A 72,089-nucleotide genomic window follows, 5' to 3' on the forward strand; every position below is an offset into this window, starting at 1 on the left:
GTGGCCAAGGTCTTGATTGGGACAAAATTCATGTCACCTGCTTTGGGTGGATCCTCATTTAAACAAGTTCTGTAAGCAAATAAAATTTTTATTTAATTTTTAAAATGTCTTCTTTTTTCGTTAAGTTGGGAGATCTGTGCTAGATCTGCATACCCATTCTCAGTAAAAACACTCCCCAATTTTCCCAAAGTTTCCCTCCTCTGGAAAATGTTCCATCATCTTCACAACACAAAAAATCATCTGCTGCTCCTAGTACTATACTTGTTAGCGGCATCTTCCACTTGCCACTCATTATATATTATCTTGTATTATTACTTATCTTTCACAACTGATTATTTGTATCTTACATGTATCTAATCTGTACGCCAATAATAGATTGTCTAGTCCTAGAAACAGGAGTTGTTATGCATCTTTGTAGTCTCCCCAATGTGTAATGTGCTGTTGTATATGTATTGGTGCTCAACACAAAGCTGATTTACCTAGCACTGATTTTTTTTTTTATAATTACCAGGGCTATCTTCTTCAATAAATGTCAAAGATTTTTGCTAAAATATTCTGCTAATCAGAACAGATTATTTTTTTAGTTCTTATATAAATATCTTCATTGCAACTGATACGGATATAATGTCTGGTGCTGAGACAGTCATTAATAAAATTTACAAAAAATATAAATATAATATGTAAGAATTCTAGAAATAAAATACCAGAATAGGCCTTGAAAAACCTCTCATGATCATTCTGCCTCAGCATTAAATGATCTTTTAACCATTCATTTAAAAACATACTATAAATACTATAATATCTAAAATTACTTTTTATCATAGCTTTGATGTATTTATATGTAATTCATTAATAATTCTAGTATACTGCTTCAATTGAAATGTTTTGGTACATATTTACTACTCTTTAGTTGCCAGATAACACATCGCAGTATAAATCTTTTTAAAGCTTTGAATCTTCCAGGAATTGGTTCATTTGCTCCTTTGGCAGATGTAACAAACATTCTCTAATTTTATTATTTCATTTCCTTTTCAGTGATCCAATACCTTTTATATTTTTTCATTTTGATATTTTGATAGAGAAGTTCAACTGAAATTCAGCATGTACTTAATTCTAACCTTGAATAACCCATAAAGTAAATACATGATGACACTGACAAGAATCTCTGGACCTTCCACAAATTCTGACATACTTTGGAAGACAGGGGAGAATATATGTATCATAACAGTACAAGAAAATCATGACAAATGAACTGATAAAGATTGAAGTGACAATTTTCCAGTTTCTTAAATATATCAACCCTTAACAACCTAAGATTATAATGAACTTTGAATAAAAGCTCAGTGCCTTCCCCTACTCATGTCCATTTTAAACTTGAACTATATCCAGTTTTGGGGACTTGACCCTTACGTTAACTCAAAACTCAATCTCTGGAGGCCAGTCCTAAAACTAACATGGAAGACTCACAATAATGAACAGGAAATCTGGCTTTCAACCTGGTGCCTGAACCTCTGTCCAAACCTTTAATATTCATTAACCATGAGTCCAAGTACCATTGCTGAGAGAGATTTATGAACCTTATGCCCCACTGGAACATTTTGAGGTAAGCCAGACCTAAAAAGAACTTTATTGTTTGTGAGAGAACCTAACAGACAACTCTGAAGAAGGAAATCTGATTTCACAATTGAATTATCAGCCCCCCGAGGAATTGAGACAAGTGACATCTTTAACAGAGGAGAAATCCCAAGAGAAAGTCCCAGTGAGGGGAGGAGCATAGCATGGACACAGAAGCAGGAAGAAAGTGGAAAAGGGGACTAAGGAACTAGGGAATGGGACAAGGGAGGAGACCAAGACCAAACCTGAGGAGTTTGTAAGAGGCAGGTCATCCAGTCTCCCCACTTTCTGAAAGCCCCTTCCCTCCCCAACTCTCTCACACACACATACACACTCTACAAAGGTTAGGTTCCAAAAGAACGTTGGTTGCAATAATCCACACTGAGGTGCTTTACTAAGCAAGCGAGAGAGGTAAAAGCACAATCTCTGCCCTGCCCAGTTGGGAGGGGAGGGTTAGTGGAGATGAGGAGATCAGGACAAAGGAGCTGAACTCTGAAGGCGAGCTTAGAACACACCAGAATGCCCGTCAGCATCTTCTTATCTAGCATCTGCCTCCCTGACAGAATGGAACAGTCCCAGAACACAGTGTTTTTGCTTAGTGGTGGCTGGCCATGACCGTATGAGGGAAAGCTGTTCCATAGATGAAGACATCTTTTTTGGGGGGGATGGGCGGTGTTTCAGAGCAAGAGCAAGAAAGACAGATTAATAGGGATTTCTCTTTCTAAAATCTGACTCAGACTTTCCTTTTAGGCAAATCTGCCAAAGACATTATTATTGCTACTTTTTGTAACATAAAAGCTAGAATTGAGATATTCCCAATTTAACTTAAAAGATTAAATTTTTGTATTTCAGCACTCTCCTACCTGAGAAAAAGTGATAGCTGAACTATAGTGGTAATATCCCCCTCTGAAATGCAGATTTTAATGCAAACGAGGGGAAAACTTCCTTAGAGAACACAATCAAAAATAGAATGGGTTGCCTTCAGAGGGATGGACGTCTTCAGTACCTCTTCAGGCAGAATCTGGGCCCTAATAAGTGTTTAGAGAGCATTCATGAATCAGGGGGGTGTGTGTGTTTTCAGAGAAAGAGAGAAATAAGTATGGCAAAATGTTAGCAATTATTGAATCTAGGTGGAAAACATATGCGTGCTTCTTATTCTTTCACTCCTCTGTTTGAAATTTTCATAATAAAATGTTGGGAAAAATCCTATTCAACTTGTGTGCATAACCTGAGTATTCCCAAATCATTACATTATAAGTGTGGCTTTGTGTTCTTTTTTCACCAAATATATCATAGATATGTCTTCATATGAATTAATTTATGTTTACATTACAGTGTAAAGTAGTCCTTGTTTTGCTTTAACTTTTTTAAACTAGTCATCATGGGGCACCTGTGTGGCTCAGTCGTTAAGCGTCTGCTTTCGGCTCAGGTCGTGATCCCAGGATCCTGGGATCGAGCCCCGCATTGGGCTCCCTGCTCCGTGGGGAGCCTGCTTCTCCCTCTCCCACTCCTCCTGCTTGTGTTCCCTCTCTGTCAAATAAGTAAATAAAATCTTTAAAAAAAAATAAAAAATAAACAAACTAGTCATCATTACTCTATGAAATATTAGGTAGTTTCCATTTGTTGTTATGTTAAATAAAGTAGCAAGGAGCATCTTACATACATATTTTTGCTTCTTTGTGATTATATCCCTAAGTAATTTCTAAAAGTAGAAATACAAGGCCACAAGTACATGTATTTTACATTTTGAAACAATGGTTGCAAGATTGTTCTTCATACAATTTGTACCATTGCATATTCCCTCCTACAGTGTATTGAGAGGGCCTCTAGCCTCAGTTTTGCTAAACATTGGTTATTACCAATTCTTAAATATTTTCTATGATAAAACGGTAAGCATTCTTTTGTTTTTTTTAAGATTTTGTTTATTCATTTGACAGAAAGAAACACAGCGAGAGAGGGAACACAAGCAGGGGGAGAGGGAGAGGGAGATGTAGGCTTCCCGCCGAGCAGGGAGCTGGATGCGGGGCTCGATCCCAGGACTCTGGGATCATGACCCGAGCCAAAGGCAGACGCTTAACGACTGAGCCACCCAGGCACCCCAGTAAGCATTCTTTTAATTTGCATTTATTTCATCATTGATGAGTTTAAACTTTATTTCATATGTTTAATGGCCATGTGTATTGTTTCTTCTGTTTTTCTCCAGAAGTGTCCACTACTTCCTTATTGATTTTATACCTCTTTTATCATACCTCTTATATAAGAAAGCTTAGTACTTTTTATCTGTTGTTCAAATTTGTTTATAGTGCTTTCTTTTGCTTTTTTTAAGATTTATTTATTTATTTGAGAGAGATAACCGGGCTCAGGGGGAGGGGCAGATGGAGAGTGAGAAGCAGAGAATCTCAAGCAGACTCTGCGCCGAGCACAGAGTCCGATATGGGGATCAATCTCAGGACCCTGAGATCATGACTGAGCCAAAACCAAGAGTTGGACACTTAACCGACTGAGCCACCCAGGCACCCATTTATAGTGCTTTCTATCACAGAAATATTTTCATGCAACCAACCTGCAATTTTTTTCTTTAGATGTTGGCTTTAGATGTCATTTTTAGAAAGCCTTCCCTATTTCTAGATTATGAAATTCTTGTGTAAATCTTCAGCTATCATTATGAGTTTTTTTACATTTAAATTGTAATCGCTCTGAAATTTAATTTGACATAAGTAGCTGAATGTTTTGTTTTGTTCTGGTTTTCTCCAGACGCAGAGAATAAGTCTCTTTCCTTCAGGGTTCCATGTCGCGCCCAAATGTCATTCACCAATACTTCAGGATTATTAATCCTGTGTCCTAATTCTATCTGCTCCCTACTCCTAAACCGACCTTACTCTCTACTCCTGAACTACTTGCCAATATGGCCATTTGAACTCAAGAAGTACTCCTGACGCAAATATTCACGCGACAGTATTTCAGGACATTCATACAAATTTCTCAGGTTCTGAAGAATCATTTCAAAACCATCCAAGTCTCCCTAAAGTGTCAGCTCTCCTGCCACCCCACTGGCAGTAAATGGTCTAAGTGTCTCAGCTCATTTAAGAAGTGACTTAAGTAAAAGGTAACACTTCTAGCCGTCTCAGAGTTTATCAAAGTCTCCAGTTCACAGAAAAGGACTGAATTTTCTCCCATGCCACTGCCACTTCCCTTGATCTATACATGTGACAAGTCAGAGTGTAGCATTTTCCTTACAAAGACTTTTCGGGTGTCCTCTGATCACAGACCTGACATTAGAAAGACGGGGAAACTTAAAGCCAATGGTGAAGAAAAGGAATCTGTCCCACTGTATTATCAAAAATTGGTCTCCTTTTCTCATTCAGGTTTATCCCTAAAGGTTTCCTAATCACTCAGTGACAGCTCTGTGTCTGGAGTCTCTGTGTATGTTTGACAGAACTGAGGTGTGAGAAGGCATATTTCTGTTCCTACAGAATAAAATTGAAGGCCCTTTCCTTTTCTTTTTTTTTTTCTTCATAAAATGGTCAGGGAGGTACTATGAGAGATAGACTTTCATGAATCAAGCAGAATAAACTTACTGTGTTGGCTATTTCCAAATCACAATGGCTCCATTTTCTCTCTCATCTGAAAGTCAATAATCTCTGTTTTGCATCACTGAATTTGTTTTCTTTTGAACCAACTACTTTAGGCCTCAGGTTAAAAAAATTACTCTGGGTGCTAATCACAATTTTATTTGCCCCTCCAACAATACCATCCCCATCTCTTCCCCAGAAACTCCTTCAGGGAAAACTGACATCATTCTTGCATTTGTTAGTCTTTCGTTGTATTTTCTCCCTGGAAGAAGGATGAAGTCGTCCAGTTAAACAAGTTTATTTCTTCCGGGTCAAGAAGAAACAGGCCAGCCCTAGGATAGCCACTGTGAGCTGTGGTCATTTGCAAACCTGTTATTGAGTATGCCACCTATGAAACTGAAGCAGAAGGCACGAGAAATGTTGCCACAATCCCCTCACCTGTTCAGTGATGGAAGCAAGTAGAAGGACTGTGAAGCTTTAAGTGCTTAACTTCGACAACCCACTGGCATTCGTGTAGTTCACCATTTGCACGAGGGCCCTCTGAGGATAGGAAAGTTAGCATACAGCAGGATATCTCATGATATATTTTTTTGAAGTGTAAGCTGTAAGCCAGTCCATTACAGCCTGTCCACCTGAGATGTTTGCTGTTTTACTCTCTTTGATCTCTGCCTAAGCAGTATCAGTCCAGACCATACTGAAAGATTGGCAGTGATACGGAAGATAGTTAGGAGGTACCATACTTTCCGAAAAGCCATGATTTAGCCATGTGGAATCCACCCTGTCTCCGATAGGGAGCTTGCAAGCTTTGGCATGTCTCCCTGTGCTGTCCTGCCAGCCTCCACACATTATATTTTGAAAGCACGTCCTCCAACTGCCGCTGAATTGGCAGGATGGACCTCCTGTGGATCAGTTTTTCCATTCTCTCAGTCCTGCTTAGGCACGGTGTTCTGTTGTCTGTCAACTTTCTATTCTAGACCGGGCCCTGCTCTTGGCCTGCTAGAAACCTGGGAGCTGTTGGAAAGGAGAGAGCCCTGTTAACGGTGCATACCAGACAGTCAGACATCCGAGCCTTCCCCACCTCTCCCGCCACACATCGCTGGCTTCAGACCAGCAATAAGCAGGGGCCGAGCAGAGGGTATGTGATCATTTGGTTTGTTTAAACCAGATTCTTTTACTGAATGTTCACTGGTCTCCTTACAAATCCTGTGCACATGTGATGTGTAGCCAGAATCCTTTTTGGTCCTCATTAAACCCAGGGATCATCCCTCCAGACCCAGTCCAGAACTATCAGTGACATCTCATGAGCTGTCCTTTTGATACATTCCAGCAGAAGAACATTATTTGAATCAACTTCCAAATAAAAAGTGAAATCAACAGTTGTTTAGTGAGCACAGGCTCTTTGCCCAGCACCACCTAGAATAATCAAGATGGCACAAATGTGGTGTAAGGCATGATCCTTGCTCTCAAGGTACTTAAAATTCTATTACGAAGAAAAGACCACCACCAGAGCCACGAGAGAAAAACAAGTAGTAATGAATTAAATAGTATGGTATAATTCTTAGTATTATGGATGATAGGAGTGCCAAGAAAGAAAAGATATGAGTGAGATGGAAGTGTTGGGGACATGCTTCATGAAGGAGTTTGACCTCAAAAGATGAATTGATAGTACTTTGCTTTGTAGGCAAAGTCAGGAAGTAGGAAAACTGAATGCATCATAATGAAAAGCTTTGATTTTTTCAAAGGACGATTGAATAGGAAGTGTCTTTTGCCAAAGAATACATTTATAATAATAAAAGTAAGAGTTACCATTTAATGAGAGCTTACTATGCGGCAGGTACATCGTATAATGTCATATATGAGATAATGTATAATGGCATTTAATCTACACAGTAAACCCTGATACCATTATTAGCCTCATTTGAAGGTTAAGGAAACTAAAGTTTACAGTAGCTAAGTGGTTTGTTCAACATCACAGTAGGCAATAGTGCCAAGAACACAGGCCTTCTGGCCCCAGAACCAAGACCTTGACCAGCTTCACCCAGACCTCATGCTGTATTATTATCACTCACAAAGGACAATGCTTGAACTCTGGTCACAAAAGTCCAGTCAGAGCCCATGTTGTTCAAGGTTCCTAAAACTTCCATCCTCAAAGAACATTAGTTTAGAGAACCATGATAGCAAAATCTACCTGAGGAGAACACCAAACTCATTTGGTCATGTAATTTTCCTAGTAAATGGACTGTAGGGCCCTACTGGTGAAGAACATGGATGCTGGGGCCTGTAAGGTTTTGGTCTTCTCACTATAGTCCAGAGCAGTCCCAGAATTTACAACCTCGCCTTGTGTTATTGGCAATCAAGAAGATCCCATGAGTTGCATAGGAACAACACCTACTTAAGACCTTATAGATTCCTTAGTCTGCCTTAGAACAGGTGCAAATATTTCAGGCCCCCCTACTTATGATTAGGCCCAACCTGGACCTCTCAAGCTGTTCTACTGTGGGGAAGTGCTCCTGGATCACCCCATACCTAGTCTATCTTTGACATAAACATCGACAAAGCCCACCACGGATCCATGTGAGTCTTCTCTTAATGGCCAAGTCTTAGTAATTTATTTCTTTATTCAACTACTATTTATTGAGTACCTACTATGTGATAATCTCTGTTCTGCCAAGTGGTGTCAGAAAAGAGTTCTTTCTTCTTTTTTCCCCTTTTGTCCTTCCTCATACTCATCCCTAGTGAGGAGCGGGATATGTTGCCTAACCTAATAACATTAAAGTTATGTTGTGAAAAGTGCTCATATTACTGAGAAAAGATTGTTGGTTTACAGTAGTTGCAATCTATCAACTACAGGGCTATTTCTTAGTTTTCCTAGAAAAAAAAAAAAATGGTTCCCACTGGCCTTTTTGAAATTTACTCCCTCAGCTCCTCCCAGTTTTTTAAAATCTTATTCCTATAAGAAATCTCTGATTTGATAACATTCATGGTGGTTCTGCTTCTCTGGGTGAACCCCAATTAATAGAGTTCCATATGAAAAATGCATGGAAGCATCTGGATCAGTGATATAATAGGCAGATCCACTTCCTGCCTGTTCAGACAGTGTGAACACTGGGGCAAAGAAAAGGCTTTTTCAAGCAATTGTGTGTATGTCTATATTATATAAAAGTCCAAGCCAAGTAGTGGAGTATCTACTGTCTATCCTAGCTGTGAAGATAAGCCATAGGAGGAAAGTATTCAACATAGTTTGCAAATAAGGATGTATTAGAATTGTGTCCTCATGTGTTCTTGCCCTCCCCCAAAGCTAAGCACTTACATTAACATCACAGAATGGGGAAATAATGGAGAAGTTGAGGAGACTTGTGTGCATGATTCCTCTTTTTCCTTTTAATAATAAACTAATTCCAATATTTAAATTAAATTAAAACTAATATTTGTTAGAAATCTCTTTTGCCCACCTCTGGCTACACCTTGTCAAAGTTGAGCAAGGGGGAATGAACAAAATATGAATCTTGCTCTCTAAGAACTTACAAACTAGTAAACAAATGTCTCAAATGTACATTAGTTTAATGAAAGATAGAAGATTTTAAAAATTGCTATAAGAAAAGTTCAAATATAGGTAAATAGGAGCTTAGAACCAAAGAGATTGCTTCTGGTATGTTTCTGGGGTGAAGGAGTACTTTCGTATTTGAACAGAACCATGGAAATCTAATAATATGTTATTCACTCAACAAATACTTTATTTATTTAAATGTTTTATTTAAGGTCCTTTTACACCAACACATAATGATACCTTACATAAATGCATAAATACTATCATAGCACCACACTTGAAGCTATGACTTGGAAATCAGAACCTTTATTTAGAGAAAGAGGTGTTAGAAAATGAAATAAGTGAAGGCAAGGTGATGTTCATCCTAGTAAACCACCCTCTGGAGAAGGCCATCGAGGTGTTATAACCTCGAAGCTTCATGATGGACGCAGGTAGAGAGAGGTAGTTCTCTCTCTCTCTCTCTCTCTTTTTTTTTTTTGTAAAAAATGCCCGCATTCTGGGGCTTGAGGTCCTATGAAGCTAGGAAAATAAAGACTCATGAGGAGAGGCAGTATCTCCTGGCAACGGACTAATCTACAACAACATTGCACTCACCACCAGTGAGTCTTGAAGGTCATAAAACCACACCTTATTTCACACAACCACCTAATACCCAAGTGGAAGAAGACACTCCAGACCTTGAGGAAACAACTTGCCTAACAAAACAAGGACAACAGTGAGAGCCTGTTAGAAAGAGCTTCCTCTGTCAAACAGAGCAGCTTCTGTTTCAAGGCTAGGGTCCCTTCGTGAGAGGACATGATCACTGGGTTTGCTGGGGTTTGTTGGGCTTTGCTTTGTTTTGTTTTGTTTTGTTTTGTTTTCTTGCCTCTCCAATCTGGCTCCACTTCTTCAGGCTGAACCTGTTTGATCTCTGCCAGCAGCATCAGCAAGAGGTGGCTCTTTCCAGGCATCCCCCTGAGCATTCTGTATCATGACCCCCTCCTTCCAGTAATGAAGCAAGTATCTACTACCTGCTCAGACTTCATCTAGGACCAGACAGGCTTACATCCTAGTCCTTCTTCTGTAGAAGTAGAACTGCTCTTCTTCATGCGAAATGAAACTTTCAACATGTCAAAACATAGCCTGTCTTAGATTTCCTGAGAGAATAAGTAGAGCACTCAGGAAGGGGCAAGATCAGTGACAATCAAGTTGTTTTTCTAGCCCTGCCAGAGCTGACAGGAAAAGTGAAGACCCTTTCATACAACAATCTCAGCCTCAGGTCTTCTCCCCAAAACCATCACTTGACAGAACTGTCCTATCAACAATGGGCTGAGTGCATGTGGCATTTATTAAATGAAACTATTTGTGAAAGTAATAGTGTATCTTAGATGCAGTCCTGTCCAAGGAACTAGAACAAAATAAAGTCAAGGACAAATCACAAGTGTTCAAACACACTGCCATTTATGTGCTTCTGATGCTCTCTAGAATATTCTTCCAAGTCATTATGTGCTCTGAAGCAACTAACATCAAAACCAGAGTACCATCTTGACACCCTTGTTAATTGAATGCCTTAGAAATCCAGTGCTGTAAAAAGACATACTCTAAAAAGATAAATGAAAAATCAGTTTAAATTTTCCTTATGTATGTAAAGAATCAAATACTTTTATATGACTAGGAATTAAACAGAAAAAGAAGAGATATTCATAAACAAGAGCAATAGTTCTCAACTGGGGGCAATTTTGCCACACACACCCCCTCCCCAGGTATATTTGGCAAGATCTGAAGACATTTTTGCTCATCACTACTGGGAAGGAGGGAGTTGGTACCGACATCTAGTGAATAGAGGCCGAGGATGCTTCTGAACCTCCTATAATGCACAAGACAGCCCTCTTCCCTAACAAATAATTATCTGGCCCAAAATGCCAAGAGTTCTGAGATGGAGAAATCCTGGAGTAGAGCCATCAAAAATTATATTATTTTCAGCAACCATGAATTTTAAAGTATAGTTTAACAGTTCTAATCTAAGTTCATACTTTGAGCCTCTCCTCATTGTCCAAAAGCCCTTGTTCCAACCATTGTATTGATAGATAATATATGAAAGAGAACATCAAAACACAAACTATGCTTACAAATAAGATAAGCATCTTTGTGCAGCAGAACCAGACAGCAGTGTGAGTTGGATACAGGTGCAAGCAGGGACAGCCAGGAGTTTTGTCCCTGTGCACAATAAAGAAGGTGGGGAAAGCACCAAGTCTCACTGCAGAGAAGCACATTGTGAAAATAAGTTGAGAAAAGCTATTACATACAGCTCTGTGAGGCTATGGCTTGTAGGAAGCTGGATCCTCAGGAGGTAAAGGAAACATATACAGACTCTTAACTAGGACTCGAGCCTAGCCACGCAGTGTTTAAGAATCTATGATGTCCTTAATATCGCCATGGCACAGGAACCTGAGCCATCAACGTAAGACCTGGTTCTGTGTTTGGGGTTAAGGAGCTAAAGGCAGTGACTGCAAAAGCAGTAGAGAGCAGAGAGTGGGCAGTAAATCTGTACCTCAGTTCCAAACACATGCAGAAATTAACACTGAGAAAATTAGTTCAAAAAAAAAAAGCAGAGCATAAATGCACTCTGAATTAGTGATTCTCAATTGGGGATGATTTTGTCAACCAGAGGACATTGGGCAATGGCTGGAGACATTTTGGGCTGTCTCAACGGGTAGGGGTGGGGGTGCTACTGGCATCTTGTAAGTAGAAACCAGGGTGCTACCGTATATCTTTCAGTGCACAGGACAGCCCAGAACAGAGAATGGTCTGACCCAAAACGCCAACAGAAGCTCTGCTCTCGAAGAAACAAACAAGAATGAAAATGTGTAAAGTCCTCAAAGAGGTCCTTGAGGCAATAACATCCATTTTGAAAACTGGGAAGTTGTGAAACGAGGTCAAAGAAATGAAAAAATATCAATATGTTAAAACTCAAAAGTCCACACAACATAGAAAAGTAATAAATTAGTATAGAGTACTGAAAAATTCACCAAAATTCAAAACAGCATGATGAAAAGAATTTTTTTAAATATGCAGAAGTAGCTAAGTGCCTGGAGGACAAATTAAGAGCCTCCAATTTTTTTTTTAAAGATTTTATGTATTTATTTGACAGAGAGAGACACAGCGAGAGAGGGAACACAAGCAGGGGGAGGGGGAGAGGGAGAAGCAGGCTTCCCGCAGAGCAGGGAGCCCGATGCGGGGCTCGATCCCAGGACCCCGGGATCATGACCCGAGCCGAAGGCAGATGCTTAATGACTGAGCCACCCAGGCGCCCCAAGAGGCTCCAACTTCTAACAGTAGTTCCAGGAAGGGTGTTAGAGGCAATGGTATCAATCAATGCAATATTCCAAGATAGAGTGAATAAGATAGCTTAAAATACAAAGAAGGCTACGAGCACTTATTAAAAGAGCCCTCCAAGTACAAGTAGGATGAACAAAGATAAATCTACACCAAGACATATCAGAGTAAATCAGCAGAATATTAATATGCAAAGAGAAAACTTTTAAGAACTACCAAAGAAAAAGAGATTACCTAAAAAGTAATGACTATCAACATTTTTTTACGCATTTTCATTGTCATTAGATTTCACACTGGTAGCAATAGACACCAGAAAATAATGGAATGATAGCTTCTAAAACCTTAGGGAGAATAACATTCAACCTAAAATTCTACACTCAGCAAAACTATCTTTCAAGAGTATGAGAAAAATAAAAATACTTTCAGACATAATAAGAATAGCTATAGACTCAAAGTAGACAAGAATCTCTGTATGTATATAGAGAAGCAAAGGTGTGTGTATATATCCTACATGTAGAATTATATGTAATCATGTATGCCTATAACACACATATATGTGCATATACATGGATATGTACATATACATATATAATTTTAGCTTCTAAACCAGGATAGGAATTAAGAAAAGGAGAATGTATAAGACTATCATTTTAGAATGGATAAAGACAATGTAGCACATATATATGTGTGTGTGTGTGTGTATGCTACTGTATATCTATTATATATATACATGTATATGTATATATCTAATGTATATCTATTGTGTATATATATATATATACAATAGAATATTAATCACCCATAAAAAGGAATGAAATCTTGCCATTTGCAACAACATGGATGGATCTAGAGAGTATTACGCTAAGTGAAATAAGTCAGTCAGAGAAAGACAAATACCATATGATTTCACTCATATGTGGAATTTAAGAAACAAAACAAACAAAGGAAGAAAAAAGGAGACAAACTAAAAAACAGACTCTTAACTATAGAGAACAAACTGATGGTTACCAGAGGGGAGAAGGGTGGGGGGATGGGTGAAACAGGTGAAGGGGATTAAGAGTACACTTATGATGAGCAGAGCAATGTATAGAATTGTTGAAATCACTATATAGTATACCTGAAACTAATATAACACTGTATGTTAACTCTACTGGAATTTATTTTTTTTTAAGATTTTATTTATTTATTTGTCAGAGAGAACGGGGAAAGAGAAAACATGAGCAGGGGGAGGGGCAGAGGGAGAAGCAGGCTTCCCACTGAGCAGAGAGCCCAATGTGGGAATCAATCCCAGGACCGTGGGATCATGACCTGAGCCGAAGGCAGATGCTTAACTGACTGAGCCACCCAGACACCCCTATACGGAAATTTAAAAAATAAATTAATTTTTAAAAATGTTTAAACTATCATTTTGAAGGAAAGAGGAAGAGAGAGAAAGAGAAAGAAAGAAAAAGTAAATAGAAAGGATAATAACCAGAAAACACAAGTAAGATAGTAGAAACAAGTCCAAATATACCAATAATCATAGTAAATGTAAATAGATTAAACAGGAAACACATTACAATAAAGGTGCACAGGAAGTTTGGAAATAAGAGGCTAGAAAAGATGTATCATGAGACTATTAATCAAAAGAAAACTCATGTTGGGGCAGCTGGGTGGCTCAGTCGTTAAGCGTCTGCCTTCGGCTCAGGTCATGATCCCAGGGTCCTGGGATCGAGCCCCGCATCGGGCTTCCTGCTCCACGGGAAGTCTGCTTCTCCCTCTCCCACTCCCCCTGCTTGTATTCCCTTTCTTGCTGTGTCTCTCTCTGTCAAATAAAGAAGTAAAATCTTAAAAAAAAAAAAAGAAAGCTCATGTTTCAAATGAGTAAATGTAAATGTTTTGGAAAAAATAATAAGGAAAAAGTTGAGCACTAAATAATAAACAAAGAACATTCCACTGTTATAGCAATAGATATATATGCATCTAATAATTTGGCCTCAAGTTTATAAAGCTAAAACTAACAGAATAACAAAGAGAACTAGACAAAACAATGATAGTGAGAGATTTTAAAACACCTCTATCAGAAACAGATCAAGCAGGGAAAAAACTGAGATTTAGAAAATTCAAACAACATAATTTTACAACCCTAATCTAAGAGACATAAAGAGAACCCTGCACCTCGAAAATAGGTAACACTTTTATTCGTACATGAAACATTTGCTGAACAAATTCTACAGAATATTTTATTAATCTAAAGAAGTATGTGCTTAAACTTGTATATGCTAGTCATTATCTAGATAGAAGAGTTCTTGAGAAGAGGTATCTGGGGGAAGACAGAGGTGAAAGAAATATATTTTATTTAGTAGACGAATAACTGAGCATCTAGTATGTTCCATACTCCAAAATGGTTAAAAAAAAAAAAAAATCTTCCAAAGTGCTCGCCCCCAGCCCACTGCCACACACACACTTTCTATCCATTCTCCCAGATGCTTCTCAAGCAGAGATAACTTTTGAAGATTCCCTCCTGATAAACAGGTATGTAATTCTTTTAAGCATATTTTGGGTATTCTTATTTTAAACTACAGAAAGCTTGTAAGGGACAAAGGGGTAAGAATTTCATTAAAGGGTTAACTGGTTTGTGGAGCCTGTTCAGCTAATCACCATTAGTGGTTTTAGATTTTGCTTAATTGCAAGGACTCAGATTGGGGATAGACACACGGTTTTAAATCCTTTTTCCCGTCTCAAAACCTACAAAACCAAGAACCTACTCCAAAAATGACTACGGGGCTGACGAATAGGGGGAAAGGAGATAAGAGGCTTTCATCTTCTCTCAAGGCGGCAGCAGGGTTCAAGAAGCAACTTGACATGAATCCGACTCCAACTTTTGTTAGTACACAACCTCTAGCAAGTTCTTAACCTCTCTGAGCGTCAATTCCCTTCTTAGTGAAATAGAGATAATGATGCATCATAGAGCTAGTCTTCCGAGATTGTGGTAATGAGTAAATGACATAATGTTCAAATGTGTAGCACAGGCCTAATGGGTAATAAATACCCAATGCCTGTTAGATCTGAATCTCCCATTCTGAAACAGTGTGCCGAGAGCTCCCAAACCAGCTAAAGACTGCTCCTTTCCTTAAAGTTCCACTCCTGATCCTGTCAGCTGGCCCTACCCTTTCCTGAGTTGGTGACGTTAACTTCATGACCACTTCACTGTTTCCATGCTGGGAAATTGGCAGCTTCAATTCAGGAATAAAGAGTCTGTATTAGGTAGTAATGCCTATCAGGGTAAAGTATTCAGAGAATTTCATGGGTGCATTAGGAGGATATCGGCACTAAAATCAGAGCTCCATAGCCCTGGGATTTTGGAGGGAAGGATGCTTGTTTTCTTTTTGTTCCATTCTCCTTGGTGTTTAACATTACTGGGAGATGAATACGCTAGAAGAAACGACTTTATGACTGAAAGAAGACCTAAGGAAAGGTCTGATCATACTGTTATTTACAAAATGGGGTAAAATCCTAAAATCCTACTAGAAGGAAAAAAAAAACAGAATGTAAAATATTATTACAGATTTTAAAATTTTCAAATGACCGTGCCTTAAATTCACAATAGTAGCTTATAATTTGGTCTGAGTATTCCAATTTATAATCGTCAGTAAAATATTCCTATAATAAGAACATTCAGGTACATTTGGAAAGGCAAAAATTGACCACAAATAGGAGGTAGAATTTGTTTTGACTTTATATGATATGAAAACTACATCTACTTAGTATAGGAGGTGCCAGGCTTTCTAATAGTTTTTTCTATTTGTTTGTTGGCTTGTTTTTTCTTATCTTTTGAAAGGTTCCAAACCAGATATTTGCTTTCACTACTATGTTTAGCGAGAACACATTTCCCAGGTCTTTCTCCCAACCCAGTGTTTAAGCAGCTGCCTTTCTGATTCAACACTCCCCCAAATCCTGGAGCTAGTGAGCAATGAGACATTGGCTCTCACATCAAACTTATGTGTGAATTTTAGCAAGATGCCCTCCGACCCAGCTTTCTTTTGATGTAACAAAGGAAAAAGACTACTTCCCTCCTAAGAAGTGAAAAAAGGGTCAATAGAAATGAAAGGAAATTGTTTCAACGGAAGGAAAAGGAACACATCACACTTGCAATATCATCTCTTTTGCTAGACCATAAGCACCATGAAGACAGAAACCACAACTAAACTGGTAATAATAATACCTTCCTTGGCAGAGTTCTGTAACAGACAACAGAAAGCACTCTGGCTGGTAAAAGGACAAAGGGATTTATCAGGAGGTATCCAGAGCTTATGAAATTATTGGAATGCAGCAGATTTTAGGCTTTTAGGAGCACCTAAACCCTCAGAATCATTTTTCCTCTGCAGGAGGCTGCTGACCACAGGACCACGCTGCCCCTGTGTCTCAGCCAGAAAAGCAGAGCCGCTAGGAATAATATAGAATATGGGATCTATTGTCGGGACTTGACTTTATGCAACTGTGGGAGTAGTTCAGCGATTTATATATGACTATTGCTCTTGCACTTGGTATTGGAGACTGACGGCTCCAGGTCAGCAGGACGGGCGGCTGGGAAGGAAAGATGAAGGTGAGGTACAAGAGAACCAGGATAACTTAGAACCAGTAAGGACGAGCTGGGACCCACACGGAAAACTAAAACCCACATTGGCCTCTTACTGCTTCTAAGCCTTCCACTTCAATAATGGGGTGTCCTGTAAGAGAAGCCTTCACGCACAAACCTGGTCCAGGAATTAAAGCTGAAAGGGAGGATTTAGCAGGGGCTGGAAGAGCTGTGGGTTCAGCTCCTGCCCCATGCCAGCAAGGCGACCCGCAGACAGGGACAATATATACAGCTGCAACGGGGCCGGGGTGTCCTCCATGAACCTTCTGAGGGTAGAAAGAAGATGATGATTACTGCTTTATTTCCACTTTCCAGATCTCAGGCAAGATCACATAGCCCATGCTTACGTGAATTACGCAGGGAAGGGAATTCTGAGAAACATAGGTCAAGTTTAGCTAAATTAACAGAATACAAACCCACCACTATGAAATGGTTGCCTTGTGCCTTCCGTTCCAAGTCCTGCCTCAAGCCAATGCATCTGATAGGAAGACTCGAAGTCACATATGGCACCCTAGTTGCAAGGGAGTGTTGGGCAATGCGGTTCTTCTAGCTTTGTGGAGAGGCACTCTAGAAGGAGATTGGAAGAGAGGCTGGGTCAGCCAACACATAATATATGCTAGAGTAACCAACATTTATTGACTCTTTACTATGTGGTACATGGTATACTTAATATTTCTATGTATCATTATTATAACTTATACAAAATAGGCTCGTGTGATTACGGAGGCTGAGAGGTCCCCCGCAATCTGCCCTCTCCAAACTGGAAAAGCAGGAAAGCCACTGGGGTAGTTCAGCCTAAGAGCCTAAAAGCCAGAGAGCTGATGGTGTAGATTCCAGCCCGAGGCTGACTGCCTAAGAACCAAGAGCACGAGGGCAGGAGAAAACAACGTCCCAACTCAACCAATCAGGGAGAGAGCAAATTCAACCTTCCTCTGCCTTTTTGTTCGTCTCAGGACCTCAGTGGATTAAATGATGCCCACCCACAGTGGGGATGGCCATCTACATTACTCAGTTCACCAATTCAAATGCTAATCTGTTCTGGAGACACCCTCTCAGACACTTGCAGAAATAATATTTTATCAGTCTGGGCATCCCGTGGCCCAGTCAATCTGACACATAAAATTAACCATCACAGAGGTTTAACTGGGCAAGCTCCAATTAGCCAACCCAGATGGGCTTCACAGGAACCAACCCTCCCTTCCCTCTTTTTGTAATTTTCCACTTCCCCAGCTGTCCGGAGCCCCTCTCCCTCCACTCCCTACTCCCTCATTTTCCCTTTAAAATGTCAGGTCACCACTTTACAAATCGAAGTTGAGTTCAGCTCCTGCTGGACTCTTTTCCCTATTGCGATAGTATATTAAGGATCAAAAGCTGTCTTTACCACTTTAACTAGTACCCAGCTTTGTTTATCTTTGGCAATACTTAAACATTAAAATAAAATGGCTTTCAGAACTGCCAACTTAAAAAGTGGAATTCTTCCACCTTTTAGGGACTGTACAAGAACAACTATGAAGAAGAAAGAAAAAGAAGAAGGAGAAGAAAAAGAAAAGCCACACTGGTTATTTCAATACTAAATTGATTGACTAACACCATTAAATTTATAATGGAAATTTTGGTGCTAATAAATGTGAATCTTTTTGAGTTCCTCTGGGATGGAGTTCATTCCTGAGGAATTCACATTGCCTCGGAAGTAAATACAGAGGACTGCTGCAAGGCTTCCTGCCTTCATTTGTCCATTCAACAGATTTTATTGAGTACCTAGTATGTTGAGAACCAAGTAAGAAGACAGAATAACCCGGCAGCCAAAAACAAGATAGGCATCAGAAATCAAGCCTGATGAAAGAAAAGGAAAAACAGGGGCACCTGGGTGGCTCAGTCAGTTAAGCGTCTGCCTTCAGCTCAGGTCATGATCCCAGCCTCCTGGGATCAAGCCCCATGTGGGGAAGCCTGCTTCCCCCTCTCCCTCTGCCACTCCCCCTGCTTGTATGCACTCTCTCTCTCTCTCAAATAAATAAATAAAATCTTTTAAAAAAAAAAGAGGGTCATGCATAATTTATTATTTATTATCATTATATGTTACATTTATTGAGGACGTGCTAAGTATTGGCACTGTGCTAAATGCATACATATATTATGGAAGACACACCCATCCCCAGATCATTTTAGCAAATGAAATTATTTCAGCCTTTGACCATTCACCTCTTGTATTTCCTCACATAGTTCCATATTCTATTGTTTCTCTCTTAACAAGAAAAAGAACCTGGTATCATTCTGATAACACCTTGGATTAATTCAAATTCACCTACGCTGGGAAAGCCCACTAACATTGCCATCAGATTTGGAAGGCCTGGACCCCGTCTGGATCATAATTTGCTCAGGCACAACTGAATTGTGTGTCCCTCCCAAGTCCCCACCCCAACACTCCCCGCCCCCAGTCAGCATTCTCAGTCCTATGTGTGCAACATTTTACGTAAACTATAGAACATGGTTTGGACTGAGGACCGTACACCCTCCAGGCTGCCAGAAGGATGTTGTAGAAGAACTCCTGAACCAACTTGAGGCTCTTCGTTACTGAAAACAGTCTAGACACCATGTTGTTTTTGTTTTCTTTTTTAAAGATTTTATTTATTTATTTGAGAGAGAGAGCATGAGAGGGAGGAGGGTCAGAGGGAGAAGCAGACTCCCCGCTGAGCAGGGAGCCGGATGCGGGACTCGATGCCGGGACTCCAGGATCATGACCTGAGCCGAAGGCAGTCGCTTAACCAACTGAGCCACCCAGGCGCCCTAGACACCATGTTTTACTCCCAGGAAAGGTCAAATGAGATAGTCTATGTGAGTAGACTTTTTAAACACTGTACAATACTATGTAAATGCTCCACTTTATGTTTCCCCAGCAAGCTACCCTGGGCCAGGCTCCACATTGTTCAGGACTGAAACGGTCCTCAACTAGACTCCAAGTGACAGGAAGTTAAGAGACTGGTAAAATTTATTATCGTGGCCTACAACTGTAAGAAGTAATTTTTTTTTCCACAAGGACTAATGCAATACGAATGAAACTTTTGCAGGCTGCAAAAAATTGTTGAAGAAATGAAGAGATTTTTCTACAAGCCCCACAACCAGTCAATCCAGAGCAGTAGCTAGAATTAACCCATTTCATTTAAGGTAACACTTACTGATGGGTGCTAAAGAAAGGAAAATGAATGACCTTAGCCCTCCTTCCCCCACAGTTAGCTTCCTCATGGCCACGAAATCTTTATTCTTCTTGGTTGGATCATGCTCCTAGGAATGACACTGTTACCACCAGTTTCCTAGAATGAGCACCTGGACCCGGGCTTGTTGGAGAGAGGGTGCAACTCTCCTGTGATTTCTGGTGCCGGAGGGTCACACTGGGTCATGGCCCAGCTCTGTCATGCAGGATCTTCCACTTGTGAGAATGCACCTCTGGCTGCCACTCTGAAGACCAGCAATTTTTTTTTTAAAGATTTTATTTATGTATTTGAGAGAGAGAGAATGAGAGACAGAGAGCATGAGAGGAAGGAGGGTCAGAGGGAGAAGCAGACCCCTTGCTGAGCAGAGAGCCCGATGCGGGACTCGATCCCGGGACTCCAGGATCATGACCTGAGCCGAAGGCAGTCGTTTAACCAACTGAGCCACCCAGGCACCCCAAGACCAGCAATTTTTTAAAAAAGATTTTATTTATTTATTTGAGAGAGAGAGAGAGAGCACAAGCACAGGGAGCAGCAGAAGCAGGCCCTCCGCGAAGCAAGAGCCCAACTCGGGAGCCACCCAGCCTCCCCAAAGACCAGAAATTCTTTAAGGTTACTTTCCTGGGGACGCCTGGGTGGCTCAGTCGATAAGCGTCTGCCTTCGGCTCAGGTCATGATCCCAGGGTCCTGGGACTGAGTCCCGAGTTGGGCTCCCTGCTCAGTGAGGAGCCTGCTTCTCCCTCTCCCTCTGCTGCTCCCCCTGCTTGTGCTCTCTCTCTCTCTCTCTGACAAATAAATAAATAAAAATCTTAAAAAAAAAAATTACTTTTCTGTTTGTCCTGATGAGTGTCTCCCCAATTCCTTTTCTTTGTATTAGTTGAAGAGCATTGGTTTGAGGTAAAACTGAGGGCCACTTGCTCAGGTTGCTGGTTGCTTCTGAATTAACAAAAGTTTTTACACCCAAACACACAAAACCTTATAGTAAAATCCAACACAGGTCAGCAGTTCTTACCATTTTGACCCTGCTCTCATGGTAGTAGGGGAATATGAAACAGGCCACAGGAGAAAGTCTAATGAGGAAGAATTCCCTTGGCAACCTCTATCATCAAAATATTTGAATTTGTCCTCCCAAAATGAGGACCCTTAGTGATCTTTAGTAGCTCTGGAGGAATTTGATTTATCTGAAGAATAAAACTAGGTTAAAAAAAAATTTTTTTTTTTTTCCAAAAGAAAAGAGAGTATCAGACAGCCAAGTCACTGGAGACCAACAGAAACACTGAGGTCTGAGGCAGGAGAACATTCTCAGAAGGAACTCTTGGGTGTGAAGAAAACAGCGACCACAAAGAAAAGATCAACTCAGCCCTGCAGCTTCAAAAAGGAGGGCAAACCAAGGGGAATTCTGAGGGTGAGATGTATAACGGATTGAGAAACTTCATCATAAAAGTGACTGAATTTGAAGATATCAAGGGGAGGTAAGGCAGAGAAAACTTAATCAAAAGAAGCTATGCTTTTCTGCACAGAGAAAGCACACAATTTTTTGGAAAGGCCCAAACGTCATGAGGAAAGGGTTATTATTATTGTTTGTTCTTTCCTATCACAGCAGCCTAGCTGGAAAGCGATAGAGTCAGCTAGAAAAACACAATGCAGCCTTCTGTTCTAGGGGAAATGGAAACAAAAAAAGAGGTCCAAGGTTGCCTCCTTCTTACCCACTCTGGAGGCACATTTTTATACCATTGTTGGACTTTGCGGTTTTCTTCTGGTTGCCATGGCATCAGAGAGACAAATGCCTTGCTTCCATTTTAAAGCTGAGTTCTCTTATAAACAAAATTGTTTCCATTTGAGATAGTCTCACCCTCATGCTCCACCAAAACTGCTTTCAAAAAAACGTATCTTTTTAAAATATAGATGAAATTCATTGCATCCTTCTGATGACAGGGGAAAAAAAAACACATTTTTCTTTTAAAAAATTAGAAAGTGCAGAAAAATATTTTTTTAAATGAAATAGAATTGCCCTATGAGCTCTTGGCCTACAGATGATCAATAATTCACATTTTGGCATATTCATTTCAGGTCTTTCCTCTATGTGTGCATATATATATATTTATTTTATATTATATGGTATATAATTGCCGCCCTGTTATGTATATAGTTGTGCAAGTTCTTTTTTCTTTATATCCTATAGATGCACTCTCCTGAAGCAGGAATAGAAAACCCAGATAGGTCCTTATAGACCTTTAACATTTTCTTCATTTGAATCCTACATATTCTTATCAAAGGAGAATTTAATAAGACAGCAGTTTAGCCTTTATGTCCCCATGAATCTAAAAGTTTATGAAAAGTTAGCAGCAGGGAAGCATGACTTAACTGTGTTCAGAAATGCTTGCAGTGGCCATTTGCTTTCCATTAATTCACACCACTAAAGAGGGAATACAGATAGCATCATACGTTATCCTGGGTTTGTTTGAGCAACAAAAAAATCTGAGGAGGTAACTATAAAATGTCATGATTTTTCTTTCAATAATTACATTTTCTCTACAAGTACCAGAATACTTTACAGTTAGTAATTCATTAGCCCATTCATTCTTTTTTTTTTTTTTTAAGATTTTATTTATTTATTTGACAGAGACAGAGACAGCGAGAGCAGGAACACAAGCAGGGGGAGTGGGAGAGGGAGAAGCAGGCTCCCCGCCGAGCCGGGAGGCCGATGTGGGACTCGATCCCAGGACCCTGGGATCATGACCTGAGCCGAAGGCAGTCACTTAACCAACTGAGCCACCCAGGCGCCCCTCATTCTTTTTTTTTTTTAAAGATTTTTATTTATGTATTTGAAAGAGAGAGAGAGAACCAACTGGGGGGAGGGGGTGGGCAGAGGGACAAGCAGACTCCCCCGCTCAGTGGGGAGCCCGACGACACAGAGGGGCTCATCCCAGGACCCTGAGATCGTGACCTGAGCCGAAGTCAGTTGCTTAACCAACTGAGCCACCCAGGTGCCCCTAGCCCATTCATTCCTGAAAAATTGAGATTACTAAGCTAGTTCCATAAGGCAGGAAACCAGACTCTGGTGTATATAAAAACACCAACAAAGACAGTGTGCTATAGCAGAAATTGTATCCCAGTTTTGCATCACACAAAAGTGGTTTCAAATCTAAGCCCGGAAATTTAGTAAATGTGTGATCTTGAACATGTTATTAAAATTCCCTAAATCTCAACTTCCTTATCTCTAATAATCTATATTGAAAAACTACCCAGCTATAGGATTACACTAAGAATTAGATGAGATGTAATATGGGGGGGGGGTATGCCTCACATCATGCCTGACACATAGTAGGTACCTGGCAACTATTGATATCCTTCTTTCAGTGGCAACCTGAGTTAAACTTAAAATTCTTCTTTGGACTTACACCATTTCTGTAAGCAATGCTGTTTATATTGTTCGTCACGTGATTAGTGATTTTATGTTGTTCTTCATTAACAACCACGCTTGGTAAATCCTACCTCCATTCTCCTCTTAGTAGAAGTTATGTAACGTAAACATTTTCTAAAGAAACTAAGAGTCAGGAAGAACAGGAATGTTCATATTTCCAACAGGTTCCTTTTTCGGAATTCCCAGCTCAGGAGAGGAAACGAGTTAATTTGTGTACCATCAAAACCAAAAGAGAAAAAAAGACTTCCCTATTCACTCTTAAGAAATCTCGTTAACTATTCTACCAGGGCTTCCAGAATCAAGATTTAAAAGAAAAGGAAAAAAAATGAAGTTTCCACACGTTTCGTATCAATAGAAGGATGTTGAAACTGTGCTGGTAAACAGGGTAAGGAAGCAAAAGCCTCATTAGAACCTAATTGTTTTATAATTAACCATACTGGAAGCAGATGCTATCAGGGGGGTTGCTGGAAAGATTTTTGAAGATCACAAGACTAAGTTAAACCAATTATTTACTAAATCTCCTGAAAATATATAGCAGGCACCTAAAAGCATTCTCATTTTTTATTGTTGTCAGAATTGGTCTAAGTCCCGGGCACCTGGGTGGCTCAGTCGTTAAGCGTCTGCCTTCGGCTCAGGTCATGATCCCAGGGTCCTGGGATGGAGCCCCACATCGGGCTCCCTGCTCCGCGGGAGGCCTGCTTCTCCCTCTCCCATTCCCCCTGCTTGTATTCCCTCTCTTGCTGTGTCTCTCTCTGCCAAATAAATAAATAAAATCTTAAAAAAAAAAAAGAATTGGTCTAAGTCCAAATAAATAGTAGAAATGTGATCATTTTTCTCTTGGCTATTAGGTTTGTTTATTTTGCATGTTTCAATCAAGGTAACTAAAATCAAAACCACTTGATAAATCAATGTAACATTGGAAACTAGAACAATTCACACCCTGTATTTGTATCCACCCTAAATACAAACTACCACTAATTCTACTGAGAGAGAGAGAGATGATAGAGAGATAGATAATAGTTAGATATAGCAAAATACTACTTTTGAACCATTTAAAAATGATTAGATATACATATCTGCCCTAGGCTACTAAGATAATCCGTGAGCTTCTATATGTCAATGTCATTTTATGGATGAAAAAAAAAAAACAATGCCCAAGAAAATTTTGTGATTTGCTTAATGATCTAAAGATTTGAAAACCAAAGTTGAAGTGTTTGGATTTTCTTTCTGGGACAATGACAAGTCATGGAAAGTTTTTGATCATGAAGTTTATATTGTCACTAAGATGTCTTAGGAAGGTCATTTAGGAAGTACTTTGCAGAATAAACTGAAAGAGAGAGAAGTCAGTGGCAGGGAGGGAAAAGAGAAGCCTAAATGAAATAATCCAGCAATGAGGTAATTTTCAAAAGAGTGATATGTAACAGGTTTGCTTCCACCAAAAATAGTTCAGTTTGGTTTGCTTTGCTTTCTGGTTTGTTTTGTTTTTGTCCTCCTACCCCATTAGAAATACCTTCTCTATTGTCTCTTCTACTTTAGAGGAAATCTGGCCACTGTCCCTCCCCCTTCCTTCCCATTCTTGGGAACTCCCGCCTTGTGGTTTTTCATTCTCACTTCAGATTCCAGCCTCTGGTTCTGAAACCTCTCTGTCTGTAACTATAGGCGCGGATGTCAGGACTGTCCATAATGTGTCTTATTCACTCGTCCAATCTCTCCACTTGCCGTACATACAAGTTTGAGCCCCTCAGAGAAGCCTCCTCCATGTGCAGCTGTAGACTATGAATCCTTTGTGAGATTACCTCTCAACAAAAGAGAGACACGGGATGTCTATCATCCAGGGTTCCCAAGTAAGTCTTGACTTTTAACCCCACAAGCGCTTTCAAACTGATATGAATTTCTTTGCAGAGAGAAATTGCAAATCCACAAAAAAGTATTTCCTTTTAAAATACCCATTCCTGAGGTTTGGGAGAGCTAGGATAGCCTGACTAGGGGTGCAAGTGTAGAGTCTGTGATTTGGGGCCTGCATTTCAGGGCCCCGTCTTCTTAGGAAGGTTACAAGGTTTCTCATTCTTTTGAGGTATGAGAATATATGGGGTTTTTTTCCCTTTTTCACTGTGAGAATATCTTCCTTCTTTGGGATACATTTTTCTCTTTCAGATAAACTGAAGAAATAGGAATCTTGATGATGAAGGGAAAACATGATCATGTTTATTTTTATATGATCGGTAAGTAAACCTTTATCATTGGTTTAATAAACAGGCAAGAAAATGTCACATATTTGACAAAGCTCACTAACTTTTAAAATTGAAAGATATTCTAAAGTATGTATGCTCTGATTTTCCATTTTGTATTTGAAAAAAGGAAACAGCTCTCTACCTGATAAGGGAATAATTCTTTGATGGACAAAGTATAATAAATTAAAGAATATCCCCAAATTTCCCCGATAAAAACCTTTGAAATACTTGGCAAATCATTCAGAGTTTAAGGATTACCCAATATAAAAAATAATCAATATTATTTTTGGACTAATATGTTTTCTATGTTCCAGGATCTAGTTAATGCGCCATGTCTATTAATTTCAATATAGGGGAAAAAATATTTTTTAAACCTCTGGCACTTTCTCAAAGTGCTTATCAGATTGTTTTGAACTTCCCTATTGTCTTTATCCACCACTCAACTCTAAGTTCAGGAGGACAGGACAGCATCTGACATGTTCATTGTTTTATCAGTGACTAGAGATTGTAGGCTTCAGCAGCTATCTCTTGAATAAATTCAACAACTAACTAATCAATTCATATTTTAACAACAGGGCAGTTTTTTAAAATAAATTTGTTATGTTTTAATATCTTTAAGATTACAGACAAGTAGTGAGGATAGTACAGAGAGTTCTAGTATATCTCCCTTACCCAGTTTCAGTTTCCTTTAAATGTTACCATCTTACCATGGGACATTTCTCAAGACTAAGAAGCCAAGATTGGTACATTCTTACGAAGTAAACTCTAGACTTTTTTTCAGATTTCAATCTCATTCTCCCATCAGGGTTCTTTCTCTGTTCTAGAACCCAAACCAGGGTACCACATTGTATGTAGTCATCACATCACATTAGTGCCCTCTGGTCTGTGACAGTTTCTCAGTCTTTCTTCGTTTTTCATGAACTTTAGAGTTTAAAGGAGTACGTTGATGTATTTTATACAGTATTCTCAAAATTGGCTTTGTCCAGTGTTTTTCTCATGATTAGACTGGGGTTATGGGTTTTTGGAAAGAATGCCACAGAGGTGAAGCGCCCTTCTCATTACATCGTGTCAAGGGTATGTGATTTGCACCTGACATTGGTGGTGATAACCTTGATCACATGGTTACAGTAGGGTTTGCCAGGTTTCTCTACAATAAAGTTATTATTTTTCTCATTCCTTACTCTTTCCTTTGAAAGTGAGTCCGTAAGTCCAACCACATTTAGAAAGGGGAAAAGAAAGTACTTACCTAAATTATTTGGAATTCTGCTAGAAAGATTTGTCTTTTCTTCCTTATTTACTTTTTTATTCAATCATTTATGTATATGATTATTAATATATGTATATCTCCTTTGTATTTCATAGTATAATACTATATTATGCTATTTATCTTGGGGCTCAGATTATTCTACTTTGGTCAATGTGCATTCCTTCAGTTTAGCTCCTGTCCCTTTGACACACTCAATCCTTTACTTTTTGAGCATGTCCTTACTTTTTGATCCCATGAGATGCTCCAGGCTTGTCTTGTGTTTTCCCTGCCCAGTCCTGCAATCAACCATTTATCCAAGGACTCCTAGCTGCTTGTATAGTAAAATGACATTTAGAAACCAAGGTATGTGCACTGATGGTGCTTATGTCTCCTGAGATATCACTGCTTCTTAGACTCTTAGTGGACAAAGCTAAGTAATATATGTATGTTAACCTATATGTAGAACACATGTCTAAATTTTTTTCTATATTAACCCATCTGGGTGTATATTAAGCCATATGTGAATTCAGACTGATGTCTTCAACTCTAATCCAGTACCATAGGATTCATTCTAGCCTTCCCCTCTTGTAACCTCCCACTCCAACAGTGAGAAATGTGGCACCCACCATCCACTACCCACTTACTTATTTGTTCAGTATCAGTGTAAATGTAAAGCAGTTTCATAATTGTTAACCCATACCTCCTTGAAAAACAAAATCACCTAGAATACAGTATGTATATAGTTCTTTTGTCTTCACTTTTAACAGTTTTGAGCCAAAACTCCATTTTCCAACTTAGATCAGCTTTTTTTTCCCCATACACTGGTGTTGTTATGTTGTACATTTGTACTATAGTAAGAATCATTGGCCAAAGTCTGCATTCCATCTTGGGAATCTCTAATATCCTGGTGGACTTTTTTTTTACAATTTGCATAGATTAAAGTTCACTATATGTGATGTGCAGTTCCATAGATTTTGAAAAACACATAAGGTTATACATCTACCATCCCAATGGCATACAGAACAGTTCTATCACCCTAAATTTTTCTTGTATATCCTCTCTGTAGTCAACTACTGCCCCCATCAACCAACCCCTGGCAACCCTGATCTGTTTTCTGCCACTGCAGTTTTGCCTTTTCCAGAATGTGGTATGAATGGAATGATACGATATGTAGCCCATGGGAGCTAGCTTCTTTCACTTGTAGAATGTGTTTTTAAGATTCATCATGTTCCTGGGTAAATCAATTGCTCATTCCTTTTTATTGCTGAGGAGTGTACTATTGAATGGATATACCACAGTTTATCCATTTTCCAGCTGAAAAACATCAGTTTTTAGTGATTATGAATAAAACTTCTATAGACATTCACATGCAGGTTTGTGTTTGATTATAAGTCTCAATTCATTCTGACTGGTGTGAGGTGGTATCTCGGTTAGGAAATACCTAGGAGTGTAATTGCTGGGTCATCTTGTAAATCTATGTTTAGCTTTATGAGAAACTGCCAAACTATCGTCAGGGACCTTTTAAAATACTATAATATAGACTGCAGAATAAAAAACATTCTTAAACCAATTCAGCTATAAATTAGATTGTAGCATTAATAGTGTATTATAATTTTTAAAACCATGCTAGTTAAAAGCCTCTCTAAAAATGTCTACAATTATTCATGACTGGAGGGCCTTGGGTCAATTATTGTTCAGCTAACATTATCTGTGAATAGTGTTGCATTACTTACATACAAAAATTACCAGGTTAAAGCGCTTTTTGTCTTGAGGGTATTTGTAGCCAATGTAGGTAATTCATAATGACAAACTAATTTCAAATGAAGAATGTGGTAATTCTCTACAAAGCACATTCAAACTTCTGCAAATACTAATGAGCAACTTCTCTGTCCTACTTTAAAGCCTCATGTATCTCAAATATAAGAGCACTAGGCTATTAATTTTAAGAAAAATTAAGTGATGGTCTCTCAGAATTATTAGCAAAGCCCTTCTTTTCTATGTCATATATTTTACATGACACTCTTTCCATTGACTTTCTGGTTTAGGTAAATTGTTCCTAAAAAATTAGGAAGTTATTCTTATATCATCCTCAATCTTCTTCAAGTTCAGCTATATACTTTCTTGGGTATTTTTCTAAATCTGTTTCCTGAAATGTAAACTAACTCGTCAGTTCTTCAAAAGGCAAGGCTGTTTCTTTCATTTCTTTACTTTTCCCTACAGCTCCAGAAAGTCTGAAGACAATTAAGTAGGCATTTTCTTTTTTTTTTTTTTTAAGATTTTATTTTATTTATTTATTTGAGAGAGAGAATGAGAGAGAGACAACATGAGAGGGAGGAGGGTCAGAGGGAGAAGCAGACTCCCCGCTGAGCAGGGAGCCCGATGCGGGACTCGATGCCGGGACTCCAGGATCATGACCTGAGCCGAAGGCAGTGGCTCAACCAACTGAGCCACCCAGGCACCCTAAGTAGGCATTTTCAACTACTCAGCTGTGTAATTTATGTGCAGCCTACCTTTTGTTCTCTCACCCAAAGAGAGAACATGGAAAAAATATTAGAGTGTCAATATAAATAAAATGCATTTTTATGTTGCTATTACCTCCTCTGTCCATGAAATCATATATAGTTTCTGAACAGCTGAGCTCATTGTGGATTCATTATCCGTTTATTAAAATACATTTTTCCCACTCTTGTCTTTGCCCCCCACCAGAAAAGGACAAAATGATAGAAAACCATTCCAGAGCTTATTTGTGTCTATAAATATCATGCAGACTAAAATTTTAAAAAATTTAATGTCACCTTTACTCTTCATTCCACAACCTTATTAATAGAGATGACCTATAACCTGTATATCAAGCTATCTTCAATGTAGATCAATAAAAAGAACCAGGAGAGGTAATTCTTTCTTTGAGTTCAAGATCCAGAACCAAATTCACAGGTATGCAACCTGTGCAGACACCCAGGGCTCCACACTGACAAAGGCCCCACATTTGGTTTCATGCTCTGCTGTCTCTGTCTTGAAGTTCCTAATAACTTTTGAACGAGGGGCCCCTCGTTTTCATTTTGTACTGAACCCTGAAAGTTATATAGCCAGTCCTGTCAAGATCATCTCTTAACCACTAATCAAGGCATGGCAAGGGCACTCTGTGGAACTGTGCATAGTTTTCCTTCCAACAGGATCTGTTTTTAGGGTGATAGCCTCCTAAATCAGCCAGCTTGGTTTTGCAAAGACTACAATTCTATAAATTCCTCTCCCCTTATTTGTCAGGGATGAGGATACAGTAGGGGAAAAGCAGGGAGGAGCATGATAGTCAAAAGCTTCTTTGCAGTTTTTATATAAAATGGACTTTTCTAATGGTCCAGATTAACGAAGAGGCTTCTGATTTAAGGGGCTACATCTAGTAATCTACCCTGTTCCTGGACCTAGAATCAGTGGAAATAGGGTGTGATAGATGAGATTTCCTATTAGTAGACCTGAGTGTGAATCCCTTTTTCACCACTCACTAGGTTTTTGATCTTGGATAAATTACTTAAACAATGAGGCTCAGCCATTTTTTTTTAATTTAAAAAATAGAGATAATGATACTTGTCTACAAACTTTTGTAAAGTGAGAGAAGAAAACTAATATTATATGCTCAATATTATTGTGGAACCATTCCATTTCTAAAAATTGAAAATACAAACAAAAAAAATCACACACACTTGGATGATCACAATTTTTTTAAGATTATTTATTTATTTATTGGGGGGAGGGGCAGACAGATGGGGGAGAGAGAGAAATAAGCAGACTCCACGCTGAGTGGGACTCTCCATGTGGGGCTCCATGCAAGGGTTCCATCTCACAACCCTGAGATAATGACCTGAGCCAAAACCAAGAGTCAGGTGCTCAACCAACTGAGCTACCCAGGCGCCCCTGGATGATTATGATTTTTTTAAGATTTTATTTACTTATTTGTCAGAGACAAAGAGAGCACAAGCAGGTGGAGTGGCAGGCAGAGCGACAAGCAGGCTTCCTGCTGAGCAAGGAGTCCAATGCAGGACTCGATGCCAGGACCCTGGGATCATGACCTGAGCTTAAGGCAGATGCTTAACCGACTGAGCCACCCAGGCATCCCTGATTGATTACAATTTTAAAGACTCCTTAAATCTTCTCCTCTTGGACCATGCTCACTTCAGGGCTCTTTTCTACTTTGTCATGTTGCCATTAAAAATTCATCACATGTATTTATATCCTAGCTGAAAAACACAAAGGGATTGAAATAGGCTCCAGCACATAGGTTCCTTACACTTGGCAGACCCTTATTAAACTGTTTGGAAATGAATAAAGGAGATAGGAGGAGTGAGTCAAAAACAACCTCTATTCGTAGTTTTTCAAGAATTGGCCTACCTGTCTCATCAAAGCCCTATAAATCCACATCCCTCTCTCAGACAGATTGTTCTGGGTTTCTCCTTCTCACTAGTTAAGATAGTAAAAGTAAGAAGAGAGTTCTTTCATCTACATTTTGCTTATAAATCTTTATTTCTCCTTGGGGAAAAAAATTAGCTATTTTTGAATTCATCTTCCATTCCCAGAAACACTAAATAAAAATTTACATTTTCAATGTCTTTAAATTGAAAAAATTAGGTTAAAAATTGTTTCAGGCTGTTATCATCACCAAGTGATGTAACTAAATTCCAACAGGATGCCTTCAGAGGACATTCAATGTCAAATTTGTTCAGAGCTATTTATAATTAAGTTTCAATACGATGAAGGTCATAAGTAAACAATCAAGATGCTTTATCAAATTCCACCACCAAAACTTACCCTGCCACAGTCACTTATGCACTGAAACCTTAACTCAATGGCTTTCTTTGTATGTGCCTGGTTGTTGACATTGACCCATGAGAGGAAATCACATAAAACAAGAGACGGTCATGCCTGGGAGTACAACCAGCCCTCTCAACCTTCCTCAAAAAGTTCAACTCACCTAAAACCAGTTAGCAGATTAGTTTGTCCTGTAAGAATCTGATTAAAGTTCTGAAGCTACAACAGACCATTTCAATCTATTTTTCAAAATTTGTTCATTTCTAATATGTCTCTGTATTACTTCTCAGAATAAAGACATCAATCCTGTTGCTTAATGAACCTGTTTTCCCATTAAAACTGTCATTGAATTTTAGATTTGGTACCTTTGAAATTATCTCATCCATCCCCTTTATTTTACAGTCTAGAAAACTGAGACCAGATAATTTAAGCGACTTGCTCAAATCTTGCAGCATGTTAATAGCAGACCTGGAGCTAGAACTTGTCTCCTGACTCCTAGGTCTACTGTCCTTTTTATTAGCAAGTGAAGCCACTTTAAAGTTTATCATACCTGTCTGTGTCTTTTGCTAAAACTGCCTCTTGCTCAATTACATCAGAACTACTCAATGTCAGAGAAGGCAGAGGCTCAAGTATGGATGTGAATCTCAGGTACAGTCAGAACAAATATTCTTGCCCACATATGAGTAAAAATTGGGAAAATCATTTTTTTTAAGGATGAAAATTTTCCCTGTGGATTTGCAGCATTTATAGGCCTGACATCAGCTGCCACAAACATGAAACAGCTCCACAAGAAAGTAATCTCCAGATGGCTACATCAAGTTGGTAAGATCTGAACTTCTTTTCCTCATGTCTTCACCATCTCATCAAGGGTCTGGATATGCATTTATTCCAGTATGTCTTGTTGTTTTGTTTTGTTTTGGGGGTTGGGGTTTTTTTTGTTTTTTGTGTGGTTTTTTTTGCTAAAACCAAAATACACATGGAATAGGTTTAAGATCTTCCTAGAAACCCATAAAGCTAACCCTAGATGTAGCAGGCAAGTTGTATGACACCAGGGCCAAGGGAGCCATCCAAATGTTTAAAACACGGGGTCTCTCCCCAAAACCCTGTTATTACCATAGTACTATGCTCAGCCTACCTTGGTTCAATCTCCATCCCCATCCTTAGCTCACCACTAAAACCTTTGCAGTCTGGCCTCACATTGGAACTTGCCAGAAGGACATTCTTCTCATCTCCTTAGGACTTGGAATTAAAAATCTTGGGGGTGGGACCCAGCAATCTCTGTCTTCATAAGGCCTCTAGCTGAGTCTCAATCACCCTAAAGTTTGAGAACCACAGATCTAGCCTACATCCCTTTACTTTAATTAACATTGGTAACAGGAGAAAGGATGCCTGGGTGTCTCAGTCAGTTAAGCATCTGCCTTTGGCTCAAGACGTGATCTTGGGGTCTTGGGATCAAGCCCCACATCTAGCCCCCTGCTCATGCTCTCTCTCTCTCAAATGAATAAATAAAATCTTTAAAAAAAAAAAAAAAACTTCAGCAACAGGAGAGAGAAGCATGAGGAAAAAGTAAGGGTTTGATGAGACTAGAAAAAGACTGTAAGGAATTCAGTGAGGACTAAATACAAGTTGAACAAACAGTTCAAAAAAACTTCAAACTTCAAAAAATTTTTTAAAACTGTCATATAATAACAAAGATTCCATCCAGTTTAGTTAACACAATATGCAAAAATTTTGCATCTTATCTTGCAGTTAAAAAGAAATAAAGAATGGGGCACCTGGGTGGCTCAGTTGGTTAAGCGACTGCCTTCGGCTCAGGTCATGATCCTGGAGTCCCTGGATCGAGTCCCGCATCGGGCTCCCTGCTCAGCGGGGAGCCTGCTTCTCCCTCTGACCCTCCCCCCTCTCATGTGCTCTCTCTCTCTCATTCTCTCTGTCTCAAATAAATAAATAAAATCTTAAAAAAAAAAGAAATAAAGAATGTATGGGATGGGGAAAGACAAGAACATAGGCAAGTGTGGTAGATTTGTATTATGTCAGCTTGGCTAAATCTCCCAGAGTTCCCTTCTCTACATAGGACTAGGTGACTTTGAAGCACAAAAGACAGCATTTGAAAGGCAAAAGAGGAGGAGCAGTCATCTTCCTTTTGTGCTGGGAAGGTCAATGTCAGGCTCAAGGTATAGCTGCAGCTCCTGGACATCATGCTTCCATGCTGTTCTTTTGGGTGGCACAGGGTAGCAGCCAAGTGCACAACTTCTCCATCTCCAGATAGATCTCCCACTTCAGCTTCTACGGATCCTGGGCCAGGTGCACGTTTAGCTCTGTGACAAAGAGTGCCAGCTTCTCTTGCAAGATATGCCCATCACCTGAGTTAAAGGGAATCAGGAAGGGACTGACTCAGGGCCATTTCAGTGTTTTTTCGCCTTCAACTGCCTCTTCTGAGCACTTCAGGCTCCATTACCAGACAAAGAAACAAAAGCTTCATGTAAATTGTGCAATCAGCTCTCACAATTGCGTGATGTTAAATCCCTAAAATAAATTCCTTTTGTGTGTTGATGTTTATATACTAAGGGATACTGAGATAGATACAGATGATATAGATGATAGGTGGATATGGACATGGATATAGATGTAGATATAGATATGGTATGGATCTGGGTATGGATGAAAATGAGGATGTGGACATGGATGAGGATGTGGCGTAGTGTGGATATGGATATGAACATAGGACACAAACATGACACAGACATAGAGATAGATAATGGTTCTCTGATCAGATCCTAACTGATATAGATTTAGGTACCTGGAAATGGATGCTACTCTAACAAAAATTTAAAATGTGAGTGGCTTGGGGCGCCTGGGTGGCTCAGTCGTTAAGCATCTGCCTTCGGCTCAGGTCATGGTCCCAGGGTCCTGGGATCGAGCCCGGCGTCAGGCTCCCTGCTCGGCGGGAAGCCTGCTTCTCCCTCTCCCACTCCCCCTGCTTGCGTTCCTTCTCTCACTTTGTCTCTCTCTGTCAAATAAATAAATAAAATTTTTTTAAAAAAATAAATAATAAAATAAAATGTGAGTGGCTTGAGATGGGGTGATAGACAGAAACTGGAAGGACCTTGAGAAAAATGTTTGTAAGAACCTAAAAGACTTGGAAGAGACTGCTATGAAAGCCTGATGTGCTTCAGTAAGAGTTTAAAAGATAGTGAGTGAAAATAAAATAAAATAAATAAAAATAAAAAACAGTGAGTGAATGTGTAAATAAACTGTGGTACATCCAGACAATTGAATATTATTCTATACCAAAAAGAAATGAGCTATCAAGCCATGAAAAGACATGGAGGAAATTTAAATGCATATCACTAAGTGAAGGAACCCAGTTTGAAAGGCTACATACTGTATGATTGCAACTGTATGACATTCTAGAAAAAGCAAAACTATGGAGACAGTAAAAAATCAGTGATTAGGGGGAAGGGAGGCATAAACAGAGCACAGAGGATTTTCAGGGCAGTGAAATTACACTGCATGATACTATAATGGTGGATACATGTCACCATACATTTGACAAAACCTATAGAATATACAACACCAAGAGTGAACCCTAAGGTAAACTATGAACTTTGGATGGTAATGTGTCAATGTAGGTTTGTCGATTGTAAAAAATATACCACTGTGGTGGGGGATGCTGATGGTAGGCAAGCTGTGTCTGTGTGGGTGATGAAGGAGCAGAAGGCTAACTGAGGACAAAGCACAAGCTGACCCGCCCGCAACCTCACCCCCGCCCTCCTGGGTGGGACATGTGTGACATCTCCTCCAGGAAGCTCCCAACTGTCTTAATGTTAAATGCCTTGCTAGAGGGAAAAACAACCTTAACTTGACAATGGCAAGGCCTCCAGGATCTTGTAGGTTCTCTTTAGCATAAGAAAGTTTTTTTGAAAACCTCCCTTTTTCCTTACCTCCCCCAACCCCACAGTATATAACCGATTGCTCCTCACAACCCCAGTGCAGGACTTTCCGCCCAGGGGTCCTGTCCCCATGCTTTAATAAAACCACCTTTTTGCACCAAAGAGGTCTCAAGAATTCTTTCTCAGCCCTCGGCTCCAGACCCCACCCCACCAAACCTCACCTATATTCCAAAACTACATCATGGGGATGAAGGCCCCTGGGAACTCTACTTTCTGCACAATTTTGTTGTGAACCTAAAACTGTTCTAAAAATAAAGTCTGTTTTTAAGAGAAAAAGAAAAAAAGGAAGTGTGAGAAATGTTATTGAAAGCTGGAGGAAAGAGTGTCCTTGCTATGTAGTGGCAGAAATGTTAGGAGTACTGTGGCCTGCAGTAATGGGCAAAGTAGAAAACGTATCTAATGAGCTAGAGGATCTAGCTAAGGAGATTTCCAGCAGGTTGCTACAAGTCCCACCTGGCTTCGTTTTGCTCCTTACAGTAAAATATGAGAGGAGAGATGAGCTGAAGAAAAACGTTTAAATATAAAGAAGCCAAGACTTGCTGAGTTCAAAAATGAAACTCTCCCATTCTCAGCCTTCCCAAGATTCTCAAATTAAGAAATCACTTCAGGACAAAGACCAAATCCAGTGGAGAACCATACGATCCTTTCTTAAGGCCTTAGAAAGATCTCAGGCAGTACCTGGAAAAACTACTCAGTCAGACAAAAGGTCCTCTAAGGTCTAAGACTAAGAAACACAGATTTGCTCCTTTAAGCAAAAATCCCTCCAAGACTCTTAAAGGTTATGTCTTGGTGAAAAATTGACATGACTGGTGCCATTTTAAAATAAAGTCAGAGAAACTACTATAGAGAAACTGCCTTATCCACCTTTGTTTGAACTGGGCCTAAACCTTTGGACCAGGCAAAATGGCACTTGTTTTAAGCAATTGTTTGAGAAGTCAGCAGAACAGACATCCTGATCACAAGACTGATGGTTGTGGACTTTCTGAAAATAGAATCAGTGGTCAGTCGATGTATAACCCAGAGTAGCTTAGCTTGTAAACACACATAGAAAACATTTTTTTCTCTTCTTAACTTACGCAGTCCCCTGACTCTGCTTCCTTTTCCTCATAAAAACCCCTTGCTTTCTCCTGTAAGCAGGAGCACTATTTAGGTATCTAAATGAATTGTGCTCCTTGAATTGCAATCCTTTAATCCTAAGTAAACACTCATTTGCCTGTCACTGTGGCTCTTTATTTTCTGGATGACATCTCTCAGTAACCTTGTAGGAAGATCAAGGTGAAGGGGAGTCTATCTTGAAAAAATGTGTTTGTGTAGCTTCAGTCTAATAGACTGGATTATAAATCTATTCATTAAATACTCACAAAACTTTGGGGCGCCTGGGTGGCTCAGTCGTTAAGCCTCTGCCTTCGGCTCAGGTCATGATCCCAGGGTCCTGGAATCGAGCCCCGCATCGGGCTCCCTGCTCCGCAGGAAGCCTGCTTCTCCCTCTCCCACTCCCCCTGCTTGTGTTCCTTCTCTTGCTTTGTCTCTCTCTGTCAAATAAATAAATAAAATATTTTTTTAAAAAAACTCACAAAACTTTAAAAAGAATTATGTCTTCTTGGATTTAAAAGGACGGAGACAGTACAAAATGAGAGAGCTTTGAATCCCCAAACACCTTGGGCGAGAAGCAGGTTGAAAAAAACCACTCAGCTGCAAATACTAGTCATTTCATAGGAAAAAGGAAGACTCAGAAGTTAGAATCAGGAGCCCAGAGAGCAGAGGCAAGAGTCTTGGAGAATCCTTCCCAGGCAATAGGGTCGAGCCCTAATCAAGGAACTGGCAGTGTGGGCCTAGCTGGATTGTAGAATTGCCACAGACCACTGACCACTGTGTGACGCCTGTTTTCTCTCCTTTTTGAAGAGTTAGATTGCTATTATCCTATGCCTTTCCCTTAATTGTTGGATACTGGGCATTAAGGGGACAGAAGACTTGTCCCCTTAGTTCACAGGTCTTCAGATCTTGAGGAACATTATTAAGGAGCGTTACGCAGATCTGACCTAAATGATGCCGTTTTGGACTTTGAGCTGATACTGTAATAGCATGAGATTCAGGGATCTTGTGGAAGGGGATTAATATATTTTTTAAATAGGAGAAACAGAAACCATTGGTTTCTGGTCTCAAAGATGGCCTCTAATTAAAAAAAAAAAAAAGATGGCCTCTAATTAAAAAAAAAAAAGATGGCCTCTAATGTTAGCCACCACTACCCCACCACCACCAAACTGAATTATTTCTGCTCCGGGTGACTAGTACAATATGGCAAAAGTGACAGTGTGTGACTTCTAAGACTAGGTCATAAAAAGCATTCCGGTTTCTCTCGGTTCATTCACTCTGGGGGGAAGCCAAGTATCATACAGTAGGGGACCAGAATGCACCACCTCAAAACATGTCTCCTTGGCTTCAAGATTATTTTGAGAAACAGTAAACACAGGAGAAGCTCTGGAAACAGAGTAGAAGTTATCCTTTGGTAAGGCAAATTTATATTTATAAAGAAAATCTCCATCTGTAAAGATGTCTCCCTATTTGTACCAGGAAGAAGATCACTCTAAATCACAAAAGACTCTTATCAATGGAGAAGACACTTAAATCTACGTAATAAACCTTACACTTATTTACTGCGCTTTCCTATTCATCTTCCCATAACTGGCCTCCCCCAAACCCTTCTTCTGTTTTAGCTAAAGATGGTAATTAAACTCCAATTCTAGCCACCTCTTTGAATTACTCAACCCCAAATATTTCCCATGTATATACAAGATATACATGTTAATAAACTTCTGTTTATCTCTTGTTAATCTTCTTTTGTTACAGGGGTCCGAGCCTAGAACCTAGAAGGGTAGAAGGAAAAAAGATTTTTTCCTCCTCTACAATTCCAGGAGGAAACTCAAGCGGGACGAGGACCATGGGGAAAGGAACTGAAATGCCTAGCCAAGAGCTATATGAGTAAACCACCTTGGAAGTGGATCTTCCAGCCCCTGTTAAGTCTTCGGGTAACGGAGCCACACCTGACCTCTGACTACAATATCGTGAGATACTCCTAAATTTTTGACCCACAAAGCAATGAGAAATAATAAATGATTATTACTATTTTAACTGCCACGACATTTTGGAGTGCTTTGCCATAGATGACAAATACAGCAAGATGGGAAATGTACATCAGCAGGGGGAAGGACCCAAACATGACAGATAGCACGTCTTTGATGTGACTAACGACAGGGCCCAGACTGCACAGGAAAGCGAATGATGCTTTGAAGGAAGGTCATGATTTTAATGGGGATGTTTAAAATGAAGTCAACATGTTCTGAGATATTCTGGCATCCCTAAGAAAGGAACTGAAATGACATAACTTCCTGTGGTTAGAAAAGTGTGGTTATAATAATAGTCATTCATTCGAAAAAAATTTTATGAGCAAATATTCTTAGTAATTTACATGTGTCTGGTCTTTGCACACTTAATTTCCCATACCTTCTGGTGTTTAATATTCACAGTAACCGTGTGAGATAGCTATTGTCAATTTAATTCCATTTTATGGATGAAGAAGCTAAGTCTTAAAAAAGTCACCTAAGGTCGCAATTAGGAAATGGCAGAGCCAGGATTGAAATTCAAGTCTTCTGATTCAGTGCATAGTTTTTGTTCCTTTGATCAAAGTTGCCCTGTGGAGAATACAGAGGAAATGGTAAGTCTTGGAAGCCCTATCCTCTTGGAATTTAAAGCTTTGTTAAGGTGAAAAGATATAAATATACAGAGTAGGTAATTAATGATAATTAGCACTTTATTCTCAGGGAAACAGAGGAACAAAGTAGATAGCAAATGCAACAGGAATTTAAAGAAAGAAAAGATGCACATGCACTAAAGAAAAGCTTCATGAAGGGCCCTGGGGTTTTAGTGGAGGAAGGGTACAATTTGGATAGTGGGAGGGGAAGAGATATTCTTTTCAAAAGCCACAGAATAAGTCAGGAGCAAAGCTTCAAATCAGAAAGCACAGCATATTCAGGAAACAGAAAGGAGACTTCTTAGATCCAACAAAAGATCTATATTAGATCCCAAAAGAACAACTAGAAAAACATTGGAAGCTGGTATGAAGAATTGAAGGTTAATACCATATACAGTGGGAACTCACTGGAGATTGCTGGACAAGGTAATGACCCATAGAAATGTCTATTCATAGATGTAAGACCTTCTTCCAACTTCTGGCATAAATACAGTCAGACCAACTTTACCTTTCCAACTTGTTGCTAGAAACTGCATTGGCCCCAGCAGGAAGTCTAGCATCCATTTCCTAAAAATGGCATCCCATCCTAATCCTGAATTGTCTGAGAATAACAAGGGCTTTCACAGTTCAATTCAAGGGTCATTTTTTCCCTCAGTGTTAGGGGAAGGAGAGAATGAAAAGGCACATCAGTCCACTAGCACCATAACTGGGCTCACCGTCAAGTCCCCGCACTAGCTAAACAGCTATCCACTGCTGAGGTGACGTCCATACTGGACCAGATGACAGTCATATCCACAATGTTTCCTTACGCTTGCATTTCAAGGCTTTTCTTCTTTGATTCTCACATGCTTCACCATTGTCCCCAGAACACAACCTCATGCCAGGGCAGCTGGATCCAATGGGGCATCTGCTACATGTTGTTCAGAATCAATCTCCCTTCCTTTATTTTTTTTAAAGGTTTCATTTATTTATTTGAGAGAGCGAGTAGGGGGAGGGGCAAAAGGAGAGGGAGAGAGGATCTCAAGCAGACTCCGTGCAGAAACCAAGAGTCAGAGTCTCATGTGTCTGCCATGCCCTGTCCTTCCCCTCATAACCCACTGAGCCACCCAGGTGCCCCTCCCGTCTTTTAATTCTTAGTTCATGTATTGAACCCAGACCACTAACCATTTAGCCCTTCCCTTGAGGTGATGCTAATAGGACTAGCCCTAAAGTAAAAAATGAGTGGGTCAATATATGTAAAGAATGTACACTATGTGGTGCCTAGCAAGTTGTCACCGAATGTTATTCTCACTATTATTTTACATGTGAGCCTGCATGTCAAGTGGCAGAAATCTCAGAGATACAGGCTAAGCATATTATTGTTTCCAAAATAATTTCTAGCTCTTATTAGTGCCTTAGAAATAAAATTTGGTCACTCTGTCTTTCCCAGAGCAAAAATTGAGTACCGGCAAGAGTACTTTGTCAAGAGTCACATCTTCAGCCTAGGTAGTTATTAAAAGTGAGAATGGATGAGTCAAGATTTCCAATCCTAACAAAGCTATACATGTTATAAATAGGTCTTTTCTAATAGAGGGAGCAAGTCAGGACAAGGCAACTTCAGTGAAGAAAAACTAAAAGAGAAATGGTTGTAAAGAAAAAAACAGTTCTAGCGGTGGTGCATGAGGGAAAGGATCACTTCATGGAGAATAAAGTATGATTACTATGCTATATGTGTTTTCTGTGCTGATACTTTCACATCCAATCCTTCCTGGGCCTGTCTTCCAAACTTCACTCAAGTTTGGTTCCGCACATCTGTGTACATCAAGGACACTCCTGAAGACAGTGTCACCCAGTACACCGACTACCTCTGCCATTCCGAAGCATGAAAGGGCCTAGGAGAGGGCAAGTCTCTTCAAAGAAATCTGGGCGGGGGAGCATTTAGGACTACAGTGCTATACTCTCCATGCTGCCTTTGAAGCAAGCCTGTTTTTTTTTAAATTCACCATCTCAGGTAGCAGGAATGACTTCAACAAAGGGCACTTCCTGAGGATTAACTATTTGGAAGCAGGGAGAATTTTAAAAACTCTCAGCTCCTCCACCTCAGGAAATGCCAGGCCCTTTGAGAGCTATTACTTAAGTGGATCCTGCCACATCATTTCATTCCTAATTAACCCCAAATCCTCACTTTTATCCATGTGCTGAAACCATTGTTTAATTCAAACTTGTATTCTTTTTTTTTTTAAGATTTTTTTTTATTTATGTATTTGAGACACAGAGAGAGAGCCAGGGGGAGGGGAAAAAGGAGAGGGAGAAGCAGGCTCCCTGCTGCTGGGGCTCCTGGGACCCTGAGATCAGGACCTGAACCAAAGGCAAACACTTAACCCTTAACCGACTGAGCCACCCAGGCGCCCTAAAACTAGTATTCCAAATTCCTCCCCCCCCAAATCTGTTCTGCATCACGAAGACAGCAGTATTAGTACTGAGAAAACGTGATCTAAATCATGACTTCTGTTTTGAAGAAGCTCTTTTTCTTCACTGGGCCTCTTTATGTGGCACATCATGACAGTTTTCTTTGTAATATTTCACCAGGTTTCGATAATAAAACTGCCTTGGTAACGAAGAAAGTAATACTCTAATCAAGTGTGACTGTGGGTGTCTGCCAGTCAGAAACAAAGAAGAAAGCTCTGGAAAATCACATGAAACTTAATGAGTTGGCTCTGCAGGTAGTTTGCCTGTGTTCCACGCTCCCCCCACCCCTGAGTCCCCTGCTGGGAGAACATCATCTTGCCTGTGCCCTGGGTGCCCACACCTGTTGTCCTGTCCTCTCCCCCTGGGGTTCCTGCCTTGCGCCCCCCCTGCAGACTCATGTGTCTGCCATGCCCTGTCCTTCCCCTCTGGCTCCGGCCCAACTGCCCAGCGACAAAGCAGGGATGACTGACAATGGAAGGACCCACGTTTCAGAAGGCGTTTTAAATTCCAGGGAAATATCTGTAAGCTCTAAAGGCAATGCTAGGGGGCCGGCACCTGATGAGCAGCTAATCACACTCTCGATGCCCTCATGAGAGTGTGTCATCGTAGTGACAGGGTTGAAATAACTAGACTCCCTGGAACCAGAGGGTCAGATCCAGGTAAAATTAGCTCAGCTTTTCATCAGGGTAATGACTATAATCTTTTGCATTCCCTAGAGAGCTTTATAGTCAGGGATCTTAGGGAGAGTTTGCCAACAATTAATCTCAGCAGAGGCCTGTAGGCTTCAGGATGGACAATAACACTCACTTACCAGCCCAAGGTGGGCTCTCGCAAAGAGCCGCCTGCAAGGACCATGGCTATCAAACCATAATATTACCAGTAATATCACACCTTTCAATAAATGGTCCTAGGGTGGACTCAGTGATCCGTGCTGAGTCCAAGAGTGGAGAAGCACGTAGCAAAGCTGGCCATAATGCAATGCATTCACCAAGAGTGGGACATGCCCCTTGCCACCAAACTGCCCATCAGTCCCAGTGGGGCTTGAATCCAAACAGAAACTGGGTCTGAGACAGACCTGTCTTCCAAGAAATGTACTATAAGCAGAATACTATTTTAGGTCCAGATAATATTTCCGAGAATACAAAAGAGAGAGAGGGAGAGATCAACAAAACAAAAAGAATAATTCCACAAACATGAGGAAGACGACAATGTTCCCAAGAAAGTTTATAATCAGTAGTTTTCATTTTGCCCAGAAAAGAGGCAGAATCATAGAATCACAAGACTTTAGAGCAAGAAGGGATCTTGGATATCATCTAGACCAATTTCCTTATTTCACAAGAAAAGATGTAGACTAATTTTTTTTTTTCCCACCATCACTCAGCCAATTAAGAATAGGTTTCCACTGAAGGAGAAGGAGCCAGGTTGAGCCAGGGCATAGGGCACTTCCTGAGGAGGGGCGGGCTCTGTGGGATTCCCCATGACCAAACTGGATACAAGTGGCAAGATGCTGAAAGGGAAATAAGAATGCTGGAAGGACAGATAGAAGGAAACCAAAACCAACACCGCTGTACATTCCAGAATCTCCTAGACTTACCTTGAATCCAACCCTGAAAGCTTGCAAACAAAAATGAGGATCTTGAGTCTAAAACAAATTCAACAAATTATAATCCAATGTCAGATAAAATTGCCACATGCATTTCTGGAAGCCTTGATGGTACTCCTGTGAAACGTGGCAATAAACACGTGTCTTTTGCCAAATATAGACTATGCTCTATGTTCCCTCATAATAATGTTAAATAAGACATGAATGAAGAGAGGTAATTAATGACACCAGGAAGCAGGGTCCTACAAACTTTTCCATTTGAAGTTGGGACAGTAAAATACATAATTAAAAATATGTACTTTTGACAATTAAAGAGGACCATTTCTCAAACTCTCTGACAATGCTATAGTCTCACACCGCTTCTAAAAATTCCTCTCACAGTTGCTGCTATAGAAGTTTACGTTCTGCACTATTCTTAGCTCTCAGCTAGGTCTCCAGCAGTTGGAGAATTCGGGGAGTCCTCAACGCCAAATTCCAAGGCATGAAGCTCATACCACCCCTTCAAACTTCTCTTTTTAGAGTAAATGCGTGATTTTAGGTTTTAGTTATCAAAAGAACGCTGCTTTTAAATATAATGTAGCTTTGCGGGCGCCTGGGTGGCTCAGTTGGTTAAATATAATGTAGCTTAAAACAAAGATTTTTCTATAGCAAACTCTTAAAATAACCATTTCAAGGAAAGCTTATAATAGGGTAGCAATAGGGGTGATAAATAAAAGTATATATATGTATATATACATACATATATGTATAAATATATATCTTTTTAATAAAGGGTATTTTTAAAATAAGCATCAGATTTAATATATGGTTCTAGTACCAAACTTTTGAAGAAAATTGATATTTCACACAATAAAGCCATTTGATCAATAAATTTAATAGATGATATTGAATGCATTTCTCAATTTCTCAGATCACTTCATTGATCAAATATTTATTGAGCACCTACTGTGAGCCAGCACTGAATGGTTGTGGATAAAACAAAATTCCAGATTCCATGGAACGTACATTCTTGTGGAAAGAAACAAACAACAAAAAATAATCATTAAAAAAAGAAAGAAATTATATAGTGTATTAGAAGGTGCAAACACCATGCAAAAACAGAACAGGTAAGAAGATCAGGGCAGAGATGCTATACAATTTTAAAAAGGGTGGCCTAGTGTACCTCATTGAGAAAGGGATGTACAAAAAGATTTATAGCAAGTGAGGGAGCTAGTCTTGTATGTATCCAGGGGAAGAGAATTCCAGGAAGTGCCCTGTGCAAAGGCCCTGAGGTAGTGCACATCGGCTTGTGTGAGTAGAAGGGAAAGTATTACAGAAGATGAGATCAGAAATGAATAGGGGCCCAATTCATACAGGAATTTGTAGGCCATTGTTAGTATTTTGGCTTTTATACTGAGAGTTTTATGCAGAGGACTGACATGATCTGACTTATGCTTTACGAGGATCAATCCTTATTGAAACAAATGGTAAGGAGCAAGGATGGAAGCAGGGAGACTAATGAGGAGTGAGAGACAATCATGGGCTTTCACCAGGGTGTTAATAGTAGAGATGATGAGAATTGATCAGATAAAGCATGCAATTTAAAGGCAGAGCAAATGAGATCTTCTGACTAATTGGATGTGGGGCAAGAGAGAAAGAGAAGATGAGAGATCGCTCTAGGAATCTGGCCCTGAGAAGTTAAAAGGGTGGTTTTGCCATCAGTGAGATGGAGACAAATGCAAGGGTGAAGATCAGACGCTCCATTCTGGATATATTGTGGGAGATATGGATTAGCTCTTCTAGTGGAGATTTCAACAAGGCAGTGGATAAAGGCAACTGCTTCAAAGAATTTTGCTGTAAAAGAAAACCAAAAAATGGGGTGGTGACTGGCAGGGATGGTAGAGTCAGTAGAAAGCTCTGGTTTTCATTATTCGTTTTAAGATAGGAAATAGAATAATTGTATATTGATAATAAAGTTCTAAGAAAGGGAAAAATTGATGAAGCAGGAGAGAGGGGAGAATTGCTCCATCAATGACCTTTAGTAGGTAGGAAAGCATGGTTGCAGATGGAGAATTATCTTTCAGTTGTGATTAAGAATGATGGAGGAGGTATTTGAAGTTTGAGGAGAGATGTGAAAAAAATTAACTAGAAATGTGGGAAAGTCAAGAGAATAGAGAAATATCATTTTCAGGCAGCATTAAGGATAAAGCATAGAGCTTTGGAGGCTCACTTGAAGGTAGTCACTAATTTACAATAGGATAAATTTGGACAAATTATACAGTCAGGCACGATTGTCTGTTTTCCTCTAGCCCTAGGCAGATTCATTTAGGTGTGTAGTAGACAGAGAGAGAGAGAAATAGTGGCTTGAGCAAGGAATAACACCGATGCCAAAAACAGGCAAGGAAATTGGGGGTATATGCAAGGGAGTAACTATACTGACTGCACATGGAATTTAAGCTTGGTCAAGATGGAAAAGAGGATATCAGAAAGGTGACAGTGACAAGGTAGTAGGATCAACGGGTTGGAAATCTGGGTGGGATCAAATTGTTAGAATCATGATTCTAGAAGGAGTGAGTTACAAAATAGAAAGTGATTGTCAGAGAGTAGGAAGAGATTGTGAAGACATTGCAATTATGAGTAATGACAAAATTCAGAGTGACAATCTTTTTATTTACCCAAGGAAAATCACTATAGAGAAAGAAAATATAATGCGACCAGAAGAAAATGAAAAGGGGGCTACACACACAACTGTTGAAAGGATCAACAGCTTCTCAAAAGTGACTGCTACATTGCTTCTTTGGGAATTTTGTGGGTGTAGAGAAAACAGTGACAGGGCAGCAACCAGTGTTAGAAAGGGCACTGGGAAGACTTCATTCCTCACAAAGAACTATCTGCAATTATTTCACCAATTTAAAGTTCATTTGAGTTCTAACATTCCTCTCCTAAAATGCATGTAGTACATCAGTCATCTACACCTCAGTATGAATTCTGATAATTAGATCGTTCTAATATTCTCCGGTCTCTGAACTTAGATTTGAGCAAGTGCAAATTCCAAGTAGAGAAATGAAACTATAGAATAAGTAACTTAGAGTGATGTTCACATCAGCATTATTCATAAGAGCCAAGAAGTGGAAACACCCAAGTGTCCATCAACTGATGAATAGATAAATACGATATGGTATATCCAAACAGTGGAATATGACTTGGCCATAAAAAGAGCTGAAGTTCTGATATATGCTACAACTTGGATGAACCTTAAAAACATTACACTGAAGGGGCACCTGGGTGGCTCGGTTGGTTAAGTGTCTGACTTTGGCTCAGGTCGTGATCTCAGGGTCCTGGGATCAAGCCCCCTTGAGCCCCATAGGGTTCTGCACTCAGCAGGGAATCTGCTTCTCCCTCTCCCTCAAGCTCCTCTCCCCATTCATGTGCTCTCTCTCTCTCAAATAAATAAATAAAATCTTTAAAAATAAACAACATTACACGGAATAAAAGAAGTCAGAAACAAAAAGCTGTATATTGTATGATTCCATTTATATGAAATGTTCAGAAGAGACAAATCTAGAGACAGAAAATAGATTAGTGGTTGCCTAGTGTTATGGGTACAGGGAGATTGGGAGTGATGGCTAAGGGGTGTGGGTTTCTTTTTTGGAATAATAAATATGTTCTAAAATTGATTGTCATGATGAATGCACAACTCTAAATCTACTAAAAAGCCACTTTCGTGAGTGCATTGTATGGTATGCAAATTATGTCTCAATATAGCCATTTAAAAAAAAAAGAAGCTTTGCGTGAGTTTGGGTGAGCTTTGGACAGCTGCAGGACAGCATTAAAATAGACTACAGGAAAGAAGAATTTGGAAAACACTGAAAGAAGCTTTATCTTTCCTGAAATTTGACCTGAGCCCTGCTGTTAAGTCATCCACCATGGTGCCTCTTAAATCCGTTCCATCACTGTCTTGGGGCTGATTGCCCAAGGTTGCCCAGGCCTTCCCAGCAGAAATATGCACAAAACAAACTAACCTAGGAGAGTTTTCAGAGCACAGTGTTTAGAGTTCAGTTTCTAAATTCAAGCAGAAAAGGATTCAATCCTCACTCTGCGGCAGGCTGTGTGTGTGTGACTTGGCGCAAAGTCTCCTTACCACTCTTGGTCTCCATTCCCAATGGAAATAACAATAGTATCTATCTTATCGTGCTGTTTTAAGACTTAAGTCAGGTGAGAAAGCAATAGCACTTATTAAAGTAGCTGGCACATAATAACTGCTTAATAATCATAAAACTTCAGAAATGTAAAGAGAGGTGGTGAGAGATTCCAACAAATAGTAAGGGGTACGCTCCAGCACCCCACATTTATGCCCTTCCGGGCCAGGCAAATTAGAAAAAAAAGACGTGTTCAAGAGAAGTATGTGTTCCCTCTTTCCTCTCTCCTACCCCGCACTTCCTCATTGACAAATATTCCTGTCTTTGGGTAAAATCTATTCTTCCATAAAAAAGAAATAATGACAGGGGTAGCTACATTTCCACCCAAATACTCAGGCCCAATGCAAAAGAACTGCTCTATCATCACCTTTTGTGAAAGAATCAGGCCCAACGTCATCAAATGGCTTTCCTAAACCTCTAAGTAAAATTCTCCAAAAATATATTTTATACCTTTGACATTAAGAATTAAATGAGAATTGGGGCAGCTGGGTGGCTCAGTTGATTAAGCATCCGACTCTTGATTTTGGCTCAGGTCATGATCTCGGGGTCAGGGGATCAAGCCCCACGTTGGCCTCTGCTCTGGCCTTGAGCCTACTTAAGATTCTCTCTCTCCCTCTGCCCCCTCCCCTACCCCCTACTCTCTCTTGCTCTCTCTCTCTCTCAAAAAAAAAAAAAAAAAAAAGAATTAAATAAGAATTTACTACCAGATGATTAAAACACTTTCTGAACTTGTAGATCTCATATTCTTGTGGGCATATAGATCTCCAAACACATTTGAAATTACAACTTATTAAGTGGTATAATAAAAGTATTATGGGCTATGGTGCCACATGAGAGGAAAATTAGCTCTGTCAATCTAGGAAGGCTCTCTTCAGAGAGGAGGTGTCCTTGGCTCCTCTCCCTAATGTCTCCTGAAGCATCACAGGAGAGGCCATGAGGACAACACTGGACTGATACGCACCAACAAGACAAGGCATCACTAACTGGTACATCAATAGCTCACTATCTATCAAGTAGAACCTATCACTCTTGAAACATTTGCCCCAGAATCCAATTACCCATGTAGCTGGTCCAAATACATAAAGAAGGAAGGTCAAGCAAGTTGGCTTAACAATGAGGACACTGGGTGGGATACATTTTCTGAGGGGGCTGGTGGCTCTACCATAGTTAGAAATTAGCCAAATTACTTCCCTTTTCACATAGCTAAATTCTGAAAAGACCAAGATAACTTGTTTGGTAACTTCTTTGGAAAGCCATCAAAAAGATATAACTCCCATGCCAACAATGTTGGGATAGGTTTAAATATACAGAATTCCTAAAAGCAAAGTCACTTTTCGTTGGTGAAAAAAAAAAATCTATTATGTCTCTATGCTTGCTTATAGCTGAAGTCTGGCTATTAAAGTCATGAGGCTTTTTCTTTTTTTTTAACAAGTATTACCCATTACCTGGAGGCAGTTTTCCCTAATTGTGAGATATTTACTGTAATTCTTAAAAAGAAACAAAATCTTCCCAGGTTCAACTTGCAAGTCTATTAAATGCTTATATAGCAACCACAAAAAGGTTTGGCTATTTTGGAAAGAGCAAAGAAAAGCCAAAAAGGTATTTAGCTAAGTTTCATAGGTCCAGAACTGTGAAAAGAGAAATCCACTTCAGAAAGATCCATGAGCTTGGAATAATGCAAATATCATCTCCTCGGAGAGGTCTTCCTTGACTGCTCAGTCTATATTAGCTCACCACCTACCACCACCACCACCCCAACCAGTAACTCTACTGAAAACCCTGCTTTCTTTTCTCTATAGCACTTAACACTAGCTAAAACTGTGCTTATGTGTTTGCTTTTCTCATGCCTGTTTTCCACTACTGAAATCTAAGGCCCAAGAGAGCAGAACAGCATGCATGCTGCTCAGAACACTATCACCAACCCCGTGTACAGAGCCTGGTTCATGGTAAGTACACACCAAATACTGGTTGAATGCATGAATTCAACCATGCCACAACAATCATTTCTTTAAGGTGGATGGCATTGAAAAAGGTTCACACTGTGGGCAGAGTTTTAGATCTCAAGAGGCTTTCGGTTATCATTTGATTCCCAGCAACATGTGTGAAACCAAGATTTTCTTTGTCACTCCAAGTGATTCATCCTTTGCAACTAACCACATAGGCACTACCACAACACCAACTGGCACACAGGTGATAAAGTGGAATGTGATTCCCACAATGGGCCTACTGATTTCAGGCTAGTTCTTTAGGGAAAGGATCACTTGTCACATGAGTTGGCCACTCAGAAAGCATGAATGCTTAAGCTCACATTCCATTTAGACTATGGGAAGTGTTTTCACTGCTAACTATACCATTCAGATTGACCTAAACACTTTGAGAGGTGGTAGATTAGTAAACATACTTAAACTCATTTAGTTATACTTTACCAAGAATTACAATTCCAAGGTTAAAAGGAAGAGAGGGACAAGGTGGACTTCATTCAGGGAGTGAGGAAACAGGTACTAACCAAGAGCTCTGTGCACAATTAGATACGAGAAAAAAATAAAACTGGCCATGATATGGAATTAATTATGCATGTTGCTAGAATTTTGGCTACAAGCTCCAAATGTGTTATCACTCCTTGGTTTGGCAGAAAGAACTGAGAGCTATGGGCAGAGAAAAGTCAAAAAACAGCATGATACTGTTGTGGGAAACAAAGACTCTCAGCTCTTATTTTAATACCTTATCAAAATGACTTTAGAAAAATCCAGGTTTTTTTCAAAAAAAAAATTCTGTAGTGTGTTGAATTTACATTTTGAAATTGGATAAGCCATTGTGTGCTGAGAGCTCTTCCCCAGGCCACATCAGTCCTAGAGAGCAGGGATATAGTAGCAGTTGCAATAATCTTTGACTCTTGAGCTTTGAGTCTGTGAGGGCACTCCGTTCCTAAAAGTCCAATCTTTGCCCATTCTCATTGACCTGAGGGGGCTCCACACACTCTGTGTCCTTTGTTGGAATTTTCTGCTCTTCCTTTGGTGGCCTCTTCTATAGAGCAGCTCCTCTCCTCCCTGTTCTTTACTCTCCTCCCTGCTCTTTAGAGTTTCTTAATTAGACCCCTAATGGCACCATAGGCTGTTGGTTTTTACAGCACTTACTCAGGATCTGAGATCAGGTTTCTTCTCATTCAGGTCCAAGACAGTTGGGTCCTACACCCAAAAGTTCTCCTCCCCGACAATAATTAATCAGCCTCCTAAATGGAGGTACAAGTTTTTTCAACAGTCTCCTATGCCAAGGTGAGTTTCCTGATTACTCAGGGTGTTTCTAGTATTTTCTGGAGCCCCAGACCAAAGAACTGATTCCTCAGTTATCTCCCTATTTCCCCTAGGAGCCCACATGTAAATGCCCTGATAGCACAGCATTCTCAAGGATTAGTATATCCCAGACTTCCTCTTACCTTGCCCTCTACCATTATTCTCTTGTCAAGGTAAAACTCTACTGTGGTGTGAATTTGGTGCCTTTGAAGTGAATGGAAGTGAGAAATTTAAAAGCTCAGCTTAGTAGTCAAAGCTCTTCTTTGTTTACTGCAGAATCTTACCTGAAGTAGAGAAACACCATACTGAAGAAAGAGAGAAGAAAGAAAGAAAGAAAGAGAAAGAAAGAAAGAAAGAAAGAAAGAAAGAAAGAAAGAAAGAGAGAGAGAGAGAGAAAGGAAAGAAAGAAAGAAACAAAGAAAGAAAGAAAGAAAGAAACAAAAAAAAGAAAGAAAGAAAGAAAAACTGAAATCAGTGGTTTGGACTACAGTAAATAAAGGGGAAAAAAACTGACTGTGAATCAGCTAACATTTAGGACTTCTCTGTAGGAGTTGGATATTTCTCCTAGAGAGGTCAGCGGGCTGCCATAATATCTATTCAATCAGCTAGAACATTTTGCTCTTTAGTATAATGAAGCTTGTAAATAAAGCTAAGCTCTGAGTTGGTTCCCAAGGGGAAGATCATACAGTTTGCTTTGGTGGAATGTCAAGACGTAAGGGGAAAAAGTGATCATCAATAAACAAATGCACAGAACTGAATCATTACATTCTTTTTTGTAGACAAACGCTTCTTTATTTTGAGCCCTATGTTAAGAAGTCACTGCTTCTCCTCTTTATAAATAACTTGGCATTTGGGGGCTATCATTTCTAATGGCCTATAAGAACCTCTCTGTACATTTCTCCCACAGTGTACCCATTGCATACCATTTGTTTGCATTCCATTTGTCAGCATGTGTATCTGTACTTGGTAGAATTTGGGGGAAGGGAGAGAAGATCCAGCAGTCACAGAAAACTCAACAAAAAAATTAAAGTGTTCACACTGCTGTGTTGGAAGTGAGTACACTGCCTTCAATAACTCCAGGAAACCTAATACTTACTCCATTCAGCCTTCATAAAATCCATTTTCTTGCTTCCTCACATGCACAGATTTGGCAAATTCGAAGAAAGGAAAATAGATCTGCCCCACACCCTAAAAGGATGTGATTTTTATTTCATTTATATCAATTTCTAAAAGATACGTAAATAAAGGAGGGGGATAAGAATAGAGCTTGATTAAAATCAAATGTCAAATGGGCCAACCATAGTAAGTTAATAAAGCCTTGAACAAAATTAACCAGAGATAGTCATCTGGCTTGACCTTTCTTTTCCAACTGAATTAGGGTTTTTCTCCTATTCAGGACTGCCTTTAGAGGGCTGATTACTATTGTGGTACCATAATGGCTTAGATTTCATTTTTAAGAATGCCAAGGTCCTTGAGGAACTCCAGAGACTGCCCTTTGGAATTTCATTTAACAAACAAAACAAACAAACAAAAGCCAGAAACAAACTCATAAATACAGAGAACAAACTGGTGGTTGCCAGAGGTGTGCGTGAAATATGTGAAGGGGATTAAGAGGTACAAACTTCCACTTATAAAATAACTAAGTCCCAAAGATGGAAAATACAGCATAGGGAATATAGTCAGTAACATTTTAATAACGTATCGTGGCCGATGGTGACTACGCTTATCGCGGTGAGCACTGAGTAATGTATAAAACTGTTGAATCACTGTGTTGTACATCTGAAATAATGCAACATTCAATGTCAGCTATACTTCAATAATAAAAATTTAAAAATTTAAAATTTAAAAAGAAGGAAACATTCACTTAAATTGTTTTTAAATTTCTCTCCTGAAAATATTTTTGTATTACGAGATTTTAAATTAGATATACACAAAGGAATAATTTTGTTGTTGAGGTGTTTTTTTTTTAAAGAGGGGTAATGGGGAACTGATGTGGGAATGTGGGTGTAAAGTGGCAGCTATCTCTCACTATTTGCACAATACTCGACCTTCAGATTTCACAGGAAGTAGGGACTCAAGAACCTCCGGCTCTAAGGGAGTTCCTACAGATCTGTTTGTGGCAACTGTAATTCTTGGAACTTAGTGTCCTCCTAAATTCCCACCCCACCCACACCACTGCATGACTACATAATGCAATTCTTTCAGTCTTTGCCCTGGGCACACATGAAGCAATCTAACTCCTACAGTTAGAATCTCACCCAAAGGAGAGGAGAGGGGAGAGGGAGAAGAGGAGACAGGAAGATCCAATGATGAAATAATAAAGATTTTTTTCATACTATGCTAAAACTGAGTCAAACTTCCAAATGAAAATGTTTGGGCTTTTTGGTTTGGTTTTGTTTAGATTCCTTCTTAGAGATCTCTCTAAGGCACGCAATAATCACCGGCCCTTACAAAGCAGCCATCTCTCCAAAGGGAGATCCATGAAATATTTTAGAAGTAAACTTTGAGTTGGCATCTTTCAAAACACTTATTTCCAAAAATCTTCAGGCTAGAATTACAATTGTCTGGAATCCAATCTGTCGCTGAACAAAACCTCAGGCCCTTCATTCGTAATAGTGAAGTAGACTGAGGGCAGACGCACTGACAGCTGGCTCATTTCTTGCTTTGCCATGTAAATCCACTTTCACATAACTGGCTTGCACCCTAATTTTCAGAATGATGGCTCTGCCTAGAAGCCAACCTAATTGGATAAGCTTATAGCATATTTCCATAATGACAAAGAATCAGATCAAGCCTTCTAAAATTTCTAGAGTCTGTCTAATGGAAAGACTGCTGGACAGAGAATGTTACCATTTAATGAATTGGATCCCTGTCCATCTCTGCCTCAGTTTCCCATGTTGGAAAAGAACACATCTGATGGCTTCTTGGTTCACAGAGAAGGATGAGATCCTGGTCTTTCTCCCAAACAAGTCAATTACAGTATTAGGTTATATGTGTAGAAAGATGCATTCAGCAAATGTGAAAGCACTGAAAGAATAATGTGCCTACAAGATTTAATAGACTTTCTAAGAACTTGGTTTGCACAATAAGATAATTAAGTAATAACAATAATAATAATAATTAGTTGCTATTTATTACATAATTATTATACTCCATGACCAACTTTACCTAAAGATTCACTTAACCTTAATCAAAAAATCTTATGGAAACTATTATTACTATCAGTTTTACACCCAAAAAACAGACTCTCTGAGATAGTAAGTGATTTTTCCAAGTTCCCTCACCTAGTAAGTGGAAAGACTAGAAAATAAGACCATGTCTCTCTGATTCCAAATCCACCTACATTTATTCACTTTCTAATGGCAGAGAATTAAGATTTTGATGTATGTGAATTAGTTAAGGATCATTAATAAATATACATAGACAAATTTATTTATAATACGTGTATACATACGAATACGTATGTATAGTCTTTGAACACCACATACCTTATATAACAAACTGGGATTTACAAGCCTGTATATAGACAATTTGTCAAGTATGTCATTCCATCATCCATTGGGGAATCTGCCCCTGAGGAGACTATTCAGTTTGTCTTTGACCGTCTAGAAAATCAGGAGCTGTGACTGTACAATTTGTCTTTTGCTTCCCCACCCCCTACCCTGACTCGACCTTTGGGTTAATTAACTCCTAATTGTCCAAATATAAAACACTCCGCTTAGCTGTCCCCTCTGCTAGAATGACTTGGCTGAACTCTGGCCTCCCCTCTGCCCTGAATGCCTTTGGTGACCTAGCACTTTTCACACAGTGTTTACTTGTCTTCTGTTTACGTCCTGTCTTTTCCACTAAAAAGAGTTCATTGTCTTATTCATCTGTCTCTAGCACATAGCACGATGTTGGTTACATAGTCTGTAGATGTTTAACCAGTGTGATATATGGATAGATGAACAAACTCTCAGAACCCAGAATACCTAAGCCTCCAATTAGTAGTAATATGGCTCTAAAATTCCATATCCAATTTCCAAATCCCGTGATGACCAAACGGTTCTTTGAAACCTCTTAGGGAATACAGGTATTTGAGATCTAAATATTACAACCCGAAATACCCATGTCTAAATGCGGGAGTCTAGTTGACCTATGAGTCAATGACTTCTTTCTGGGGAGGATAGCCTCTTGATGATCAGTTTCAACTTCTCTCTTTGCATTTATGATCCCAATACAGATAAAAGGGCATTTATTTTGCTATACCAACAAAAACTGACATTGAAACTTATGGAGGAAGTAAAAAGAAAGTGCAAAATTTCAGTGAACTGAAGGAACCCCATTCAATATTTCCTTGTGCAAATCTAAGACAAAAATTTTCAAGTGCTCAAATGCTAAAACTTAAAATCGGTTACTCTTTAAACTAAAATCCCAAACTCGAAGAGAAAGAAAAAACAGTTTTTCAAAACAAAAAGCAAAGAAAGCTCAAACTTCTCAAGTTCAAAAAGCAGCTGAGTACACAAAGAAGCACCCTGGACCATTTAGACATCCAGTTTTGTATGGGCTAGCACATTTTGTGGACTCCTTTCAAGGTAGTTTTGACTTCAGGAACATTTCTAGGTCCAAATATTTTAAACATTCCATTTAATCCACTGGCTAAAAGTGAAAGCATCAAGCCAAGGCATCACAGGGGAACAACATTTTTTAGAACACCGCAACCTGAAAACAATACTGAGGGAAGGGCTGCTTCCTTATGCTGCGAACAACGGAAGGAAAGTGAGTAAGGCCAGCGGTCCTCACCAAAGGCTCTGATTCAAAACAACACTTAAAGTTCAACCCAAATGATCCTTTTCATCCCCTCTATGGTACACACTGCACAAAGACATGAGTACCACAAGGTTTATACATGGGAGTGGTAAATTGGCAGAGAACTCATTGTGCTGGGGCATCTACAGGCCTTGATCTTGGTGGGATGATAATTACAGACTGTTTAGTCGCTTGCTTTTCCCTGGCTTACAGTAACGCTAATACTTTACATGATACCAATTATTTTCATGTCCATTTGTAAACTGAGGCAGAGAAAATGAAAAGATCCCAAATATAGTAAATATTAACTTTTCATGTGCGTGAGAGGGGAAATAAATTACAAAACATTTTCCTTGTGTTTGATGGAGGCTTTGGGGGGGATCATTTTGCTACAGGTGTTTGGTTTGTTAATAGGTTATTTTTTATCTGTGGCTATTTTTGATAGGCTACTGGGTAACTTGAGGCCATGTTCAGAAAACAGCTGTCTCCTTCATCCCCAAAAGTCCAACAATTGGACAAGTTAAATATTCTTTCCCCTAAATCAGTTGTTTGCATTCTAGGAGTCTCAACCTGAAAGAGCTGTGTGATGTTCAAAGAGAAAGCAACATGCTTAACACTCTTCAACCATCTGTTAGTAGAATTTTGTTTGTACTGATGTACCCCTGCAATACTTCACTTACAGAAAAGTCATAGTGCATTTTTAGACAAATTCCCAAGGAAAAATGGTTATACACTATGTCCAGTCTTAAAAAATCAATTCCACAAATCATCAAAATTATCAAATTTGCTTGTCACGCAGAATGCATTATTCTAGGCATGCAAAGATATACGTGGTTAAACTTCATGCCATGAGGTCTATGACAACCAAGGAAAAATAGAGGTAGGATGATATAATGGACTGAGATGTAGCTTTGGGACTAGACACTCTTAGAATTAAATCCTGGTTTCACTGCTTACTGGATGCAGAACCCCTTGATAGGTTATTTAATATTTTTGAATGCTGATTTCCCAATCCATTAAGTAGGCCTATAAAGCACCTGACACAAACGGACAATCAAATAGAAGACCATAATAATCATCATTCGACAATTATCTGTTGAGTGTTGACTAGGCACCAGGAATATTGTAAGCACTTAGAATACAGACAGAACTTTCAGTATCTGGAAGTTACACTCTAGTGAAAGAAGACATGCAATAAACAAACAAACAAACAAAAAGAGTGCAATATACAGTATTGCAGAAGATAAGAGCTATGACAACAAATAAAAAAAGGTGAGAGGAATTGGTAGAATCAGAGAGAGGTTTCTGCGGTTCTCTCTACTGTGGTCAAGGAGGCCTCACTGAGAAGGTTGTATCTTGGCAAAGACCTGAAAAAGGGGAGGCAGTGAGCCATATAGATAGCTGGGGAAGTGAGTTCCAGGCAGAGGTAACAGCCTAAGACCCTAGGACAGAAAAGAAGTCTACACTGGAGATTAAATAAATTTAGAGTTCAGGCATCTAATTGAGCATTAGGATGAGACTAAATGAGATCCCTGGGGGGTGAGTAGAGATGAATGGAGGAGAAAAGGACACCAACTGAGCCCTGGTGCACTCCAGTGTCAAGTGGAAAAGAGAAGGAAGGAGCGAAGAAGGCTAAGAAAGAGATGCTAGTGAGGTAAGAGTAAAATCAAGAGAGTGAAGCGCCCCAGAGGCCCAGGGAAGATAGGAGGAAGGAACAAGTCTGTCCAGTGTCATGGATGGTTCACGTACAATGAGCACCTGCGCTACAGACTGTCTTGAAGCCTACTGCATTTTTTCCACTTATCCTCTAAACTGTAGAGCTCAAATTACCTAACAAAGACACCAGTATCTTGCCAACCCAACTATATAGAGTACTCTACGATGACAATAGCTCATTATTAGGGATCTCTTGTAGTTTATGCAGTCACCCTATTCACATAATTGTTTGTTACTTGTGGATAGCAACTAAATCCCATCTAGGGGTCTACTAGAGAAGGAAAGGATGCAAAAAAGCCCATGTTGCCCAGCCATGTGGAAGAGTAACTGTTCAAAGGTAAGAACAATTGAGATGGCCTGGGGAAACCTGGGCGGCTCAGTTGGTTAAGCATCTACCTCTTAGTTTTGGCTCAGGTCATGATCTCAGGGTCGTGAGCTCCCCGCTCGGCAGGGTGTCTGCTTGGGATTCTCTCTCTTCCTCTGTGCCTCCCCACCTCTCTCTCAAATGAATAAATAAATTTTAGAAAGGAAAAGAGGGGCGCCTGCATGGCTCATTGTTGAGCGTCTGCCTTCGGCTCAGGTCGTGATCCCAGGGTCCTGGGATTGAGCCCTACATCGGACTCTCTGTTCAGCGGGAAGCCTGCTTCTCCCTCTCCCACTCCCCCTGCTTGTGTTCCCTCTTTTGATCTCTCTCTCTCTCTCTCTCTGTTAAATAAATAAATAAAACCATAAAAAAAAAGGAAAAGAGGGGAGAGGAGAGGAGAGGAGAGGAGAGGAGAGGAGAGGAAAGGAAAGGAAAGGAAAGGAAAGGAAAGGAAAGGAAAGGAAAGGAAAGGAAAGGAAAGGAAAGGAAAGGAAAGAAAGGAGATGGCCTGGTTAGTACTAATAAATGTAAGGTTCAGGATTTTTTTTTTTTTTTTTTTTTTTGAGGATTCGTTCAGAGATGTAGTAGGAAAAAGGAAATTCCCTTTCCTTAGGTCAATACCACTTCTGGCTTTCAGAAGTCTGAGAAGTCATAAAGAAAGGAGAGAGAGAGAAAAGAGTCAGGAGTGAACACTTTTTTAATGGGATCTGGGTTCAAAAAAGTTCTAGAAAAGTCTTTTTACATATACATCCAAGAATTATTTATTTCCTTATTTGGATTTTAATTCTCTGTGGTTTTCAATCCAAAATCTCTAATCTAAGCTTCCCTTTTGTACTTAATTTGGAACCTACAAATTCTCATTCTTTTCTCCAATTTAACAATCACTGAAATGTTTTTTTGGTTTCCTCCCTTACAAATCATTCCCATTGCTGTCACTTTGGGGTTTTTAAATATTTAAATTAGCACATTAAATAATAGTCTACTAGTCCACTTACTTTGTCCTATGTCTTGGTCTCTGGATTCAGACCTTCTGAAAGACAGGCAGAAACCTGGGGACTTTCCCTAGAACACTGGCAAAATTTTTAGACTCTTTCCACAGGCACTCACCTTTCGTATCTCCTACCTTCCTACCTAATCTTTCCCTCTTTCTATATGTTCTGAAGAGTCAACAGTTTTATTTTCCTAAAATATGAATTGGATCTTTCGTCTCCCACTCCTCTAGCCCATTTTCTCCGAACATCAAATTCTAGGTATGGATGTATATTCCCATCAATCTTTCTATCTAATTTCTCCTCTCTGCTCCAGGTAAGACCTCTCCTTTCAGATCCTCTATCACAGTATGTTTCCCTCCCTCTCACCCTTAGAAATGGCTTTTAAGTTCTGCTTTCTCCTGGCAGTGGCTTTCTGCAACTCACATTAATCCTTATCTTCTTCAACTCATTTCACACTTACTGCTCGTGCCACACACTACCGTTATTCACTATGCTATACTCTCATGGTTCCAAATAGTGCAATCGTTAAGACTTTGTTTTATCACAGTACAATGACAGTTGGTTTACTATTCTTTGTACCCTAATTGTTTCTAGCATATGTCTTACCTCTCCAAACCAGATAGTGAATTCATTTTGAGAAAGGGTACTGTCTCAGAATCTGTTATATCCCTTACCTCTTAACATAAGGTCGGGTCACTGATTTTAACTTCTAACTCTTGCCATCTTCATTTACATTGGTTGGCAAAAAACAAAGTCTTCGGGAAAATTAGTTTAACAAGGTATCTGGGAACAGATAAGTTCTATTGTGTATCTGTTTTACAGAGACTGAATTTGGTTATGAATATATAGTTAACACTTAACGTTAGTTCACTAAATTACGCTACATTGTGAACTACAGTTCTAGATATTTTGTGATCCTGCTGACTTTCAGAGATACAATGTATTTTATAAATCTAGCTGAGGCTTCTTTCCTGAACTCCAAACTCATATACCCAATTTCTCCTAAACATCTTCATGTGATAACTAATTAACTTGTCCAAACCTGAGCTCTTGGTATCTGCCCTCTCTGTCAAAAGAAAACTATTTCACCACTTCCTTATCTCAATTGATGGCAAATTCCATTTGCTCAGTCCAAGAGTCATAGAGTTATAATGAATCTTCTCTTTCTCTCAAACTCCATATCCAATGTCAGGAAACCCTGTTGGTTCTACTTTAAAATATATCCACAGTTCAACCAATTCCCAATAAATACCCTCATTGCTATCACATTGGCTCAAGCTACCATCATTTCTCAACTGGGTTACAGCAATAGCATCCTACGTAGTCTCCCTGCTTCCATCCTTGCAAAACAGCTAGGTCACACCATTTCTCTGTTCAAAACATCTCAATGGTTTCTCACCCCACACCGAATAAAAACAAAGTCCTTACAGCGTTCTATAAGACCCTACATGGATTGAGACCTGTTATATTTCCAACCACCTCTGTTACCATTCCCTGCAGTGCCTCCTGTCAAACCACAGTAGCCTTGTTCCTAAAACAGGCCTGAGAAAGTCCACCTTAGGGCCTTTGCACAGACTTTCCCTGATATGTTCTTCCCACTGGCATACTCATGGCTAATCCCCACCCCTCCTTCAAGGCCTTATCCAAATGCTCCCTTCTCATTCTAAATTCCAAATTGCAACCTTCCACCCGTTAGCAATCTTTACTCTCCGTCCTTGCTCTGTTTTCTTTCCATTGCATTTATCACTGTGGCTGTCATAAAAATGTGCCTCCCAGACATCCAACTACAGGAGCATAACTGATAAAGGGTCCCAGCCGTTGCATCCTGAAATCCTTCCCTGCATTTGCATCAAGACCCTGCCTCTCAGTGGCTACTCCCAGCCAAACGGTGAGTATGGCAGAAATGCTAGAACAGGCTCATTCCTGGCAGACATGGGCCCTCTCTGGTAGCTGACTTTGGCTCCAGGTTTTTTTTTTTTTTTAAGATTTTTTTTATTTAGGGACGCCTGGGTGGCTCAATCAGTTAGGCATCTGCCTTCGGCTCAGGTCACGATCCCAGAGTCCTGGGATCGAGTCGCACATCGGGCTCCTTGCTCAGCTGGGAGCCTGCTTCTCCCTCTGCCTGTCACTCTCCCTGCTTGTGCTCTCCCTCTCTCTGACAAATAAATAATTTAAATCTTTTTTAAATTTTATTTATTATTTATTTATTTTAGAGAGAGAGAGTGAGCACATGAGCAGGGGGACGGGCAGAGAGAGAGGGAGAGAGAAACTCAAGCAGACTGGGCGCGGAGTGTGGAGCCTGACCCGGGGCTCAGTCTCACGCCCCTGAGCCCATGACCTGAGCTGAAATCAAGAATCGGCCACTAAACTGCCTGAGCCACCCAGACACCCTGGCTGCAGGACTTTTGATGGCCTTGCCAGTCTGGCCGAGGCTGCACTGCAGATCAGGCTGTTCCCACGCCACTTTCTCTTCCTCTCTCCCTCACTTGAGCCAGACTTGTGCCACAGTCTGACCACTCTCCCAGACTCCCGGCTCCAACCCTCTTTGCCTACCTCCCCCATCGTCTCTCATAGAGTCATTCTCTTAATAAAATTTAATACTCCTAACCTGTCTTGCTAATTGTTTACTCAGAAGACTCCAACCAACAGAATCATCTTCTCACCTACCCTATTTTGCTTGCTTACTATGTTTATCTTTCATTGCCTACCAAAAGAGAAGGTCCAGAGAGCAGGAATTTTGGTCATCCTTGTGTCCCAAACACCTAGCACAGTGTGTGACACATCATAGGTACTCAATAAATATGTGCAGAATAAATGAATAACAAATGCCTTTAAAATATTAGCAATTAATAGTATTATCAACTAAATAAATGAATAAACACAGGATGATACCAATCAGTTGTCACAACTCTGCTCCCTCCTAAATTCCCTGGTCTTCTTATTTTATCGAATCCTCCCCTACACTAGAAAACCTTTGAGTTTTCCCATAGCAGAAATGAGATTTAAGTGTAAATTGTTTTTAGGAAAAGATCCAGACTAATAATTGGATAACTGCCCATCTGTTCTGGGCTGCAAATATGCAATGCTGACTGAGATATTTATCACTACTTCTCTCTTGTATTTAATTTCACCCAGGACCTACATAAACAAAATCAAAAATTCTGAAGGTTTGATTTTTTTTTAAGCATGAGTATCCATCCAATAGTAACCAAACTTGGCCCATGCCTAATCAATTCTCCAATGCTCTAGTTTCCCGAACCGTCTCTTTTGAGTATGTATGAACACGGACAAACTATTCTCAAGTAGGATTTCAGACTCTTGAAACTGGTGGGTTTCACTCTGTGGCTAGGTAGCTCTACATGACAATATGGAAAAATCTTTTCTCTCTAGGGCCACCAAGTTACTCTAGAGATTCATAAGGAGTTTTGCCTAAGGGGGTTGCTTTCAGATGTAAGTGTTCCGGGACCTAGATGGAGGAGGAGGCTGGGGGTCCAACTCTTTCTCGTAAAGATTGGTATAGCCTTCAGCCCCATTTTTTGGGCAGGTCTTGATGAATGGCTGTTATAAAGTCAGTCCGCCAGTCCTGGGTTTGCCATTTTTAGCTATGTGGCAAATTACAGCTCTGAGCCTCAGTTTCCTCATTTGTAAAATAGGGATAATAGCAGCACCTTGTACGATAAATAGTATGGAGAACATTTGTCTACAGACAGTACTCAACAAATATTAGCTATTATTATGATGATCAATAATGTGAAGGAAATTAAACCATATGGTCACTGTTTGGCTTGTCCTTTTAACCTGTTCAGCTGAATGCTGATCTAAAGGTGCTCGCTAGCATCCAAAAATGTAACAACGAGGTAGACAGTAACTACGGTTTACTACATCAAAATTTAATCAAAGAAATCATAAGGGAAAGAAAACAAAATCACTAGCAAAGCTTCCAGCCTCTGCTAAGAGTTTCCCTGGGCTTGGCTTTCTTTTTCGAAAGGACAAGGGAACACCCACACAATGTCAGACCGCATGAGTTACAGAATGTCTGGTCACACTTTCAAAGGCTCGCTCCTTTCTCTTGCACCACTGGTGAGGTCAAAATGGGCAGCTTCCTGAAAGCCGAGAGTGTCATTTCTGAATAAGGTCCAAGAAAGGACGGCGTCCTGTGGAAATCCAAGACAAGAAACAACCAAGGGTGGTACTTGACGTTTAAATCGCACCCACCGCCGCCCGGTGGGCCAAGCGCCACGTTAACACCTTTAATTTCTCCATGAACTCAAGATTCCAAAGTTTGAAAGCAACTGCTCAAGTGGGAAGAGGAGGGAGAGGGAAGGACGCCCTGAGGTAAATTTACCACTATACGAAGTTCTAAGATCACCCCAGCATTTATTATGATTGTCTGAAGCCAGTCAGAGGAAGAAAGGCAAGCGAGTGGCTTGCCCCGGCCAGTCCAGGCGAGGCCCTGTCCTTGTAAACTCAGGAGGAGGGTGCCGGTAAGCTTTGTACAAACACACACAGACCCACGCACACCCAGAGATGGCTGGCTGTCGCTGGAGCCGAGGCTGATGACACACTCAGCTCCTGGGCTCGCCGTGCCACTCCTGGAAAATAATGAGTTGGCTAAGGAACAGTTAATGAGAAAATGTGCCTTGCTAACTGTGCACATTACAACAAAGAGCTGGCAGCTCCTGAAGGAAAAGGGCTGGTGCGGCTGCCGTTCCAACTTGTCAGTCAGCTCTCGCCAGCAGCCCCAGGGTCTGCCTCCCCGGCACACTCTCATTACATGTGTCTGTCTGGCCTGCTCTGCACCTCTGCTCAGAGGCGCTCCTGGCGCGCCGGGGATTTCTGCCTTCCTGCCCTGGTGCGAAGGGCTTCTCCTCGGTCACCCCTCGCCTCTGCCCCAGGACGCTCCCGCTTTATGGTAGCCTTGGACTTCCTGCACCCGTCTGCCTGCCCTTGACTTCTAGAATGGAAGAAGCTGAGCTGGTGAAGGAAAGACTTCAGGCCATCACAGTAAGTCTGCGTCCAGTTATAACACAAGGAGGTGGTTGCTTAGAGGAACGGCAGACAGGTTGCGGCTGCCCCTGCCCGCGAGCCCCTGTGAGTGGAAAAACAGAACTGTCACCCTTCACGGCCGCGGCTCTGGCGCTCTCTTAACCCTTGTGACCCTCTGTCACTCTCGGGCTTCGGAACCTGAGGGCAGGGCGATGTTCTTTATTTTCGCAAAAAAACTGTGCCGGCGTTTTAAAGAGCACTCAGAAGCTTGGCAGGCGGTTTGGTTCACTGTCATTCACCTTCTCAGTGCCTTAAAAAAGCAGTTTCTCCTTCGATTGGTATTTGCCAGACATGAGATTAAAACTTAGAGACTTTTTAAAACAAGGAATATACCTAAAAGTTAAACTCTTTTAAATGGGGGAGAGAGGAAGAGATAAAACAACTTGAAACTTTTTATTTGTAGTGTGGTAGTATGTTCCAGAGAGCCTAACAGAATTAAAATGAATGTCGTTGTATTAAACTAAGCATTAAACAAGAGAAAAGTAGGTAAAAGCACGTATCAGATTAATTCTTAGATATCCGTTTTCAGCAGAGTCACAAACTGAGTAAGATCCTGATAAAGGAATGCAATGCATGCAATGCAATGGGTTTGGAAAATATCTCGTTAATACCGGGAAGGAAAATAGTGCATTTTTTACGTTTGTTCTGGGAAAGAATTACAGCAAGAAATAAACTACTTTCCTTAAGTGATCCGGCTTTTTTTTTTTTTTTTAATTTTCTAAAATCCTGTATTTGGCAGTAACCTGGAAATCTGTGGCACAGTCACTTATGATTAGCTACAATTTTTTGATATAATTTTCTAAAAACTTGGAAATCCACATCCCAATTTCTCAGCATTTTCTGCCACTGAAATTAACTGTCAGGAAGAAATGAGTACTTTTTAAAAACTGATGCTAAATCAGGGTGGGTAGGAGGATATTATTCTCTGCTCTTCTCATTCCCATAGCATAAATAATAATGCTAATCCAAATTTAGAATTTTTACTAAATGGATACAATGTCTTAGTTCCACCCAAAAAGGATTCAAGAAGTTGAAACATTTTCTCAGCCAATAGTGAGGAACCAGAAGTCCAGACATCCACCAATAAGGTTGGCACTTCTCCATAAGACAATGCTTTTGAAATGTCTAACTCCTAATTAGTACATTTTCCTTTCTTCAGAAAACTTTGCTTTGGAACTATTGTTTGTTTTGTTTTGTTCTTTTTTTTTTTCTTTGTCTTTGAACTCAGCCACCGTTTCAGCTGTCGGGCTTTAAGGGACAGGAACTGGGCGCTGCTCTGTTGTTTTTGGCATGGGCTTTTTGCATTACAGCTGCTGTCTAAAGGTTACTTTATCACACTGTGTGAGTTTTGTGGGCACAAGCTCAGCCTTTGCTCCTACCTCCTAATTTACGAAACTAAGTCATGTAGCCGGAGAAATACACAACAAGCCCGCTGTTCCCCATTGTACCTTCTCGAATTGGAGCACAGACTTACTGAAGCCCTCCAGTGCACCTTACAACTCCTCCGGAAGCAGCGCGTGGTCTGCAGCTCCAATGCGTACAGTTATTCAGGAAGACCAGGAATTTGCACTGAGGGTTCCAGACGCAAATAGAGGTAGAACAAGAGGCATCACGCCTTCCAAGCAGGCAAGAGAGTAAGCAGGTTCCTGAATATACTGGTGTGTGCTTTTTCTGATGAGTCACACACAAACGCATACACACACACACACACAAACATCCCTACTTGTGAATTATTCCATTAGCCTGAACATATCCCATTAGAAGGGATTAAGCAAATCTCCAAGGTAACTCTAGTCACTTACTCAAAGTAATCACAAAGTAACTCTACCTTGGAAGTAATATGTTATATGAAGGTTACAGGGGGGAACGTTGGGGGGAAAGTTTATGGGAATAAATTAACACTAGCCTCCACCTCACCAGGCGAAGCCCAGTCCCAATTTGTCACAACCTAGAGAGGAAAATGGACTTTCCATGGTGTGTCCATGGAAACAACACATCCACTCACCTCCTGCTAGACACCCCGGGAGATGCCAGCTTTCTCCACCCTTGCTCTACCAGGAAGCCACCTCAGCACTGCCCCATCCCCCCCTGGGAGAATGAAAACATACAGTATCCAGAGAATCTGCTGGGACCGTTTCACTTTGGGAAATACTTAAAATCTTCAAAATCTCTGACCGAAACTAAAACTCAGACACAATCTTCTCATTTTAACTGTTTCCCTCCTGTTTCCTTTCACAGAAACAATGTTTGTATACTTCAGGAACAAAGTCATAAGACTTTTCCAATGTACCCAACCCAGCAACTCACAGACTTTGTTAGGGAAAGGGGGGAAAAAAAAAAAAAAACACCTTTTTACACTCTCAGATCTATTTGATTTTTGTATTAAAATTTGTTCTTCCATTTCCTCGCTGTGAAACGAGATGATCTTCACTGTTGCATTTATCCCACCTGGTTTCAAGTGTCCAAACAGTCATTATTTCCACCAAATGTCTCTGCCTATAACTTGACAGAACCAAGTGCCCGTCCTCATGTTCCTCTAAAAAAAAAAAAAAAAAAAATAGATTAAACACAGTAAGTAGATGGAATGTGGCATTTAGGCTCTCGGATTGAGAGCTAATACTGTAACTGTGTCATTCATTTCTCCTCTCAGGAAATTGAATGTTAGATTGTCAGAAATCTTCTCAAAGACTCAAAGAGAATAAAGAAAAAAAATTTATGAAAGTACACAGAAACGATTGTTTAAAAGCCAGTATATCAGTTTGGGTATACCAAATATGGATTCTATTTTATACACGTACTCTCACATTCTTCCTTCATTACTTTGTCCATGTACCAACACTTTCTTCGCTGAATTAATCGTCAAAGTATCTCTCAGCCAAAGAGTTCAGTTTTCAGCTGTAACTCAAAAGCAGGACTGCTCCAAACTTATTAGATGAAAAGTCTCCTGAGACTCTTTTCGAGTTAGTATGTATTTTAACAAATAGCCGGTTTTTATACAAAAGAAGAGCTGTTGACATAGACTAGTAATTTGAATTTCACTTTTAATATTACTGGGATAGACGACACCAATATTTCCAGCATCCTCAGGAAGAGTGAGGTGAAGGACTGACAGTTATCCTGACAGAACTCCTCTCTGGAAAGAAACTTGGCCCACAATAAAACCAGTGAAAAAACCCAGATGAATTCCCCCCAGAAAGAGAAAGATCCCCTTAGGATTAGTAATATTCCATATGCTCTCGGCATCCTCCTCCGCGAGGAACGCATTATCTTATCTCCATTCCCACTATGACCTTAGAAAATCCAGTTCCTAAATAACATGGGGACACTCAGACTGGAAAGCTCCTAGACCTTAAACTGGCTAGAGATCATAAAAACAGCAGTTTGGTGCTGACCCCAGAAGAATTCTGAGAACGAGAATCAATTTTTCAGAGAAGAGAGCCAGCTGGGGAGTAAAGGGATAAGAATAAAGTCAACATTTTTATTCTCATCAAAGTTTATCTTTAATTGCTAGGAATGTGTGCTATCAACTCATTCCCTCATTCCTTTATTTAATTAATGGTGATTGAGCCCCTACTGTGTGCCAGGCCTTATGTATTTAAATGAAAGGAAGTGAAATAAGGGAAATCAGGAGTAGGTGGGAGTGGGCCGTGAATCACAGTGGCATTGGCAGGATGGGCCTCACAGAGAGGGTGACATTTAAGCATAGATGTGAAAGAGGTGAGCTCTGTCAAAATTTAGACAACGGTACTAATCACAACAACAAGCACCTGCCGAGGACTGACTCCATTGGGAAGGGAGCCATATAAAGTCCTGACGCTGGAATTTGAGCAACAGAGCCAGATTTGCCGGCCAAAGCTGCTCGTGATGCAAAATAATAAGGAGCTCTCACATTTCCCCAGATCCACTCCCTATTTCTTTCCACTCCCGAAGAATTTTTTCTAGACTTGTAAACATAGGAATTTGGGTGGCAGAAAATTCTTTGCATAAAACAGAAATCCATCTAATATGAAGACCAACATTAAAACAAGAACAAACACACACAGGTTCTAGTTATTTCTTTAGCATGTGTAGCCTGTCACCGGACACCGCACCTCATCCCGTTCCCGTTTCGTCGATAGCTGGGATCTTCTAGCAGTTAATAAGACAGTAGATGGCCTCAAAGCCTGACCTGCTTCATAATTTATGGGGCCAGTACACAAGGAAAATATGCAGACCCCTGTTCAAAAAGCATTCAGAATATCAACGTGGCAACAGCGCAGCATTAAATGAAGGTCTGGGCCCTTCTCAGTGTGGCGTCAAGCATGTCTTCACAAGCCACTTGCCCAAGAAACCAGCCCTACTTCTATGTCGTAGGCCCGCCATATACGTTTCTCCCCCGTTCATTCTGCCAGTACAAATGGGAGAGTGAAAACGAGACCAAGCAGCCTGGATCTTCCTAAAGGTATACCCTCACGTGTGTTTGGATCATTACATCATTTAGAGTTCTAAGGACTTCTTAAAATAATAATGGCTAAAAAAAATGCATAAGGCACCATTGTTCGGAAGTACCTCATGGTTAAGACAAAGTTACAGGAAGCACTTCTAATTTGTCCTGGGCATCGAAAGGCATTCACATAACAATGGTACATGGAGACGCAGAAATCTCCTAAATAAAGAAGTCTCGTGCTAGGATATTCAAACAATCAAGCCTCTGCCCAATTTTCCACAGTGCCATACTGAGATTGCCTGCTTCTCCCAGAGAGGGAAAGGTTTCTTCAAACAGAATGTTCTGTACCATGTTTCTTTGCCAAACATAATAGCCCACCCACAAAGGAGAGCATGTGATGAGGTATAATAATTTTGATAGTTATTAAGGAAACTGCTTTTTGATAACAGGGCGAGGTTTTTCCAGCGTGCTACAGAATGATAATGCTACTTTGCAAAGACCTCTCCTGACAAGGATCCCCAGGAACCTTCTGAATAGTACCAGATGGTTAAAAGACAAAAGCTGCTTCTTTACAAAACTTGGACTGAAATAAACAGAGTCTAAGCTCTGAAGTCTAACTAGAGTATAAACAAGTGCCGCAGAGTTCTGGCTAAAACTCAAACAGGGCTTCTACTCCCTCATCTCCAGTCTCAAACCGCCTCACTTCTCTTAAAATAAAATACAAATATTTTAACTTATTTCAGTGACAGTGATGTCACTGGGGGAAGAGACTCCCTGAAAACTTACTGCCTCCACAAGTTCCCTCACCAGGAAGCCGGTAGGATGTCCACCTTCCTAAGAGGCCATAGGAGCAGTTTGAGTGTGATCTATACTTATGGTTTTTTTCCCATAAAACCCCCCAGTGACTGAGTGGATTCAGTCAAGCCCTTGGAGACACGGAACCAGGTTATTCTCTGAAGCTCTGAATGGAACTCAAAACTGGTTCCTGTTCTAAGCACCAAGTTTTCCATGTGTAATTGCGCCTGTGATTGACATAGGGGTGCAACGTGTTCAAATAAGCTACAACTGCTACTCAAAATCAACCTATGCTCGCAGATCTAGAACATAAAGGACGTCTCTTAAGTGAAAGAATTCCAAGATTAATAACGATAACAGCACCTATTGTCACTGGAACTTGGGCTTTAAAAATAGACATATATATAAAACTTTCACATCCATATCTTATTTGTCCAAATATGAGTATTTGCGAAAGCAGATGTCACCATCCCCATTTTGTAGGTGGAAAACCTAACACCATAAAAAGTTAAGGGATTAGCTAAATACAACTTGAGTCAACTCTTCTGCTTGTCAGACTCTCTGACCACAACATCACAATAAATTCTAAGGAACATCAAAACCACAAACCTTGGGCGCCTGGGTGCCTCAGTTGGTTAAGCGACTGCCTTCGGCTCAGGTCATGATCCTGGAGTCCCAGGATCGAGTCCCACGTCGGGCTCCCTGCTCAGCAGGGAGTCTGCCTCTCTCTCTGACCCTCCCCCCTCTCATTCTCTCTCTCTCTCTCAAATAAATAAATAAAATCTTTAAAAAAAAAAAAAAAAACACAAACCTCACTCCATTTAGAACTTCCCCATGGTTCACTCTTAATAGAGTTTGACGTGGAGCAAAGAGAAGAATCTGTGGAGGTTCTGCTTCACTTAACCACGTTTTCTAACCCAAACCAGTCCTTCAGCCCTTCTGGTCTCCTCTGCTTTCCCCAGTTCACGGGGAATAGAGGTGGGAAAAGAGAGAACATGATGCCATTTCAGAAGCATTTATAATTGCTTCAACAGGGCTGGGATGGCATCATTTCCCAGAGCATCCCATACTCTAACTAAGCTTTCGTGACCTTCTTCCCATCCCACTTTCGTTACACAGTCTCTTCCCTCCAGTCAGGATTTCTTAAGGCAGGGATATCACTGCATCTCACACAGCTCCCCAGCACTGAGCTCAACACTAGCTGGAGCACACAAACACACACACACACACACACACACACACACCATTATGAATGAATGCCATCAAGCTGAAAGATTTTTTTCACTGAAGAAAATAACCAAGTTTACCATCACCCCTTAATTTTGGGGGTTTTTTTGTGTTTGTTCTTTATCCTTGTTTTGTTTTGTTTTGTCACTATTCATTTGAACAAACAGGAAAGGACAGACAAAGGAATAAACAAGTAGCACACAAACTGAGTTTTATTTTGAGATGTCAGAATTTGTTGTCAGGCTAGGAAAGAAGACTAAAGTTACTGAATAAAATGAGGTTTAGAAAATGTGTGCTTTTTCATTCACCCCAAAAGCAGTAGTGATAATGACATCCAATTCCCATGGATAACTAAAAAAGAATGAGGGTGTTTCAGAAAGAGGATGCAGAAATAATCATAGAACCAGGAGAAAATCTAGAGATTTCCCATTCTAACAGAAGAAAACTTAGAGAATGTCCATATTCCCATTCTTGCTATGCCATGCTCCAAAGATGCTCACCCAGCTTTTCCTCGAATACTTCCAGCATCAGGTGTATCAATACCTCACCCAAAACCCTCTTCCATTTGAGAACAGCCTTTGGTGTTGAGTTCAGAATCTAGTTTCCTTAAAATCCCACCCATTCATCATGACTCCAGCCACTGAAGCCATACGGCTTCATTCTCTTGATTTCAATCATTGCTCATATCACAGGCTCATTCTAGACATTCTTTGAAATGTCAGCGTCACTCTTAAAATTTGGTGTTGAGTCGAACAGAACACTCTGACCCATACAGAGTGCTTAGTGCTCTAACATTACTTGTTTGGGAAACTGTATTTCTAATGACAGGTTTGAGAAGTGATAAGGTGTGATATAAAAAAGCATCGTCTTTGGAGTTATAGAAATTTAGGTTGAATACCAATTCTGACTCTGGACCAACCACACCCTTTGGGAAAATTAATAAACTCTCTAGTCCTCAGCTTCATTGTCTGTAAAGTTAAGAATAAACTTTAACTTGAAAGTTCAGTAGCCACATACACAATGAATACACAAAAATCAATAGCTTTTTGAAAAACAATAATTAGTCAGAAAATGTAATACGAAAATATCCCATTCCTAATAGCTACAAAATTTAAAAAACTGTTAAAAGCTAAAAATAATCCTACTTAAGGAATGTGCAGGATTTATACCAAAAAACTTTTATACTTTTATACCCACTAAGGTAAGGAAATGTGCAGAATTTATATAATGAAACTACTAAGCAATATATGTGGTTTGAGGAGGCACACCACTCCTCGAGGTGAAGCTCAAATATAAAAAAGCTGTCATATTTTTCCAAATTTATTTTATGTTTAATGCAATTCCAATCAAAATCCTTGAAAGAAGCATTCTCATTCACTGCTGGTGGCAGCATGAAATTGCTAAACAGGACAGAAACCTCAAAAATAGTTTTATCCTTTGACCTAGAATTTCATTAACAAGGAACTTATACTAAAGAAAAACAAGAGATGCACTCAAAGATGGATTCCTAAGATGTTCATAACATAGCAAAGTCATATCTTATAGTACAAAATGTCTGAAAATAGGAATTTAGCTGAGTAAATTAGTGCATATATGTATGTGTGTGTACATATATAGGATAATATATATGTATATATTATATATAATGGAATAATATGAAGCCATTAAAAATAATTTAGAAGACTATTTAATGACATGGCATATCATAATGTTCATGATATATCAAAAAAATAAGTCAGATTACTAAATATGTAAAAAACACCTCCAATTTTATATGACCTATTTATATCATGCAGATATAAATCATATATAACAGTATTGATCTCTGATTATCTCTGGATAATGATAATTACTATTAGGAGTGACTTTTATTTTTTTTTAATTTTTTTTTTTAAAGATTTTATTTATTTATTTGAGAGAAAGAATGAGAGACAGAGAGCAT

The 72,089-nt window shown here is 39.9% G+C and overlaps 1 protein-coding gene and 2 long non-coding RNA genes across 4 annotated transcripts in view; 2 read left to right on the forward strand and 1 right to left on the reverse strand.

The window, feature by feature from the left end:
• The first annotated feature begins 23,548 nt into the window (after positions 1-23,548).
• On the forward strand, positions 23,549-40,265 carry LOC115940761 (uncharacterized). 2 transcript variants are annotated; one of them, XR_014145008.1, is made up of 4 exons: positions 23,549-23,681; positions 24,956-25,140; positions 32,315-32,395; positions 38,374-40,265. It is a non-coding gene; the product is annotated as an uncharacterized LOC115940761 (long non-coding RNA). The 2 variants fall into 2 exon arrangements; XR_014145007.1 differs by lacking the exon at positions 23,549-23,681 and having other exon boundaries at positions 24,680-25,140.
• Positions 30,515-37,702, reverse strand: LOC145721327 (uncharacterized). Its single transcript, XR_014145009.1, has 2 exons — positions 36,888-37,702; positions 30,515-33,936 (listed from the first exon to the last, which is right to left on the reverse strand). It is a non-coding gene; the product is annotated as an uncharacterized LOC145721327 (long non-coding RNA).
• Positions 40,266-63,122: 22,857 nt separating the features above from the next.
• The window catches only part of PALMD (palmdelphin), a 51,872-nt gene continuing 42,905 nt past the window's right edge, over positions 63,123-72,089 (forward strand). Inside the window, exon 1 of the mRNA XM_006732820.3 lies at positions 63,123-63,657. Within this exon, the coding sequence (XP_006732883.1) occupies positions 63,613-63,657 (45 nt within the window). The 5' untranslated portion in view covers positions 63,123-63,612. The remainder of the gene's footprint in view (positions 63,658-72,089) is intronic.

This window comes from Leptonychotes weddellii, chromosome 4, assembly GCF_054177405.1.
Source record: "Leptonychotes weddellii isolate Sample4059 chromosome 4, ASM5417740v2, whole genome shotgun sequence".
Lineage (NCBI taxonomy): Eukaryota > Metazoa > Chordata > Mammalia > Carnivora > Phocidae > Leptonychotes > Leptonychotes weddellii.